Source organism: Urtica dioica, chromosome 5, assembly GCF_054948205.1.
Source record: "Urtica dioica subsp. dioica isolate 48M chromosome 5, U.dioica_male_clone48M_v1_H2, whole genome shotgun sequence".
Taxonomy (NCBI): Eukaryota; Viridiplantae; Streptophyta; class Magnoliopsida; order Rosales; family Urticaceae; genus Urtica; species Urtica dioica.
The window spans coordinates 37,790,005-37,862,093 of record NC_142760.1 but is presented as its reverse complement, the minus strand read 5'-3'; the positions used below and the strand labels follow the sequence as shown (position 1 = coordinate 37,862,093).

Below are 72,089 nucleotides of genomic sequence, written 5' to 3'. Positions count from 1 at the left end.
TACCATACCTTAATAATTCTTTTTTTTTTTGCACAAAAAGTAATAATATATTTTTACTCGTCTAAAAGCCTTTAAGTAAAATTAAAACCAAAACTTAGCTATACATTTAGGATATATCAAACATACATGAATAATTATGGTGTTTTTTTATGCCAGCCGAAAAAATGATTTTTATTTTAATTAATTATTTTTCAAATATTTTCAGAAATATTTAATATATATAATTTAAACTTATATTTAGTGTCCAAAACCCTGTTTTTTTTAAAGGGTCTATTGAGAAAATAGCTAATTTAAATGTTTGACATTGCTAAATACCTAACGTTTGGTACATTTTAGGTATATATCCACCTTCAGATCTAAATCTTAGGTAAATAGCCACTTCCATATATCAAACGTTGACTATTTACTTAAGATTTAGGTCTGAAAATGACTATTTACTTAAGATTTACAAACGTTGTTTATTTAGCAATATCAAACATTCAAGTTGGCTATTTTACTAATTTTTTGTTTTTTAAAAGCATAATCATTTAAAACTATATGAAACCTAATTTATCTCTTTTTATTAAAAAAATAATATTAAATATTGTGGATTAAAATAATATTATTACTTCATTATTACACATCATTTAAAAAAATATTATAATAGCCCTCTCTCAAATAGATATATCGTCCTATAATTGTAAAGTTCGATAAAATCATGTTAGTTTGGTGATAATTATAAAATACTGTATTATCAGCTATGAACACATTTTTTTATATCGATAAATACACAGATATATTCTTTATTTAAACCTTAATCATGGCAGTTTTCCTAAAATTTGAAAATCTCTTATCCTTGAGCATTGGAGTGTCCTCACCGGATATTCTCTAGTGAGTCTGGTAATCAATTTTGTTAAATGTTTTTTTATTTTTTATAAATAGCTCGAAGCGAGATGAGTTGACACATAAATATTTAAAGGAAGTAATTTTTTTTTTCTCCTCTTCCATCTTTAAATCTGTTGATTTTCGCCGATAGCTAGTTCATGAACTGAATGATCAGATACTATTCCTGGTATTATATGCTGACTAGATCATGCTCTATAAGCTCTTTTCCCTAGCTCTAGAGCTAGCTCTCTTGGGTCCTACAAACTCATATGTTCACATCTTTTTATTTGTGGTTTTTTTCCTTACTTTGGCAAGTTTATTTCTTGTCAAAAGTTTGGGAGAGGTTTGAATCATTGGAACATGACCAATGACCAATGAAGATAAATTAACATAATGAAGATATTACAATCATATGGTCGTAAAACTTTATCTTTGATATCTCATCACTCATCAGTCATCACAAATTTTTCAAACGCGGAAAGTAAACATGTAAATGTATCTATATATATATATATATATATATATGTTCTTAAAATGCAAGCTAAGCCTAGGTATTGGTCTATTTATATCTTTCTTTTTCAAGAGTTTAAGTAATGCGGAGGATAAAGACGGGTAAAATTTTCAAAGTGCTATACAAGACTCAATGTATTAATTGGCGAAGAAAGTAATCATAACTTAAAAATATTATATCCCAAATAATTTTCCAGTCTGTCCCAAGCATGATAATTTTAACTCTTTGCAAGTGTCGCCTAACGCAGAATCGTCGCTATATCTTCACTCCTACATGCTCGCTTTGTTGTGCAAGCCAACATCGGTCGACTCTATTTCCAATTAGTTACTTTTTTATTTTTATTTTATATTTCAATAATTTTTAGAAATAAATTTCACTATTGTACCACTAACTTTTTTATAGGTATAATATTGCGATCTTAATTGACTCTCACAATGTTAAGTATGAGATTGACATGTAAGAATAACACATCACTAAACCATAAATTTAGTATTGTGATTTTATAACCTCTGGGACACTTTCTCTCTAATAGTTATTTTTGTTGGATGAGTTCTATCCAAAGAGTTGTAACATATAATTTGTTCTATTTATGTCTTTAATCTCATAATAGAGAACTACTTTTCTTTTTCTATGGTGTGGATCAAAGTCAAAGAATGCCCTAAAAAATTGTAATGTATAATAGGTGAAACCAAAGTTTCTTCTATTAGTAGATGTTATCAAATTTTTTGTTGTGATAATTATGATTGTAATTTTTTTTTATATATAAATGGCTTCTAAAAAAAATAGTAAAAGTCAAATGCTTAGATTACAAGCACAAAAGAAATTCAAAACTTCTTCACGAAGACGATGAAAAGTGGACCACAAACAATATAATAATACAACAAAATAACTTGCGGGTTACCATTTTATGCAAGTAACCAGTCATTATCAAATTACTACATGAATCACGAGTGGAAACGCCGGTCTTCGCCTATTGTAGATTGTGGTATTAAGGGTCTTTCCCAATTGAAGTCAACGCCCAAAGAACCATAACTTAAATCTAAGATTCAAATATGAAAAAATATTCAAAACCACTCCGATTAAAGATCGGATGGTACAAAAGTCACATATAATAAGTCTGAATTATTAAAACATAATAAAAAAAAGTAAAATATGAAAAAGAAAACACAGATAAAAAGTACTTTCCTCTAGGTCGAGAGTCCTCCAGTGATCGAGACCACCAGAGTTTTCGTATCTCAAGGAAGACGACAACACCGAAGATTAAAAGACCAAATCTTGATTTTTTGGGAAGAGACGGAGCAACTACAGTTTTGGGATATGTTTGCTTCTGAATGAAGAGCATGCAACTTTTTATTTTTATTTTTTATAATTAAGATTATAATTTAAATCCTCTTTTCACCTATGTCTTCAAGAAATTTCTAATTAACTTTGAGCTTACTATTTAAAAAACAAAAAACAAAAACTTTGAACTTGCTAATTTAAGCCAGTTTAACTTTATCACCATATTCTCGTTTATGAGTCTTTGGAAAAAAAAAAAAAAAAACAAAAAAAAGGCACCAACGTTACGGTTAATAAAGGAATGAAAAAGGCAACAACAATGAAGGAAAATACAATAAGGTGATTTGGCTATATAACTTATTTAAAGTTAAAAATTTGCAAAATAGCTAAAGTTTACTTAAAATTAGAAGAATAGACAAAAATATGTAGTAATCAGATTTCAAAATATTAATCTTATGATTAATATTTTTGAAAATGATACATTATATATAATAATTATCAAAAGATTTAATTTTAATATAAAAAAATATTTGAGAACGTAACTTGAATTATTTTGCTGAAAATTTGAAATTTTAACTTAATTAATTAGTTTCAAATGAGTAGTTTGTAAAAAATTTCCAATAGAATACGCTCGAGATTCTTATCGTAACACAAAATTGCCCATTTAAATATCAGAGAAAATAAATTTTAAAAAAATATATATATCAGAGAAAATAATTTTGAACATATCAATTACGCATTATTTGCCTTTAAATACTTCAAAAGCGGTAACGACAATATAATAGTCAACTAATTTCATAATAAATAACTGAGATTTCACCAAATCTTTACATGTATATTTTAAACGAGATATCGCCAATGAGTTTCTAACCAATCGTGACTAAGCAGCTAATGGAAAAAGACAAAACTTTGGCCATAAAATTCTATGAAAAGAAAGGAAAGCTTTTTCTTTGCCTTCTATCTCTCTCACTAATAAAGTAATTGGATATAATGTAAGCCAATTTCAAGCATTGCTATACTAATGACATTTGGACAAATCAATAATACGTGGCTAGTGTCCCTATAAATATATATTATTGTTACGAACTTGTGGCAGGGGCGAATTCACCCCAGTTTGCTTGTTGGCCTTTCTTTCTCACCAAAATTGGAAATTCCTAGAACTCCATGTGCTAAACAAATTTATGAATATAAGATTTTCTGTTGGCCCCAATACTAATACTAATACTAGTTATCTAATTTCAACATCACATGCCCCATGAAGATCTCGTTCGTTTTTTTTTTTTTAATAATGTCTTATTGTTATTGGTGGTGTAAATAACGACTCGTAGGTTATGTACGATCTTTTAATTAAAGTTTAGAATATAAGGAAATCATAGATTAGTATGGATATCACATGCTTATTTGGTAATTAAGCACTTGGCATACATATAATGTGTTTCTCGTGGACTAAAAAAAATCTTTATTTGTAATCAATCAAGCTAGATTCTTATCATCCATGGTACACATATGTAGCAATATAATCCTAAATAAGGCGATCACATTTACGTAATATAAAGCATTTGAGATGAACAAATAACTTACAACTAATATTTTATTTAAGACCGTACTTGTTAAAGATATCAAAATGGTAGCCTCCACTATTTTCTTTTTCAAACTCAAGGGAGGCACAGTTAAGCCGCTTTTCACTAGAGATCAAATTTGGTCGAACCTCACATTCTCAAATGATAACTGTTAATCACGTTTTTTGATCAACACTTTGTTAGCAATATTACAAATAATATTGATAGAAAATACAAGACACATGCAAGGAAAATAAAAGAAAATAAACCGGAAATGGAAAACAGGAAAAATGGCAAGGAAATGTCGAGGCCCGTTTGACGGTTTCCATGAAGCTTTTATCGCCCTCCCACGGGTGTTGGATTTAGTGAGCGAAAGTTTCCCAGGATACAACGACTACTAGACGAGCAATGCACCACAAGACTCGGCTTCGGCGAACTAGAACCCGAGCGTAAGAAGCTATCACCGGACTACAAAACAAAAACAATTTCAAAGAGAGGGAGAGAGAAGTGTTTTCAGTGTGTTCGAATGAGAACTCAAGCCTTGCTTTTATAGGCATAATTCTGAGCGAATTTGAACAAGAAAACGCCCAGACTAATGGCACTTGAAGGCACTTAATGCTCCAGAATAAAGCCACACATAAACGTCTCCATTACGTCTCCTTTACTCCAGAATAAAGGCACGTAGTAATGCATTAATCCCATGCAAACCTTTGCTGAATAAATTAATTCCCAACATAACACAAAAGTTATTTTATGGAATTAAAAGAAATCGTAAGTGAACTTTGCAATAAAAAGTTAAGGATAAGCCCAAGGCCCAAGCCCAAGCCCGAGACATTCCCGAAACCCGGGCCCGGGTCCGGGCCCGGCCTGACTCAGCTCGGCGGCGGCGCGCGTGTGTGTGTGTGTGTGCGCGTGAGGGGTTAAGAGATAACCCACACACACTCTACTCTCTTGCACTTGCTTGACCACTAAAGAGAGATTATGGTATATAAACACCACAACAACACACTTACCCAACCCATGTGGGACTCTTGCAATTCACTTCATTTACACATGACTAATGTGTTCTTTAAGCATATTTTGAGCATCAATTTCTCATTCATTATAGTAATGATTTTGGCAAATAAATAATCAATCGTATACCCGACGCAACGAGGAATAAGAATACACAAGAATTAACAAATTCCGATGAGTGGACCCCACTCAAATATTAGCCACAAATCATCCATTTACTTGTAAATAAAGCTCATTATTTACAATTCTTCCAACAATCCCCCACATGAATGAAATTGTGAGACAACAATTATAAAGACACGATACGACTCAAGGTGGTGATAGATTCTACGGTTAATACCAGTATAGGATAGGTAGGTAGAGCCTTTGAACCTTCCCTCGGAAAGATATGTCATCTTTACTGACTACTGAGTAGACACGATGTCCTTGAACTGTTAGTCGTTTTGTATAAACGATAAACATATCCCCCACTGATATTTCACTGACACAGGTTCAGTTCTCATGGTTATGTTCATTTTGGCCCTGAACATTCGCCTGGTTCTGCAAGAGTTTCTAAAGAATTAAGCCCAATTAATTCTCCTTTGAAGTGGCCCCACTTCTCTCTCACATAGGTGATTCTTTTATTAAGAGTAATCCCGCATTACTCATTCGGAATCTCAACAATCCAATTTCACAGAATCATTAAAAGCTCTAGGCTTAACCTCGTACGGGAGTCACTATTTGAATAGGAATAGGATCAGGGGTTACCCCCACAGTGACCTTACTTAGCCATTGACAATTAGGTTGTCCCTTTGAACCAAGATCTTGGGATCTCCAGTCATCATGGTTGGGTTTCCTTTGCCTTGGCTTTATTTGCCATGGGCTTTAGTCTCATTCCTTTAGATGTCTTCTCTACTTGGTCCCTATTTAACCCTTTGGTTAGCGGATCCGCAATGTTCTCTTTGGACCTAACATAGTCAATACTTATGACTCCAGACGAGAGAAGTTGTCTAACGGTATTATGTCGTCGATGGATATGTCTAGACTTACCATTATACATCACACTATGTGCTCTACCAATAGCAGATTGGTTATCACAATATACACATATTGCAGGCACGGGTCTAGTCCAATCAGGAATATCTTCTATGAAGTTCCTAAGCCATTCAGCTTCTTCGCCACATTTATCCAACGCAACAAACTCAGATTCCATCGTGGATCTAGTGATCACAGTTTGTTTGGAGGATTTCCAAGATATAGCTGCACCTCCCAGAGTGAATACATATCCACTAGTGGCTTTCCAAGATACCTTAGCACTCTCACGATTGCTTTCCAGTGTTCAGCACTTGGATTACTCGTATATCGAGCTAGTCTACTAACAATGTAGGCCAAATCAGGTCTCGTACAACTCATCAAGTACATGAGACTGCCTATCACTCTCGCATATTCAATTTGGGAGATGCATTCACCTTTATTCTTAGACAAGTGTTGACTAATGTCAATAGGAGTTCTAGAGACTCTAGAATCACTCTTTCCAAACTTGTCCAAAATTATATCAACATAGTGTGATTGATCTAGGACAATTCCATTAGTCGTACGAGTAATCTTGATCCCTAAAATTGTTGGAATCGATCTAGGGTTTAAGAAAATAATTAACGCTTCGGTAAGCGGCGGAATTTTAAAAATTTTCTTTTACAAGTAAAACAGTTTTTACTAACCTAGACAAGTGCAAGTACATGTAATTAAAAACTAATATGAGCTAGAAGTTTACTAACCTTTCTTGAAGCTTGAACTTTGAAGAAGCTTTTGGAAAGTTTGCAACGCTCGTCTCCCCTCGCAGCACGTCTCTCTTTCTTTCCTCGGCACCTCGAGCAACCACGAAAGTTTCTATCACTAAATCACTCGAAATAAAGGAATTAGTGAGTGGACACTTTTAAACACTACGACTTAAGAACGAGTCTTAAAGTCGCAGAGCTAAACACTAGGTCGAGTGAGGACCTAGGTGCCAAAACAAGAAAAATCGAAAATAAACTAGAGAGAGAGAGAGAGGAGTTTTCGGCCACAATGTCTAGAGAGAGAGTCTCTCAATCTCTAACTTGTGTGGAATGAGAAAAATGAGAAGAATGAGGCTCCTATTTATAGGAGAGGTCTAAATAGGAGAGGTCTTACCTTCAATAAGGTAGTTTCCTCTTCTATAGAATATCACATATTCATGAGCCAATTTCCTCTTTTCCTCTATGACATACTCGGCCAAGGTAGGCTTCATTAATCCTTGGATTTGTTTCCTATTTTGTTCCATGCCTTGCCTTTTATCTCATGTGGCCGAAGTTCCTTATGCATCCTTATGCAAATTTGTTTCCTCTTTTTCTTTTGGCAAGTATCTAAATACATTTATGCACAAAATAAACTCTCCTATTTCTCTATAGGGTAGGCGCCCAACATGTCTCTAGAAGGAGCTTCTAGAAGCTTCTTCATTTATTCATGAGAACATGAAAAATGCCCATTAAGAATTTTCAATAAAACTCTTATGAAATGAAATTGATTCACGAGGCTCAATGATCAAGTCATGGCCGAGTGACATTAAGTCATCAAATGAACTTGTCAAAAAATTTATTGACATTCATTTCATCATTTGTCTCAAAAGACAAAAATACCCTTTTAACTATTTTCGTTCTTGTTTTGACTTAGCTTCCAGTTTAACTATTCCTATCGATGTGATTCGTGACAGTGACCTCATGGACCCAAATGAACAAAGCTTGAGCTAAACACTTGGACTCAAAAGTTCACAAACCTTTTCCAAGTTTAGCTTAATGCCAACTGACTCCACTAAAGAGCTGACACTGAAAATCTCTCGGTTCAAATGAATTTGTTTTCTACTCAAGAATTCGACCTAATTATGATGAGCGGATCCACTGAATATTATCTATGTTTACCCTTCATGAATGTCATCAGCTAGTCGGGATTTACTAAATTACCATTTTACCCTTCTAGCTGTTATGTCCTCAACTCATTTGTCGCTTGTGAATAAGTTAGAAACAATGTATTGACGAGGAGCTAACAAGTCACATTGTTTCATCCAAAAGAGTCAGGACTCAATTTGGACACTGGCCAGTTCATTTATTCACACTCCAAAGAACAAAGCATGAGGTGACATACATTGCATTTCAGCAATCTTGTACATGAATTCCATATCTATGAGAACTTCACAAAGTTACTCATGACATTCTCACAACTTAGTACTTCACCAATAGGCCCTGTTCGGAATCACATAGTGAGTCCGAACTCTGACTTTCTCAAATGAGAATACTAAGGTGTGAAATGACATGTCTCATTTCAGGATTAAGGTAAGCATGATGCAATTCATACATAGTGACTTCGAGACATAAGAGGTTAAATGGTTTGTTCTTATCTTGTCTCTAGAAGTGCACTGGTCAATTCAGTGCCTTCGGAAGATACCTAGAAGAACTATAGAGTCTCCAACTCTCAATGCCTCATAACCAGACATCATAGATTCTTCTAACAATCGTACTGAGGTCAATAGTCCTTTGACCCTAAGATTGCGAATATATCGTTTTAAGCAAACTACGAAGAGTTTGTTCATGCAAATCTACATTTGTCTCTTCGTAAGTTGTTAAGTTTGTTTATGGACTAAAAGACTAAGGTTTTATCATAAAGCTTCAAACAAAGAAAGAATGAATGAACGTTTCAACTTTATTAATGAATGAATAGGCAATTACAAGCAAGAGTCTTCATGAGACTTTATTACATCAAATGTACAAAATAAAGATTACAACTCTTCTTGTGGGCACCATTGACAACAAACTCCCACTTGACTCAAAGAAGATGTGTGTAGTCTTTCATGCCTAATCCCTCACGATGTTGGTCGAAGACCTTGTTCGCTAGGGCCTTGGTGAATGGATCTGCGAGGTTGTCCACCGTTGAGATCTTCTTCACTTCCACGTCTCCGCGCTGCACGATCTCTCGAATCAAATGGTATTTCCTCTCAATATGCTTAGAGCGCTTATGGCTTCTAGGTTCCTTTGAGTTAGCGACAGCCCCACTATTATCACAATAAAGGGTCATGGGCTCGTCGACGTTTGGAACAACTTCCAAATACTTAAGGAATTTTCTAAGCCATACAGCCTCTTTGGATGCTTCACAAGCAGCCACATATTCTGCTTCCATTGTGGAGTCAGCAATGCAAGATTGCTTAATACTCCTCCACACAACAGCTCCACCATTAAGGATGAACACAGATCCCGAAGTGGATTTCCTGGAATCCTTATCCGCTTGAAAATCGGAGTCGGTATATCCCGTCATAATCAGGTCAGTACCTGAGTATGTAACCATCAAGTTCCTAGTTCTTCGAAGATACTTAAGAACATGCTTAACAGCAATCCAGTGCTCGGGTCCAGGGTTCGATTGGAAACGGCTAACTACGCCAACGGCGAAACATATATCAGACTAAGGTTTATGGACTAAAAGACTAAGGTTTTATCATAAAGCTTCAAACAAAGAAAGAATGAATGAACGTTTCAACTTTATTAATGAATGAATAGGCAATTACAAGCAAGAGTCTTCATGAGACTTTATTACATCAAATGTACAAAATAAAGATTACAACTCTTCTTGTGGGCACCATTGACAACAAAAATTACATCAACAAGTCCTAAATCTTTCATATCGAATCTTGAGTTCAAGATATCTTTCGTGGACTAAACCATGCGATTATTGCTACCCACAATTAGCATGTCATCAACATATAAACATAAAATCACATAACCATTATTAGTGACTTTAATATACACACATTTATCACACTCGTTGATTTTAAATCCATTTGACATCATCACAGTGTCAAATTTCTCATGCCATTGCTTTGGGGCTTGTTTAAGGCCATAAAGCGACTTAACCAATTTACACACTTTCCTTTCTTGTCCACGAGCAATACAACCTTCGGGTTGAGTCATATAAATCTCTTCTTCGAGATCTCCATTAAGGAAAGCTGTTTTTACATCCATTTGATGAATTTCTAAATTTCGTAATGCAGCGAATGCAATTATCAATCTTATGGATGTTATTCTCGTCACGGGAGAATATGTATCAAAGTAGTCCAACCCTTCTTGTTGTCTATACTCTTTGATTACAAGTCTTGCTTTGTACTTATCAATAGTAACATCGACTTTCATCTTCCTCGTGAAGATCCACTTAGAACCAAGTGTTTTACTTCCAGGAGGAAGATCAACCAACTCCCAAGTATGGTTTTGCAAGATAGAGTCCATCTCACTTCTTATGGCATCTTTCCATAAATGACCATCAACGGAGTTTACAGCCTCCTTGTAGGTTTGAGGTGGAGCCTCTAGCATATAGGTCAGAAAATCAGAACCAAATGATTTTTCTACCCTTGCTCGTTTGCTTCGTCTAAGTCCCTCGGACTCTATCTCGTCCTCAGACTCGTCATCATTTTCTTGAGTTATTTCCTCAATATCGTCAAGAAATTGGTTTGATGAACTGGGTACATCTTCCTTAGACTTATAAGGAAACACGTGTTCAAAGAACGAAGCGGTTTTAGATTCCATAATTGAATCTTTGTGTATATCGGGGTTTTTCGAGTCATACACAATGAATCTATATGCGTTACTATGTTGTGCATATCCAATGAAGACACAATCTACAGTTTTTGGTCCCATCTTCATTTTCTTTGGAGGAGGTGCCATTACTTTGGCTAAGCACCCCACATTCGCAAATATTTATAGGAAGGTCTATTTCCTTTAAATAACTCAGACGGAGACTTATCCTCATTCTTTCGGGGTATCTTGTTCAAAAGGTAATTTGCAGACAAGATTGCTTCATCCCACATTTCTTGGGGTAACCCAGAACTCAACAACATCGCATTCATCATCTCTTTGAGTGTGCGATTCTTTCGTTCGGCAACTCCGTTTGATTGAGGAGAATAAGGAGGAGTGACTTCGTGAATAATACCATGTTGTGCACAAAATGCCCCAAAAGACTCAATATATTCTCCTCCTCGATCACTTCGGACCTTTTTAATTTTCTTATTAAGTTGATTCTCAACTTCTAATTTGAACATGGTAAATTTCTCAATTGCCTCATCTTTGCTCTTAAGCAAGTAAACGCAACAATATTTTGTACAGTCGTCAATAAAAGTCACAAAATATTTATTACCACCTCTTGTTGGCATGAACTTTAAATCACATAAATCGGTATGGATTAAGTCAAGAGGTTCGCTATTTCTTTCAACGTTATGAAAAGATGTTCTCGTTAATTTTGCTTCAACACAAATTTCACATTTATGTTTTGAGTCAATATTAAACTTTGGAATGCAATCCAAGTTAATTAACTTTCTCAACGTGTCATAATTCACATGACCTAGTCTACCATGCCATAAATTAGATGACTCAATCATATAAGCGGAAGAATTATTCTTATTAATTTCATTGGCCTTGATGGCAATTACATTCATCTTGAACATCCCATTCTTAATATAGCCTTTGCCTACATACATCCCATTCTTAGATAGTACAACCTTTTGAGACTCTAAAACCATTCTAAACCCATGGTTGCACAGCACAGTTCCAGAGATGAGATTCTTCCTTATATCGGGCACATAGAGCACGTTCGTGAGCTTTAACTCTTTCACAGATGTCATCTTCAGAAGGACGTCACCTTTTCCCTTGACGTCAGAGGTGGCAGAGTTGCCCATGAACAGCTTCTCTCCATCTTCCATCGGCTCGAAGGTGGAGAAGGAGTTTTTATCAGAGCATATGTGGCGGGTTGCTCCAGAATCCAGCCACCATTCCTTGGGGTTCAAGTCCACCATGTTCACCTCGGAGACCACAGCGACGAGGAGTTCATCATCGTCCTCCACGACATTGGCCTCATTCTTCTTCTTTGGCTTCCTACAATCGGTAGCACGGTGACCTTCTTTGTTACAGTTGAAGCATTTCCCAACGAATTTTTGTTGATGCTTCTTCTTCTTGAACGTCCCTCCTTTTGGCCCAAGCTTGTGGGCGGGTTTCTTTCCCCTCGAGCTCTCGTCATGTTCAATGACGTTGGCCTTCCCGGAGTGGATCTTGAACCTCTTGTCGGAGCCACGGTTGTCTTCTTCAATTCGGAGACGAACAACCAAGTCTTCAAAACTCATCTCCTTTCGCTTGTGCTTGAGATAGTTTTTGAATTCCTTCCACCCCGCGGGTAGTTTCTCGATGGCAGAGGCAACTTGGAATGACTCGCTAATGGTCATCCCCTCGGCATGAATCTCGTGGATGATAAGTTGCAGCTCTTGGACTTGACTCACCACGGTCTTCGAATCCACCATTTGAAAATCGAGGAAGCGGCCCACGATATACTTCTTAGAGCCCGCGTCTTCGGTTTTGTATTTCCGATCCAATGATTCCCAAAGCTCTTTGGAGGAGCGTTTTGTGCTATACACATTGTACAGCAAGTCGTTGAGACTATTCATCACGGAATTCTGACACAAGTAGTCGGAATCCTTCCATGCGCTAAACGCCATTAGCACATCACGATCGGTTTCGTCCTCGCGAGGAGTCGGTGGATCTTCGGTCAGGAACCGTGCAAGACCGAGCGTTGTCAAGTAGAACAACATATTTTGTTGCCAACGTTTGAAGTTCAACCCCGTGAACTTCTCGGGCTTCTCGGCCGGTATGACGGCGGGCACGCGTGCCATGGAACCGCTTGAACCGTTCATGGTCATCGAAGCCATTGGTTGGACAAGACTCGCAGGTCCGTTCCCGGCCGTAGCCGCCATCGAGTCACCATGTTAGAAGTAACATGGGGTTCCATCTCAAAACCAATTGGTTTTGAGATGGAACCCCATGTTACTTCTAACATGGTATCAGAGCGGGCCTCCCATTCTCGGTTGTGGGCTACCTGGGGCCTACTTCACGCTACCCGTGCCTGTGCCACAAAGTGTGCCTGAGCCTGTGTGCGTGAGGGGGTGTATCAAGGAGTCCCACATCGGTTGGGTGTTACGATCTTGGGCCCTTTATAAGGTTCATGGGTTACTCCACTCATTACCAATTGGTTTTGAGATGGAACCCCATGTTACACAGGAATTTGGCCGAACATCATGGTCGTCGGGGTGTTCACCACGGAGGGATTCTCGGTATGGCTCCCATCACCAGTCACATTCGTCGTGTCGTTAGCGTTAGTCATTTTTTCTACAAAAGAAATCAACAAATATTAGTAACCAATAAAACCAAATCCGAAAAGAAATATTCTGGAAAACTTTTCTTCCTCGCAGGCTGCCTTAAAAAAAAAGTATAAAAGCTTCAAGATTGTTAGCAATATTACAAATAATATTGATATGAAATACAAGACACATGCAAGGAAAATAAAAGAAAATAAACCGGAAATGGAAAACAGGAAAAATGACGGTTTCCTTGAAGCTTTTATCGCCTTCCCACGGGTGCTGGATTTAGTGAGCGAAAGCCTCCCAGAATACAACGACTACTAGACGAGCAATGCACCACAAGACTCGGCTTCGGCGAACTAGAACCCGAGCGTCAGAAGCTATCACCGGACTACAAAACAAAAACAATTTCAAAAAGAGGGAGAGATGAGTGTTTTCAGTGTGTTCGAATGAGAACTCAAGCCCTGCTTTTATAGGCATAATTCTGAGTGAATTTGAACAAGAAAACGCCCAGAGTAATGGCACTTGAAGGCACTTAATGCTCCAGAATAAAGCCACACATAAACGTCTCCATTACGTCTCCTTTACTCCAGAATAAAGGCACGTAGTAATGCATTAATCCCACGCAAACCTTTGCTGAATAAATTAATTCCCAACATAACACAAAAGTTATTTTATGGAATTAAAAGAAATCGTAAGTGAACTTTGCAATAAAAAGTTAAGGATAAGCCCAAGGCCCAAGCCCAAGCCCGAGACCGAGACATTCCTGAAACCCGGGCCCGGGTCCGGCCCGGCTCGGCTCGGCGGCGGCGCGCTTGTGTGTGTGCGCGTGAGGGGTTAAGAGATAACCCACACACAATCTCCTCTCTTGCACTTGCTTGACCACTAAAGAGAGATGATGGTATATAAACACCACAACAACACACTTACCCAACCCATGTGGGACTCTTGCAATTCACTTCATTTACACATGACTAATGTGTTCTTTAAGCATATTTTGAGCATCAATTTCTCATTCATTATAGTAATGATTTTGGCAAATAAATAATCAATCTTATACCCGACGCAACGAGGAATAAGAATACACAAGAATTAATAAATTCCGATGAGTGGACCCCACTCAAATATTAGCCACAAATCATCCATTTACTTGTAAATAATGCTCATTATTTACAATTCTTCCAACACACTTAGTACGTAATGGTTCGGTTCAAGACCGAATCTTATGATCGCACATAAATTAGATGTGGTGAAGTTATTCTCTTCTTGTTGTCTCGGTCTCGTCAATGAATCTGCGTCGTGCTTCTCGCGCTTGTCATGGTTTCCAATCTCGTCGTGTTCTTCGTATTATTTGAATCTTCGAGTCTTTGGGTCTTCGGATCTTCTATGTTCTTCGTGTTCCTCGTCGAGCCTCCTAATCCTCACACATTCACCTAGCACATGAGAAACGTGAATCTAGAGAGACACAGAGGGTTTTCCCTCGGTGTGCGCTCTGGCGCTCAACATTAGTATGTTGTATTGCATTCTTGGTCTATGATTTGTACTCGTCTCTATGTTTCTTAGAGAGAGACAAAGAAAGAAAGAGAGAGAGAGAGAGAGAGAGAGAGAGAGAGAGAGAGAGAGAGAGAGAGAGAGAGAGCCGTGGTGGAAATTGTGTAGCGTTTTGACAAATTAAAATGACTTACTCTGTGTCTTGTGTGGATGTTGTATTTATAGGTGTGCCTTAAGGTGTGTCGATGTGGCCTAACAAAAAAATCTATTGAAAATCCATGGAAATCACTGAGAATCCAACTACTGACTCCTAAAAAAAATGTGGCGCCGAACTTCACCATGAGATTATCGGCATAGTATTTTCCGACAGTCCACAAGATGACTCGTCAATGTATTTCGTGTATATATATATATATATATATATATATATATATATATATATATACTCACACACATATATGCTAGACCTTCTGTCATGCACTCAAATATATACATATATATATTATATACATTTATATTATATATACATATATATTATACTATATACATACGCATCTTTTGGTTTTGTGAATTTATGTTGCCGATAGTATTGAAGTCTGTCTGGCCGAGGGTCTTGTTGTAGCCGAAAGTCCAATGACTCACGTCGCCGATAGTACGAGTACAACGAAGGTATGATGCCAAAGATCAAAGCATGCAACATGCCAAAGGCTTTGTTCGCGAGCCTCGCCGATAGTTCTAAGAGACCGAAGGTTTGGCATGTAACATGCTCATGGTTTGGCTTGCCGAGGGTTTTGCTCGACGATGGTCTTGGGACGCCGAAAGTTTTGTCTGCACCGATGATTTAGATGTAAGTCCAATCACGAGTTCTTGCCGAAGGTTCCACCACGGCCATGGTCCTGTTATGTGTTGGGCGACGTTCAAAAGTGTTGAAGTCTTTGTTGAGATTTCGTGAGCTTGTGTGTATGTACATATATTTATGTGTATGTGTTTTCTTTTACATATATCTTCCTTATATTTTTAGGTATATATTCAACACGCGTTGTATATATATACACAGACACACACATATATATATATATACATACATTACATATATATATATATATATATATATATATATATATACATACATTACATATCTATATTATATATGATGAGAATTCATATCCCTGTAAACGTGCGGAAAATAAATAATTATGCTACGAGAGCTAATTAATAATAAAGATCTAGATTTGCTAATTGAATATTAAAAAGCAAAGAGCAATCAACCAAGCAATTAAATAGGAGAGACGAGATTTTCCAAGAACGGACTGGTTGGCATTTTGCTACTGATCAGATTCCACGTTCGAGTCTTCAAGGTCCACTTATGAGCTCCAATTCTCACTCTTTGAGCTTTGAGCTACATACTTGATTCTTTGAATTTTTTGAATCTGAATCTCCTTCTTATTTCTAAACTTTGACAATGATAATAGGATCCTTCGTCGTTCGGATCTCCAAGAATGACACTGTAATCTTCCAAGCGTTATTCTCCAGAAGAATAAGAATAAAGTATGGGCACACTCGTTATCTCACTGCGATTACCGAATTAGGGTTCTGGTCGTGGTCGTATTTTTTGGATTGGATTCACAAGTTCCATAGGGAAAAGGAGAGAAAAAATTTCGTCACCCACAGAGAGATGGAAAGGGCAAATTTCTCTGTATGTTGGAGTGAGTTTTTGTGATCTCCCTTACTCCTACTTATAGTGGTACAAAAAAATATTTTTGAAAAGAATAATGTTTCCATAATATCTTTTATTCATTCTTTTTATATAGTTAATTACAATGCATTGGATATTAAATATAAGTCATACTTTCTCTCTCAGCCATCAAATCAATATATTTGATTAATGGCTCCTATTTTTCTCCACAATATAAGGAAACCATTATGAGATATTTAAAGGAAAATATATTATTTCCTCATTTAATTGTGAGAAAATATCTCAACCATTATTATTACCAAATTCTCTCCACAAATCTATAACTAATTAAAGAGAGAATATTGGGAAATAACTCCCTACTGTAGGCGCCCATAATGCTCTATCAAGCCTAAGAATTTTTGAATTTTACAGTGTCCAAACTTAAAATTCAATTTAATTAATTAATTACTTGATCCACTAACAATTAATTAATTCCGCCATAAAAAATAGTTTTCCGAATGATACTAGACAATTTACAGTTGTGAGATTGTAATAAATAATCTTATCATTACTTGAAAGTTGTTATTCAACGTAATCGGAGCCGACTCGATGATTATGGACCTAGTAACAGAAGCTCCCACAAATCCAAATAAATAGATGAAATAATCCTTTCTCATTTTAAATGATTCGTCAATCTTGACGTCACTCCACAACATGAGCTGAGATTGCACTCTTCTTATTACTAGAAATATGCTTTACTCATATAAAAAAGTCAATTATTCTGTTACATTTTTGTGATACATATGAGCCCTAAGCATCGTTACTTTTCTAGCGAAACATTCTTTTATACGTACTTACTACGTAAGTGCACGCAACAATCGGTCATGTAATAAATCCTTAGGTCAATGAATATTGACCTTTTTTTTATAAGAAAAGTCGGATTCCGTATCAGTGAATCACTTTCCGCTCAGATCATATCCCGAGTTCCGAAGACATAAGTATTTAGGCATCTGTATCTAGCCAGTAATGAATAAGTCAAAGCACCCGCTAATACAAGTTAGACGTCCGTGACCACGTCAGGATTTAGATTAAGTCTCATCGTGACCATCAAATTGATCCTGGTTAGTGTGTCCTAACGTTGGTTAAACGACACATCAACTACCAAAGTCTGTCCTGGTCGTACACATATCAATTGTGTAGAATGCACTCCCCAAGTGATCAACCTTCATATGTGTTCCACAAATATGATTAGATCCAGGTATCTAGACATGGATCAATCACCGACAAAGTTTTAGTTCACCGCCCGAACTAAGATGCCCATCATGTACTTCATATAGAGACTAAGGATTATATGAATGTTGATAAATATATAATAGAAATAAATCTTTCGATTCACATAGATAAAAATGTCATAACTTAATTTTAATGATAATTTCAGCGTCTCAAAGATTACAAATAAATTTTTTCGTGGGCAATAATCCATACCAATACATACATGTATATATATACATATATATATATATATATATATATATATATATATATATGCATCTCTCTTTGTCTTTCTGTGTTCTCGTCGATGCGGCAGTCTTGGAGTGGCGTTGACGTTCAAGGACACCAAAGATGGACTACGCGAGAACCTCATACACGCCGATGGTTACTCGCCGAAGCTCGGGTTTGCCAATAGTCTTATCCCGCCGAAGATTCAAGATGGTTTGGCCTGACGAAGGTTATGCATGTCGATTGTTATGAGCACGCGTTCGCCAATGGTTTCCACGAGTCAAGCTGAAGGTCTTTATGGTTTGTCTTCGCCCATAGTTCCACCAACCTAAAGGTTTGACTGATTTGTTTATTCCGCATATGTTATTTTTTTTATTTAATTCCTTGAATACCTTTTTTGAATATTCATATTACTTTTTGTATATATTGATTCATGTGTGCTTTAACTTGTGTATTTAAATATTTTTGTATGAGCTCGTAGGGAGGAGCATAAGAAGTTTTCTTTTTGTGTTGTGGCCAAGTCATGGGTCCAAAGATTTTGCTCGATAACTCGTCTTGGGAGATTTCGTTTTTTGCAAATACCATAGTCAAGGGAGCTATAATTACGCAGCCTTGGATGAACATATTTGTTGAGGCTCGAGTCCAACTCAAACTTAACCGAAGCATTAGATTCGGCGATCCACATGTATAAATCAACTGACTTCTGTATATACGGTGATGATATTAAAGTTTACGCAATCAATCGCTCAAATATTAACCAATTATACAAACTACTATAAACAAGTTTATATGTATGTTTGCACTCTTGGGCGGTTCAGTGTTGTTTTGAATCTTTGATATATTATGGGTATCACTCTTTTTTCAAATATTTTTTTTCAATTTTTTCGACATAAATTTTTTACTTTTTATAAAATTCGTACTTTGCATGACGTGTTTCGCCGACACATACCATGATAAACAAGTGTATATGTATTTTTGTGTTTTTAAACAAACTAAACAACCAAACATGAGAGAAAACAAAAATGCATGTAAAACTAAAGTGAACCATCCAAAAATTCTATTTTTTGCGATAATTTCAGAAATACTATCGCATTGAATTTCTGCATTTTTTTGTCACCCCATTTTTTAATAGGGATTTTTGAATTTGAGAATGGAAGGCCACGGACTTTCGGCCTCAAATCAACCCCAGCCCAAGTATGGGCTATAGTGATTATCAACGGCCCACAGGACAGAAGACCTCGCTCAGTCAAACCAGCAAATTAGTCGCAGCTTAGATTAAGTGGTCCCCCACAAAAAATAAAGACCTCCATTCTTTCCACGTGGCGACATATCATTCGGAAATTCAATCAGTTTTTGAAAGACCAAAAGAATTAAGTGCACGAGGCGTGAATTCTCGTTTTCATTTTTATTTTAAATACTCTCTCTCTCTCACATTACTTTATTTATCATTATCGTTTAATAAAATAGTTTGAATACTGAACATTAAAAATAAAACAATTTGATAGCGGATATGAACATTAATAGTTTGAACTCGATTTACAATCCTGTTAAAATCTTCTTTACATATTCACCTCATGAATGCTACGCATTTAATTTGGTCAAATAAATAAAATATACTTTAAGTGGCTTGAAACCCGCTCAAATCAAGCAGCTGACGCGTTGTATGTATTTGTTGGGCTAGGAACACACTTTTTTTTTTTTTTTTTTTTTTTTTTTTTCTAATTTATACTATGCATTTAATGCATTAGTTTCCATTTGTGCTATGTTACTGAGAAGGAAAAGAAAAATATTAAAACCAATCTAGTAATTCAACAATCTAAACTCTACAAATAATAGTATAGAAAAGACCTTTGATGAACGTGTAAACACGAAAATCTACGTGTTGATTTTTTGACATATTTTCCATACCAATACGAAATTTCGGTAATGCATTGACTTTATAGAAGGGAAAAAAAAAAAAAAAAAACTTTTACTATTAAACTGGAAACTAAAAAATAGTAGGATATCTTATATTCTTATGTTATCGAATTAATGAGATCAAACTTTTAAATCTACCTCAACCACAAAATTGTTTTTCTTTAAGGATCCTCAAGACCTCAACTATACAAATATATATATATATATATATATATATATATATATATATATATAATAAACACAGAAATTACATATTTTATTATTTCTTGAGTAATAATCGAAAATTAAAAATTAAGTTTTTTTTATTATTATATATAAAGCCTTACCAAATTTTAGTTTTCGATTTGAAGGATTCGAAGTCACTTTCATTATTATATCTTCGTCGTGCCTCTCTATAGTAGTAACAAGTCAGCAATTCTCTCTGCCGGATGTCCAAACGTATCTTCAAATCCCTAATCTCAGAAGAATTGTGGCTTATGTTAGTTGTAATCTTCACTTGGTCATGCATTTTATTGTTTATTATGTTTGTGTTTAAGTTCGTGCAAATGGGCACTTAGGAAATGGTTCCATTGCTGTGGAACGGGGGTTTTGTGGGTTAGTTTTATTTTTCAGTTTCATTATTGTCCTCTTTTTTTTTCTATAAATAGTTGTGTTATAAGTGTTCGTAACATGTCCAGAGCAAAACAATTACTTCAGATTATATTGTTTCATTCTCTGAGCATTTTATTTTTTCTTTTCCTGGTCCAAACGCAATATGTGTGTGCGCCTTTGTTCCCTTATGCGTATTAGCACATAAGGGAATCAAAGTGACTTCGCATCCTTCGACTCGAAAACTAAAACTTGATAAGACGTCACTATGATTGTGGATATCATACACTTTTTTTTATAAGGGCTTCAAGACTTTCCAACTTATGAGAATTTCTTTTTGAAGGTTTCAACGTTCTAAAAAGCTTTGCCCGAACATTTAAACATTAGCCAATGCTAGAAAGTAAGTAGTCTAGGCTAGGATAAATCTTGGCCTTTGTCATGTTAACAAGGTCGATTGTTTAGCACATCAAAGAACATTTTCTTAATGACATACCGAGGATATACATTGGCCAAGATGCTTTAAGCAACTTGAAATGAATATCCACTATAATATACAATGTCTTAGCTTATATATTCTTTAAACTTTCAGCTTTTTTTTTTCTGTTACTCTAAGTGAGTCCAAAGCTCTGACAACAACAAAAAAATCTCTTTTACCATCTAGCTCGGGCTTGTGTATGTTGTTAGAATAAAAAGCTTCGCCTTTGGGTTATTTTAGAATTTATAGTTTTCGGGATGTGTTTTACCGATATTAACCTGAACCACTATAATCAAGTTTATATGCATGTTTGTGCTTTTTAATCTTTGATATCCCGAGTATCACTCTTCTTTCATACATTTATTTTTCAATTTTATGATATAAATTTTTTACTCTTTCTAAAATTCGTATTTTTCATGATGTGTTTACCGATATAATTAAGTTTATATGTATTTCAGTGTTTTTACACAAACTAAACAACCAAACACGAGGGAAACCAAAATGCATGTAAAACTGAAAGTGAACCATCCAAAATGGATATTCAAGACTCCATACTTTGTTCATAGTGAAAAATTGGAAATTAAAGACTATTGATAGTTTGATACGATTGTTAAGCCGTTTTTTGGATTAACACTTATGGACACGTGGTATGGGTGGACTTGGACACGTGATATGGGTGGACTTGGCCACGTGCCTTTGAATCTCTGGAATTGGTGGTGAAATATTCCTCTTAACAAGTGAAGAACACGAGAATCAATTTCTCAAGCTCTTGGATACTTTTGTAGAGGGAATATAATTTGGCTTGCTAGCATTTGTTTGTGAGAGAGAGTTAATTTTTCTCCCTCCACTCCAGAGAGAATGGAAGTAGATTATTCATCTTTTTTGTATGATTTGGATTGAGTAGGGTGGTTTTGATTTATCTTGGTTCTTGATTTTAATCTCAAAAGTGTTTTTTTGTGAGAGAAATATATGAGTACATAATTTGGCACAGTCTATGTAGAGAGAGAGTGAGCCAGCCATTGACATATGTTTGTCTTAGATATTTATAGTGAGGTGATGAGAGTTGGGGTATATTCTTCATTTACTTGGGGTATTTATAGTGAGGTTACCTTTTTCTAGGGTAGAGTCGAGCCTCACATGTTAAGATAGAAGCGGGGTTGCCTTTTTGCTGAGGTAAAGGCGAGCCTCGCTTGTTGAGATGGAAGCGGGGTTGCCTTTTGCCGAGGTAAATGCGAGCCTCACTTGTTGAGATGGAAGCGAGGTTTTTTGTTTTTTTTTCTAAGGTAAAGGCAAGCCCTACTTGTTGAGATAAAAATGGGGTTATTTTTTTTTGCTGAGGTGAGCCTCACTTGTTTGAGACGAAAGCGAGGTTGCCTTTTCTGGGTGAAGGCGAGCCTCATTTGTTGAGATGGAAGCGGGGTTGCCTTTTGCTGGGCAGAGGCAAATCTCACTTGTTGAGATGAAAACGGGGTTGCCTTTTGCTGGGGCGAGCCTCACTTGTTGATATGGAAGCGAGATTGCCTTTTGTTGGCTAGAGACAAGCCTCACTTGTTGAGATGAAAGCGAGATTGCCTTTTGCTAGGTAAAGGCGAGCCTCACTTGTTGAGATGAAAGCGGGGTCGCCTCTTGCCCTTTGGTCAAGTATTTGGGCTTTCCGTTTTGTTTCTTGAGCTGAGCTCGCCGTGCTTCTTTGTTTTTGGGTTAGGCTTTCGTGTTTTTCGGATAAGAGAAAATCCCTCACAACAACCATCAATATTCTTTACTTTAGGGTGACATGGACACTCCTATACATAAAGTAGTTCCGCCTTTACTTTAGGGTTTTAAAGTTTCAAATTTGGGGCTGTAAAATTTTGAACGGATTATGAGAGTATAATACAGAGTGTGAAAGGATCTTCAAGTATCGAGTTATTTTTGAGTTTTATTTTTTATTTTTGAAGTTACAAAAATAGTATTTTTAAAGTGCAATATAGTAAAATTTACACAAATTTCCATCGTTTTTTTTTTTTTTTTTTTTTTTGGCGTTTCTTCATTTTTTATGGATTTTTAAATGTGAGAATGAAAGGCCACGGAATTGATAATCACTTTCATTTTTGGGCTCAAATAAACCCAGCCCACGTACTCTGAAGCCCGCTACAAGGCCTCACTTAGTCAACTACTCAGAGCCAGCCAAGTTGTCATCGCAGCCTAAATTAGCAGCCAAAATGTCAACGCTGGCACCAAGTCATCACATGTTTCATTCGTGACGTCGCCGGCACCAAGTGGGTCCCACACAAAGACAGAGTCCTCTTTATTTTCCACGTCACGTCATTGGGATATTCAATCGGAACTTTTTGAAAGAACCAAAAAGAATAAGTGCATGAGGGTAACAGACGTGGATTCTTTTTTTTTTTTTTTTTTTTTTTTTTGAAAAACTCTGGTATCCCAGAAACTTCATTACGGCATATCAGCCAAAAGTAAGTCAAAGCATTCGGAAGGGACATTTTCCTTCCAAATAGAGTTCTCCTCCAACAACAAGGCTTTTTTGGCTAATACATGGGCTACTGTGTTACAATTTCTCGGTAAGAAAATAACATCAAAGGAGATATTTGTGGCTCTCAGGCTCCGTATCGCATCTACCACTGCTCCTGCCTCCGTGGGTTGTCTCGTAGTGCTCTGAATCAACGCCACTGCTCCAGCACAATCAGACTGAACGCAGAAACTGTTCAGACCGAGCTCCACCGCATGCTTAGCCCCATGATAGATCGCTATCAGTTCCGCCATGTGCGGGGAATAGGGCCGCATACAGGGGAAGGAGAAGGCACCCATCACAGCGCCTGTTGATGATCTCAGGACACCACCAACCCCGCATCTGTCGTTGGTGGTCGAAATCGCAGCATCAACGGAGACCGCAACAACTCCGTTCTCCGGAGGGGCCCATTTCCCCTGGTTGGCCGGTGTCTGTGCGTGGGCCACCTCTCTCTTCAAACCCTGTTTGTAGTCGTCCAGAAATTGAGTAGACCAGTTAATGAGGTCCGCCAAATTCCTGTCTCGTCCGGAGTGGATGAAGTCATTCCGTCTGTTCCACGCGCTCCACATTAGGACTACGAACACTTCGAAATTCCCCTCGGATAGCTTCGTCTTCATGGCGAGAAGGAAAGCTATGATATCTCCCGCAAAGTTTGTTTTGATATCTTTCCACCATCCCGTTATTTTCCACATCGGAGAGATCTTCCGGCAGCTCCATAACGCGTGAAAGGTCGTTTCGATCTCGGCCCCACATCTGGGACAACGTGGCTCAGCCTCAACCCTTCGGCCAGCTAGATTTCCTTTCGTCGGCATCCATTCCCGGGCCACCTTCCACAGGAAGATTCGAACTTTTGGGGGGATTTTAAGGCTCCACATACTTTTCCACCAATTCTTCGTAACTCTCGAGTCCGAGGATTCTCCTTCTGTCTGAGCACCGCTCGCAACTCTATATCCACTCTTCACTGAGTATTCTCCATCAACAGTGTAATGCCACATTAGTTCATCCAGGCCCCTCTCCTCTGTTAAGTCGGGAATCCTGAGGATCTCACGCACATCCTCCGCCGAGAAACATCTCCGAAGGAGCTCAATGTCCCACTGCCCATTATCCATCTTCAGGTCGATAACTCTCGTCCCCTCGGGTACGCGAGCGTCAAATCTTGGCTTGAAGGTATCTGGCCGTGGGATCCACCTTCCGTGTCGAGCATCTACTGAGTCTCCATTCCCGATGCGCCATCTCGAGCCCCGAGTAATAATCTCTCGGCCCCAAATAAGGCCTTTCCAAAGGCTTGAGGCATGGGAATTCTCCGTCGCTTCAAGTATGCCCGTCTCGGGGTAGTAGCTAGCTTTTAGGACCCGGGCCGCCAAGGACTCGGGGTACCGGAAAAAACGCCAAACACTCTTAGCTAGGAGTGCCTTATTGAACCATTCGAGGTTACGAAAGCCCATTCCGCCATTCTCCTTACGGTGACAAAGCTTCTCCCAGCTTCCCCAGTGCAGCTTCCTCTTCTCCACGTCTCCCCCCCACCAAAAACTCGCAGCCATGCCATGGAGTTTGCCGATGAGGGTTTTCGGGATCTTGAAGCAATTCATAACATAGCTCGGTATTGCTTGTAAAACCGCCTTAATAATCACTTCTTTACCGGCTAGCGAGAAGTAGGTGTTTTTCCATCCCTTCACTTTGTTCCAAACTCTCTCTTTGATGTAGCTAAAGAGATCCGTTTTGCATCTCCCACTCGTCATGGGGAGACCAAGATATTTCTCGTGGCCCGTGGAGATTCGCACCCCAAGGGCATGGGCTTCTCTTCGTTCGACTTGGTCCTTCACCGTCTTCCCGAACCACACATCCGATTTGTCATAGTTGATCATTTGCCCCGACGCCTTCGCATAAAGTTCCAAGCATTTTCGGACCTCCTTCCCTTCTTTTGCCGTAGCCTTGAAGAAGATTAGGCTATCATCGGCAAAGAAAAGATGAGAGATGCGGACCCCCGGGTTGCCAAACCTAATTCCCTTGATTGTTCCTCGTTCTTCTGCCTTTCGAAGGATGGCCGAGAGTCCTTCGGAGCAAAAAAGGAATAGGAAAGGTGAGAGTGGGTCACCTTGCCGAAGTCCTCGATGAGGGGTGATATCGCCACGCACTTCCCCATTAAGCACATAGGAGAAACGCACCGTCCGGACACACCTCATGACGAGGTCAACCCACCTTCGCGCATAGCCAAGCCTGATCATCATAGCGTCGAGGAAGTCCCATTCCACTCTATCATATGCTTTAGACATATCTAGCTTGAGTGCTCCACATTGTCCATTCCCGAACCGGCCTCTCCTCATCGTGTGCAACCCTTCGAACCCAATTGTCACATTATCGAGAATTTGTCGATCTCCCACAAAAGCGCTTTGGTTCTCGGAGATGGCTAGAGGCATGGTAGGTTTGAGTCGGTTCACAATGCACTTCGCCACCGCCTTGTAGAGCACGTTGCAAAGGCTTATAGGCCGATATTCTTGTATGCGTTTCGGGTCTTTGCATTTCGGGATCAGCACTAGCAAGGTGTCATTCGAGTCCCCAAATCCGCCCCCGTCATTGAGGATCCCAAGACATTTCTTTGTCACATCTTTGCCCACCACATTCCAGAATTTTTGGAAAAAAAGACCGGGGAAACCGTCTCTTCCGGGAGCCTTCGTTGGTTCTATCTCGAAAAACGCCATCTTCACCTCTTCCTCCGTGAACTCCCGCAGAAGTTCTCGTTTTCATATTTTACTCAACTCTCTCTCTCCCTCTCATCATTTTTTTTCATCATTGTAGTTACTAGTCTGAATTTTGAACATTTATAATTTTAAATTTGATTTACTATGCTTTAAGTGATATGAAAGTCGTTCAAATTATTATTTTTTAAATCGTTCAAATCAAGAAGCTATTCATGGACGTATTTTTGGACTAGGAACACACGTTTTTCTGACTTAAACTCCTTTTAATGCATTAGTTTTCTATTTCTACCTTGTTACTGAAAAGGAAAAGAAAAATAATAAAACCAATCTATGTTCAACAATCTAACGGATATAGTTCTACAAAGTTATACTATAGAAAGACTTTGATGAGTATGTAAACACGAAAATCTACAAGTTGAAATTTTGACAGATTTTCCATTCCCATACAAATTTCGATATATTGGGAAGAAAAAAAAATTTAAACGCATTGTATTGGAACGTATGTCTTTTATTTAGGTAACTCTTTTATTTTTTTATTTTTTATTTTTATCTTTCATGCAAAATTGAAAACCAAGTAAATTAATTATTAGGATACTCAACTTTAAAAAAAAAAAAGTTTTTTTAGAATATAATACGATCTTACGTTAGCTAATTAATGAGATCAGTGGCGGATCAGCTAGAGGCACGAGGATGCCTTGGCCCCCCCTCAAACTAAAAGTTTCAGCTTAAAAAAATTTCAGCCAATTTTTTTTTTTCTCAATTAAAAATTATGTTTTATTATTTATTTATTTATTATTATTATTATTATTATTATTATTATTATTATTATTATTATTATATGTTTATGAGGAAATAGTCAAAACGTACACGCGACAACACAGAAAAGGAAGCACAGCTTTATATCTTTCTTCGTCAATCTCAACCAAAGCAAAGCAGAATGTTCGAATTGTGTCATAACTCTTTTGTCATCTTATTTGCCAATTTCGTTTTCCTTAACCGCGTTTTTTATTGTACCGTAATTTATTAAATCTTCCTAACGTTCCAAACAGTCCATTTCTAACTACCGAATGATCGGAATCTTCTGATTCGAAGCATCGACGAACTTTCTTGTCAAGGTAAAGAATCTTTTTTTTTTATGAATTATATCTCTTTATATATTTGTTTTTACCGTTTATTAATTAGCACACGAAAAAGTCTATGCTTTTTTGGCTGGTCGAGAAAATTGACCAGGAATATAAATCGAGTGAATTTATAAAGCCTTTGCAAATCCTCATTTGCTTCAAAGGCAAAAAAAATAAAACAAAAAACAAATGGCGTTTCGTGATCGTCACAGAAATTCGTTTGAGTCGGGAAAAAATCGATTGCGTGATTTTTCTTCAGGTTCTAAATCCGTCGCCAGAGATCTTCGCTCCGTTGTTCATAATATTGTTTCAAACAGGTTTGGAATTTCATTTAATTTTTGTTTTTCGTTTCGTGTGGGTTGGTTAAAAAATCAGGATTGTGAATCTGATAGGGATTTGAAATTTATTATTGGATATTGTTGCTAAAGTCTCGGTTATTCGAATTTTATATCTCTTTTTTATTTTGTATATTCGATTAGGCAACTTTGCATATTCAAGAACAGAGAGAAAAAAAGTGGTTTTAGCCAAACCCACTCTCATTAAAATAGGATTCTCTGTTACATATATATGTATGAAGAAAGAGAATTCAAAATAATAATCTGATCAAATAAAGCAGTAGAGCCCTAAACATGTTTATGATTCGTAAACTGAAATCTTGTTGCAGCTGGGAATCGCTGAGTCAAATGAGAGCTGAGAATATGATGGATTTCTTCATCCCGGATCATATTCTGATTCCGGGATCGGAAGCTTCTTCGGGTTCCGAATCCGGGCCCGAATGCCCGGTCATCGTGTTCATAAACACCAAGAGTGGTGGTCAGTTAGGAGGGGAATTGCTTGTCACTTACCAATCACTTCTCAATAAAAATCAGGTAATGAAAACCCAGAAAAAAGAAACAATTTATTTGGTTACTTTGAACCTTTGAGCTGACTCTGGTAAAAAAAATTGATGTGGTTTATTATCAGGTGTTTGACTTGGGAGAAAGAGCTCCTGATAAGGTGTTGCATGATCTTTATGTCAACTTGGATAGGCTCAGGAATAGTGGAGACTCTTTGGCTCCTGAAATCGAGAGGAGATTGAGAATCATTGTGAGTTTTTTTTTTTTTTTTTGGATAATTAAAAAAAAAGCTATGATTGTCATTCCTTTTTGGGTAGGGTTATACCATCCATATCCCCGAGTTTTATTTAATACCTTGTATCTTAAAGTCAATCACAGATTCACAATAGCAGTTCTCGATCATTGGTGAAACGAAGAATAAATGTAGTTTTTCGATAAATTAACACGCAAAAGTCGTTTAAAGTAGAATTTGTTATGTCCGAACATGAGTTTCTGTGCCAACTGGAACGGAGTGTTTTGTTTCGGGAATGGTCGGATTACTAGCCAAGCCGAAACAAAACTTTTTGTTCCGTTGAAAACTAAAATATACTCGGGGGAAAAAAATTAATAAAACAATACCGGAACATGGTACTTTTTCGGGTGGAATGGAACACTTTTTGGTTTGTACCGGTTCCCTTTGCCCACGATTTGGTATGATCAAACATTTCAATAAACGACAGAGGATATAAATGATTATTTTTTATTATTTTAAATGTAAATTATGTTTTATTGACATGAGAATTTGCTACAACAGGTCGCCGGTGGAGATGGTACGGCCGGGTGGCTTCTCGGAGTTGTTTCCGATCTCAAACTGCCTCACCCGCCTCCGATCGCCACGGTGCCACTCGGGACCGGAAACAACTTGCCCTTTTCATTTGGATGGGTAAATAATAAGCTCGAGTCAAATCAATAACTCAAAGTCTCGCTTCTAGTCGATGATGATCGTTTTTGCATTACAATTATCGTGCTGATCGCTCTATTTCTTAAAAATGTACCAGGGAAAGAAGAATCCAGGCACGGATAAACAATCCGTGGAGGCTTTCTTGTATCAAGTGAGAGAAGCAAAGGAAATGAAAATCGACAGGTATTATGATATGAACTGATAATTTTCGAATTCTCTGAAATATAAACGAAACAAAATACAAAACTATAATCCAAATGAGGATTTCTTCCTCACTCAAATTTCTCTTACCATTTTCCTATCTATATTATGCTAATTCTTGTGATTCATAGACTAACTTAACACCCTGATTATATCTTATTATTCTTATACCCTCAATATCTAGATTCCTAACATATCACTTTTGAAAGACCTCAGACACGGTAACTTGTGGCTCGAACAGTGAGCTGTTATCACAGTTAAGAACTAAAAAAAAAAAAAAAAAAACTCCGTGACATAGATAAAAACTAAAGCTTTTGATGAGAAATATTCCTAGCAATTTTGACTTAGATTTTCTGGTGTGGATTAATTTTTATTTTTTTTGGTGACTTGCTCAATCAACTATTATTTAAATCTCAGCTGGCACATAATCATGAGAATGAAGGCTCCAAAGGGAGGAGGCGCTTGCGAACCAATCGCACCTCTTGAACTCCCTCATTCGTTACACGCTTTCCATCGCGTCTCACAGAATGATTCGCTCAACATGGTATAGTCCAAACTACGGAATTTCTAAATATTGAGAATGAAATCTTCTAACCATGTTTTTGCACTATTTATTTGCACTTATGTTTTTAATTTCATAATTTATTTTTAATTGCTATTTTCAGGAGGGTTATCACACTTATCGTGGCGGATTCTGGAATTATTTCAGCATGGGTAAGAAATAATTGATTTCACTCATGTACCATGATACTAAAGAATTAGTAATAGTAATAAAGAAGAAATACTAGCCCTGTTTCTGAGCAGAGTTTTACGTTGCTTTGTATAGGAATGGATGCTCAAGTTTCGTATGCTTTTCACTCTGAGAGGAAGTTGCACCCGGAAAAGTTTAAAAATCAGTTGATTAATCAGGTACTTAGACATAACTTAACGACTAATAAATTAAATCTCTGCTAATATTAATGTGCTAATTTATGTCTTTTTTTTGTTGTTGTTTGTCTTATTATCTTGCAGAGCACTTATTTGAAGCTCGGCTGTACTCAAGGATGGTTCTGCGCTTCTTTATTTCACCCTGCTGCAAAGTTAGTATCATTCATCGTCGTTGATTCGATTCTGTTTTCGTTTAATGTTTCTCATATAACAGTAACACTGTCTGAATACAGGAACATAGCTCAGCTATCAAAGGTCATGATCATGAAAAAGCCGGGTCAATGGGAAGAACTCACCATACCTCGAAGGTGATTCAAAATCTTCCGTTTCACTTTCTTTAGTTTCTTGTTTCTTATAGTCCATTCATATAGATATCGATGATATTATAAAAAGGGAGCTAGTTTCGGGGACAAATGTAGAATAACTAAAATTTTGTACTAGTCTATAAATATGAGAGATTACGAGACAAGATGACGTTTTGAATGAGAAATTAGTGGAGAGCACAGATCTCTCAAATGTTCAGATCTTTTTTCCTTTTTTTACTCACTTTCTTTTAACATTATATTTTACTTTGCCTTTTGATTTACAGCATAAGGTCCATAGTGTGCCTCAACTTGCCGAGCTTCTCTGGCGGGCTCAATCCATGGGGAGAGCCGAATGGAAACAAAACAAGAGATGTTAGTACATCCAATTCTAACTACATATTTTTGCGAGTATATATTTTAAAAAAAATATAAAATTGAGTAGTGCTAACTAGAACTTTTGGTTGACAGAGAGGCTTGACAGCACCGTACGTGGATGACGGTCTTCTAGAGATTGTCGGATTCAGAGACGGATGGCACGGCCTTGTTTTGCTGGCTCCGAACGGCCACGGAACTCGTCTTGCTCAGGTAATGTTTCCCAAACTACCCTTTTCCTTGTTCTCTAACCCGCCTCGGTATTTTAAATTTTAATCAATTTACTACATTGGTGATGGTCTAAAGTAACAAACTTTTCAATAGGCCTGTGCAAAAAAAAAAAAAAAAAAAAAACAGAAAACCATGAATCGGACCACCTGTTTTTTTTTTTTAACTGCCTGTCTGGGTTTAAAAACGGCTTATATCAAACAGTCTGGCCAGGTTTTTTAGACCAGTCTAAAACAGTCGGTCGGGTTCCAGAATTTGAAACAACGATAAAATAAATAAACTGTATTTTCCCCGAGCAAGTGATCTAAGATAAAAACGTGTTATCCAGTTTTCCTAACGCGACTCTCTGACTTCCTTTTTCTCTTTGAATTAAAGGCTAGTAGGGTTCGGTTTGAGTTCAGAAAGGGCGCGGCGAGCGACACGTTCATGAGGATCGACGGGGAGCCGTGGAAACAGCCTCTCCCGATGGAGGACGACACGGTGACGGTCGAGATCTCCCACTTCGGCCAAGTCAACATGCTCGCCGCTCGCTCCTGCCGTTCCAAGAGTGTCTTGGATCCCACTTCTCCCGTTTGTCGGCACAGCAACGACGACGAAGACGACAGCGACAGCGTCGAGGACGACGAGAGCTCCGAGGATTACGAGGAGCGACGCAAGTTCGGCGCCGCCGCCACCTTCAAGTTGCCGCCCAATGTTGATATTTCTCAGCTTAGTTGAATATTGAAGTAACCTTTTTTTTTTTTTTTTTGGGTACATAGAAAAGGTTTCATGTAATTTTTTTTGCCGCCTCTGGCTTTTGATTGGTGATTTAGGCCACACTGTTTTTTTTTTTTTTATGTAATTTTTTTTTTTTGGCTGCATGGTTTTGTTTTTGTTCTTGTTTTTTCCAGCTTATCCCTGTAAGCAATTAACATGTGGCCTTGTTATCGTTCAAGCCACAGATGTGTAAATAACTGAAAGCACACGTGATGATCATTGATTATAGAGAAAAGCTTCATTTTGATCTCGCTTCCTGGGTTTTTGATTGGTTGATTAGTTCTCGTTGCTTTGAGTGGTAAGTGATGATATGTTGCTCCAAAAATCTGGATTAAAGATTTTATAAGGCATTGTTATTTCTTGTGCACTTTTTTTAGTTCGTCATGTTAATTTTTTTTAATTATTATTATTTTAAAAAAATATATCAACCAGACCCTTAATAACATATGGCATATCAGCCGGAACATTTTTTTACGATACTTGGTGTGGAACCAATCCCACCCAAGAAACAGTTTGTAATCAAAAGAGTCATTTAGGCTAAACTATGAGTCGGAAAATTGGAAAAATCTCATTAATAACGATACCTATATCCAAGAGCAGAGCTACATGAGCCCCTGCCTCAACATTTTATAATTACATATTTTATCCATATTTTAATTTTTTTTGCTAAAAATTATATATTTTCACATATATCCTTATATAAAACTTTCCTAAAATAGGATTAAAACAGTGTGATTGAACGGTGATCCACTGGAACCCGGGCTTTTGCCGCATGATACAACCCCACCGAAATTGCATGAACTTGAGCTACGTAGTCATTTGGGAAAAAAAACGACTTTTGCCCCAACGCCCTCACTCCGGTCTACCTTCTCGCCGCACCAATATCTACGTCCACCGGCAAGGTCACACATCCGTAGTTTTTCGTGTTATCGAGTGTGGTGCTGGGTCAGACACATCTGTATACAAGACTCAGCATTTGGACGATAAATTCTTGTTGCATGACGTCCAAAAATTAAATTTGGAAGTTGGACATTTCAGTCTCCACAAAACGTTGATTAGACGGATCCATCCAAATAGGTAATACAGTGAAAAAAAGTTAGTTGGACCCCATATTAATTGAGAAATTTCATTTTTTGGGCTTAATAAACCATTAAATATCAAGATTAGACCCTAATGTTTAAAAATATCTAAATATGAACTTTTGACCCAAAATCGGACACAAATACCTTTGATTAAAAAAACCCATGTGTTTTCTCTCATTTTCAAATGATTTTCATCACAAATCTTTTTCATTTTCGAATTGGTTGCGCTAGGATTAGAATTTTCGGTGGTCGAGCTCAACCAATTCGAAAATGAAAAAGATTTGTGATGAAAATCATTTGAAAATGAGAGAAAACACATGGGTTTTTTTAATCAAGGGTATTTGTGTCCGATTTTGGGCCAAAAGTCCATATTCATATATTTTTAAACATTATGGTCTAATCTTGATATTTAATGGCTTATTAAGCCCAATTAATGAAATTTCTCTATTAATTTGGATGTCAGACTTTCCTTATTAAATTAATTTTTTTTTTTTTAATACTCTTGGCCATTGGATCTATATATGTCTGCGATCCAATGGCCAAAACTATTCGTCCGCTTTATTACCGTTGGACCTTTGGAAATAAAAATTAACACTTATTTCTTAACATCTCACTCATTTCTCTCTCAAAAATATCACATTGTTTTTACTATAAAGTTTGAAAAAGATGTCATTCTCATCAAACACTTCTCCTTAATCTTCCTGATCTCGACGTTCTAGATCCAAAAAATCAAAACCTTTACAAAATCCACACTAGTCTAGAATCAAGGTTATCTTTTCTAATAGTTGTTTTGCTGGAAATGTTGCCCACATAAGAGTATTAAAATAATTATTTTTAAGGGTATTATTGTAATTATCCAAAGATTACAATGAAATGAAATAGATACATAATCAATGATAGAAAAAATTAGTTGCAAATCTTTATAAACAACAATATTCAACTTATCCATAGCCGTCTGCATTTACTGAGATTATATCTCTACATATGATATGAGAAATATAAGTATCGGGCGGAGCGCTTAAATTGGTCAGTGACTAGTCTATGTTTGGGTAGCTAGACAAGAAATCACATATGTGTCTCGTTGTAGACTGGTTCTGACAAGTGAGAGCATTTTGTATGGGTTACCATACATAATCTGGACAAGTTGCGATTAAGTACATCGTTTAAGTAACCGTTACGATTGGACGTATTGTAATCGCAAATAATGGTCACAGTAGGCATCAACCTATATCGTGAGATTTTCTTGGAAATTACGGTTATATACTCGTCTCTTTGATTCATTCATTCACAGCTACAAAGATGCTTATATACGTATGATTTGGAAGACCAAGCAGTATAATCAGTGATGGAAGAGAAACGCCAAGAAGTTATTAATTTCTAAGTAACTTAAGAAATCACTAAAATTTGAATGGCTTATGAAGAGAATTTATCTACCCACCAGGTTCAATAGGGCATGTGGTATCCGTCTACATTAGGTATATGAGTCTTGCATTTGTTTGATCAAAGCTCAAAAGGATTAGAGCTTTCTCAAATAAAAAATAAAATTATATATTAAAAATGATCGGATTTGATGAATATTTTATACGATTTTATTTATGAGAGAATCTAGAAGCTATTCTCTATTATTCTATATATAATAATGTATCTTATTGTGAGAAATAAATAATATTGAATATATTATCTAATAAGAATATCTAAGAGATGTTATATATTATTCTCTTTCTCAAATAATATATTGTAATATGATAAATAAATAAATATTAGATATGATCTGAAGATTTTATTTATTGACATATCTTGGAGATATTTGATTTATTTTATTCTTAGAATAATATCTCATATTAAAAAAAATAAGATCAAATTAAATCAGGATAGTGAATAGTCTATTTGGGTAAGCTTGAGAAACTATAAATAGGAGATCTAGGGTTTGAGGAAACTAAGTGATTCACTTGTTTTTTCACATTGAAAAGCCGTCCCTCCCATCTTCCCGGTTTGGTTTAATTTTCTCTTCACATAATTGAAATTTTCGTCCATTCCACTTCCCAAAGAAATAAAAAATTATTTTGACACAGCTCGTTGGAATAATTAGTAAGTAACGAGTTTGCCTTTGCATTAGTTCTAATCTCATTAGAAGAACACTACAACAAAAACTGACAACAGCCGCGACAAAAGTCGTGGCTGTTGGTACTTCAGCCGCGACAACAGCCACGACAAAAGTCGTGGCTGTTGCTCTGTTGCTGTTTATCAACAGCCACGACAAGTCGTGGCCGAAATCATCCGCGACAACAGCCACGAGTCGTGGCTGTTGTCGCGGATGATTTCGGCCACATTATTTTGCCAGGAAACCTATTTTCCCGCCAATTTTCCCACACTTTTTTTCCGCCAATTTTTTCCCGCCATTTTTCTGGGTAATCTTTTTTCCCGCCAAATTTTAATATGTTTCAAATGTAAAAATAATTATACAAATAAAATCTTATAAACCAAAATAATATATATTTCATTCATATGATGAATTCATAATTATACTAATAAAATGTCTCATACTAATAAACTAAAATACAATGTACTAACAAACTAAAATAGATAATGCTCACGACGCTAATAAACAAAAATTACATACTATCAAAGTAAAGTAAATCACTACTCGTACTGAGTTCCCAAAGTAGACCGACCGGATCTCTTCCACGTTACAATAGGCGCACTTCAAGACCCAGATCCTCTTTCGGCTCGTTTCGAAACAACTTAGTTGTTTTGTTTAGCCGGACCTCCTATATGATTATTCGAGAGCTAAAACGACGAAACGTGCTATGAATTAAAATCGTTTCGAATTCACCTTTCTCCCACTTAAACATATAAAAACTTTTTTAGTACTTTTTCGTAATGAGCTATCATGAACTTATTTAAAGGATTTAAATAATAAAAATACCATTATGTTTAACTTACACTCAAATTATTAACCAAATTCTGTATATAACATAGCATAATTCACCCTATTCTCGAACCTCAAATTCCTTATTACGAACCTCCCACTTTTCAACCTTTATCCTCTATAATGTTTTCTCACACCATTTTTCACCACCCATCCAAATTAGACCACTATTTGCTCATTTTTCAAAACAAAATTAGGTTCCACGTATGAGACACCAATTCAAAGATCCACAAAATTATCGAGATGTAGACGAAGAAGATGACAACGGAACTAAATCCCCCTCCAACGACAAAGACAAAGAGGAGGATTAAGTGAAGGAAGAAGAGCAACCTCCCCTTGATGTTATCAAACCGCGACGAAAATCCATGACCACTGCACGGCCGTAAGAAGAGGAAGATCCCATACCAGCACCAAAGTTTCACAAGAAGACTCAATCGCTAATATGAAAATATTTCGACTGTTTCCTTGGCCCAAATTCACAAAAATGGAGAAAGTGTCATATTTGTGGTGCAATCGTCTCCGCCTGCAATAAAAAACATGAGCCAAAAGTATTGATTTTTCACTACTGTAAATGTGCAAAAGCTCATGGCATTATCATGGACCAAAGTCAAGTCTGTACTTTCAATTCCATATACATTAAAATAAAGTCTCTTAGATACGTTGGTCAAGTTTACGTTCTAGTCATATACACTCTATTAATTTTTTTAGAGTATTTTATATATATCAAAAAATTAGAAAAATAGTTAATTTAAACGTTTGATATTACTAAATAGTTAACATTTGATAAATTTTAAATAAATAACCATAAATAATGACGTGACTTAATATATTGAGGTGACTATTTATCTAAGATTTACGTTTATAAATATACGAAAAATGATTATTTATTTAAGATTTAACAAACGTCGACTATTTAACAATATCAAACGTCACTAGGACAAAAATCGTCATCGGGTGCGACGGATATCGTACCTAATTCATATTGGGTGCGACACTGTCGCACCCAATATGATAAAAAAAAATCGGCGGGATTCGGCTGAAAAGTTTAAATTTGAAACCCATTGGGTGCGACATTTATCGCACCTAAAGGTATTAGGTGCGACAAATTCATATTAGGTGCGACAATGTCGCACCGAATAGCACTAAACATTAGCGAAATTTTTAGTCATCCGGATGAGTATCCGGTGCGACATGTCGCACCTAATATGGGCTTAGGTGCGACTTTTAGGTGCGACATGTCGCACCTAATACTCTTCCGCACCCAATATGCTAATTTGTAGTAGTGCATTTAAGTTGACTATTTTCCTAATGGAAAAACAAATGAACTTATGATTTTTAGAAATACATTCGATAAAATTTAGTGATATACAAATTTTATATAAATCTCGAAATGGATTTGGTGATACTTCAACTTTAATGATTGGTTTTCATGCAGCATTTACAGATTTCAACATTTTGAAAAATCATATTTAGAATTTCACGTGGCCTAAGACAACGTTGTTCCTTACAAAAAAAATTAAGTCTATCAAGCTTAAGCCCAATTTTGTCAAGCACCACCAATTATCAAAGCTTATTATAACATTTCACGAATTTTAAATGAATAAATGGGATACGACAAATCTCACAAATATGATGAACCAGCTCTCGCATGTATTTTGGCGGATACCGATCGGTTGCCCTGAAAAAAGACAGACATAAGTGTACAAAACAAATGTCAGTAAATATAAGTTTGTGCAATTTCGCCACGAAGCACTGAAGATACAAACCACGTCATGCACGATAACACGTGCCCTCTCCAAACACGTGGCATTGCATGGCTTTACACCATATATCTCCCTTAGCTTGATACCTCAACTCCATGCAAAATAGTGTCACTCACTCTTTTTTTTTTTTTTTCAATTGAATAATTCTTAATCCATACGCCTATATCAAGTATCAAGTATCAACTACTAAAATATATTGCTCACATATTGGTAACGCCAAAAATGAAACCAAACGACTTTTTGCCATTCCAAAAGCTAAAGGAAAAAACAAATTGCAAATCCCAATGTAATAATTATATAATATTAATATTATAATATTGTCTGGTCCCCCACAAAAAACCTACCAAAAACCAATAACCAATCTTCTCTTCTATATAAGAGCTCTTCACTGTCGTTAACCCAAAACCTCACAACAAACGATAACTACTTTGAAGCAACAGTTTCAAAATAACACAAAATATTAACATAGAGTTCTTCTACATCCGATAATAATTCTAAAGCAAAGAAAAAAAATGAGTTATGTGACAAGATCGGCTTTGGTAGCGGCGACGAGTATCGGAGCGATCGAGACTCTGAAAGACCAAGGAATCTGCAGATGGAACGGCGTTTTGAAATCGGTCAAACAGTGCGCGAAAAACAACGTCAGATCTTTTTCTCAGGCGACGAATAGAATCTCCGGCGAGTCTTGTTCTCTCTTTGCCACGTGCTCATCGAAGATGATGAGAGATGAGAGTGTGACACAGTCCGAGGAGTCTTTGAAGAAAGTATTGTACTTGACCTGTTGGGGCTCTTGAATTAATCTTTTGAATAACGTTTTTTTTGTGAGATTGTTCTTTTGTTGATAATATTGCTGATTTCAAACTAATAAAATAATGTTACACGGTTATACAATTATCGCTCTCAATTGTTTTGATTTTTCCTTGTGATCGAGTCCAATTAATTGTCACCATCTTTTAACATTTTTACACAAGATTAATTTTTAGCATGCTATGGCCAACTTGATAAAAATAAAATTGCGATCACTATATGTACTATACATATACACGATACACGTTATGATTCCCGGAGTTCGAAATGCCGTTTTCGACGTCATTTCGAGCTTTCCGATTTAAAAAAATCGACGAAAAAAAATGTGAAAAAAATGAAAATACCGTTTTCAAATACATTTTCGAATAAAAAAAACGGAATGAAAATAATATTACTTTATATATATGTATGTATGTAATTTTATTTATTTTTTACTGAGATTTATGCAAATTATATTTTATAATTTTTAATATCTATTTTTTTTACATAAATATAATATTAAACACTCATTAATTTCAATCTCAACGTATTTATACCCAATATATATATCTAATTGTATAAATGTATATATATATATATATATATCTTTATAATTTATATGAGGCATATCTTAATTTATAGTAATTATAAATTTATTGTTTTATTTTTATATGATTTTTATATTAAAATTATCGATTTAAATATTTTATATTAAAACTGTATAAAATATAACCTGTTTGTAACTTGGTTTAGTGATAAACACTTGTGCACCCAAAGCGTAAGTCTTGAGTTCAAATCTCAATTGTGTAAATTTTTTCTAACTTTTAATAAAACGAATTTTTTTTGAAAAACGGCGACATTCAGCGAAAAACGATGATGAAACGAAAAACATGCTCGTCGTCAGCTGTTTTTACTCCAGCAATGACGCCGTCGCCGATTTTCGTCAGAATTCACCAAAATTTTAAAACGCTGATAATTCCAATATGCCTCTAAATTTATTTTATTAATTCCATATTTTTTTATTGATTATTCTATATAAGATTTTTCCAAGGGTACGTACTACCTTGGTTAAGAACAAGGTATCAAATACCGTTTTCGATGTCGTTTTGATCCTCCTAATTTACGGAAAATCGATAAGCCGATGAAAAATCATATAGAAAAAATATGGAAAATGATAATTGACTTGCCGTTTACAAATGCCATTTTTATGAAAAATCGACATGTCGATAAAAAATCGCATGCAAATAACGATGCATAATATATTATATATATATATATATATATATATATATATATATATATATATATATATATATCTCTCTTTTTATTTCTAAACTTGAAAAATATATTTTATATAAGTTATAATAATGTCTCTAGATTTAATATGTGTTTGTATATGTATTGGTATTTATTTTTCTTTTTGGAGTAGTATGTATAATAATGTTTTGGGTTTAATACTTATAATAAGTTTTATGGGTTTAGTTAAAATAAAAAATTACGGTTTCATTGGTCGTTCAATTGTTAGTTTATGGTGGTTTAATAAATAAATATCAATTAATGTTGCTTAATTATTTATATTTGTTCTTATTTATTAGACTCGACTAGTACATATTTTGATATTGTTGTAAGTTACAACTTCTAACTTGTACCAAACTGATTTGTTTTCTTTCAAAACAATATGTCTTCCACGAAGGTACTTGTACAATTTTTTTATATAAAAAAACTAATTTTTATCAAGAAGATAAAAAAAATAATTAAATTGCTTTTGATAAAGGGAAGCTCTCGACTTCGTTTTATTTTATATTTCCTATAAACTCTTTGAATGATTAAATTAAATACGTAAATCTTTTAATTATATTTGCATTTTTTTTACAATTAATTAGCTGTTTAGCCATCTAAAACACTAGCAATTTAGTTTTAGCCAACCTTTCGTTAATTTCCCGTAAATAGCCATCTTTGCTTACGTGGCAGCTTATTAATTGAATTAGTTTTACCTTTTTGTCCTTAAGCTATTTTAATTAGGCAATTTTTTAAAAAAAAATTCGAATTAAATATTGAAACCGAAAATGGAAGTTTTCAAATTTGAAATTTGAAATTTGAATTTTGAGCAGATTTTGAAAGATATCAGCCATTAATTGTTATGTATTTGGAAATTTTCAACATTGACTTTAGTGAATTAGTTTCTATTTTTGTTGCAATTCATTAGGTAATTAATTTCGAATTAATTCTTCATTCATTGATATTATTTTGTCTTCCATATATTCATAATTTCCAGAATTTTCGTGCTCAAAATATTTCCAGAATTTTTCAGTTTATTTACACGATTAACTGTAAATAGGCATTGTATTTACAGTGATTATACTGTAAATAAGCTTCGTATTTACACGAATATACTGTAAATATGATTTCTATTTACACGAACATACTGTAAATAGGCTATCTATTTACATGAACATACTGTATTTAAAAAAAAAAAACCATAAACTTCTCTCAGCAAGAATTTGTCGATTTGCACATGCGTTCCAGGAACAAGAATGAACTTGATTCCCAGGTTATAAAGGAAAACAAAATTCCCGAGAACCAAAATTAGTTGAGAATAACAAAATCATAGATCGTTGCTTTGAGACACGGGATCGTCGCCGCCACATTCGTCGCCACCAGCAGCAGCCCCACGCCGCCCACCGCCTTCGTCGCCATCCACCACGATCCCCGCGTCACCTCTTCCACAGCGTCCTTCTCAGACTCGATCCCGATGCAGATTCAAACAAACAGCCTTGTTTGGAAAAAAAAAAAATTAGAGCAGCCGTAAAAAAAAATTTAGAACAACCATTTTTGAAAAAAAAAAACTCGGGATATTACATTTTCTTTGTTGTCGGGTTCGAGTGTTTATGATCTTCAATTGCATAAAAGTTTCCGAAAACTCTTTAATCGCCGAAAAGTTCCAGAACTTCTTCATTTGCCGAGTTTCGATCTGCGTTTTTTGTTTTTTTGCTCTGAAATGGTTTGGGTTTTTTTGTTATGAAATTGTGTTCGAGTGATTTGTTGAGGCTGCGTGATTTGGTGTATTAATTAATGACGTTAATGACGTTCCTTGAATAGCGGGAGTAGTTATTGACCGAATATTTGGTTTTTAATTTTTTAATATCTGCAGTAAAAATAGGCGGGAAAATGTGAGGGTATACTCGGCCAATATTTGTTGTAAATAAATCATCCTGGCTATTTACCACTTATTTACATAACGTTGGCTAAAAATAAATTGGCCATTTTCAGGAGGCTATTTAGCTTAATTATCCTTTTTTTTTTAAAATATGGGCCTCTCTCTCTCTCTCTCTCTCTCTCTCTCTCTCTCTCTCTCTCTCTCTCTCTCTCTCTCTCTCTCTCTCTCTGTGGAGCTTGAAAACTAAAACTTCAAAGTTTAAACTGAAAAAAAAAACTTTTATTCTTCTCGTCGATTTATGTGCAACGATTTTCTTTTGTATGAGATTTTTCCGATTTTCGGACGAATATTTACGTTTTTGAAGAATTATCCTAAACGACAAGACTCGTTCGTTTTGGAGTGAAATAGCACGTTGTTTCGACGAATGTCGAACGCCGATGAAATGTAAAACAATTTCTTCATCAGCCGCACATTTAGAACTTTGGTCAAGAGAAGTATATATTAACTCCGGAAGATAAATAGAAATTATACAATACATGTTGAAGCTCTTAAGAGAGAGGGAAAGATCGATCGGCACCAATTTTAAGCCAATTATTAAAGCATCTGTGTTTGGTTTTACTTTTGTTATATATTAATAATCATTTAAGGGTCTATTAGGTAAATAATCATATTTACAATTTGACATAGTTAAATAATCAACATTTTGTAAATTTTAAATAAATATCCGCTTTCATATATTTACAGACCTAAATTTTAGGTAAATATTCACTTTCATTTATTAAACCACGTCATATTTATGACTATTTATCTAAAATTTATAAAACGTTGGATATATAATAATTTTAAATGTTTTAGTTAATCATTTACCTAATTTTTTTTTATAATTTAAATATGGTACAACTTTTGATAGGCGGTAATTTCCGTTTTACAGGATTGAATTAGTGGTGATTGCACGACAGTTTTTATCTGTATCTGTGTGCAAATTGACAATAGTTTGAAATAATACTAGTTGCCAAAAAAAACCATTTGCTCATTCAGATTCGTGGATGCCACATGTCCGGTTTAATTAATGATGAATAGAGTCCACCCGTAGATTTGATCTCATTATTTTAATACCATATAGAGACTAATATTTAATTACTTCCATTAAATTATTTTGTAAAGGATCAAAGCACACGGTTTTTGTCCCTTTACCATTGGACCAACCAATTGACTCTCTTAATAAACGGTACCTTAAAATGCTTCCAAACTATCTAATGGTTTTTCATTTGCCACTTCCCAAAATCATATATAAACACCCACCACACTTCCAATCCCATAATCAAACAAATCTCAACAAAACTACCAAAAGTAACAACACTCCTGAAAATACTTCTATATTTTTTTTTACCTCACCAACAAAAAATTATCTTTTTCTTACGTCATTAAATAAATATTCCATAAAACTAAAAATGAGCGCGAGTTGTAGGGCTTGGATTGTGGCGGCGAGCATCGGAGCCGTGGAGGCTCTGAAAGATCAAGGCGTTTGCCGGTGGAATTACTCGATAAGATCACTCCAACAACATGTGAAGAGCAATATCAGATCTTATTCTCAAGCCAAGAGACTCTCTTCTTCTTCTTCTTCGGCAGTGTCAAATAACATCAATCGGTCAAAGGAAGAGAAGATGAGGAAGGTCATGGAATTGAGTTGCTTCGGTCCTACTACTACAAGATTTTAGCTTATTATTATTATTATTATTATTATTATTATTATTATTATTATTATTATTATTATTATTATTATTATTATTATTATTATTATTATTATTATTTTTGTTAGATCGTTTTGTACTTTAAATGTATCATGGATCTGGTGTAAGGGTTTTGATATGTGTTAGCATTAAAAGTAAAGTGGAAAACATTATTGACGCGTCTTATTTGCCATTCATATGATTTGGCATTTTGCGAAAAAAAATTCTTCTTTTGATTCCATAATCATCATTTTTTGCATATTATTTGTGTTGGATAATAGATTTAAAAAAAGTTGTACGTTTTAGCTTGATAAACTGTAGATCACGAAGTCTCCAACAAGAAATCTAATGATGGTATGTATTTTTATAGAGCATATATATATATAAAAAATAATAATTATATGCCAAAGGGAAATTTACCTGAAGGCCTTGTGGAAGTTTTAAATTTAGCCCATTATTCTCAAGTCCCAACCGGTACTACTCTTTCTATAATATTGTCGATACAAACTTAATTTGTAAGACTCCATATCAATCATGCCATAATCACTTGTTAGGCTTCATTCAGTCAATGTCAGGTCTTACCACTGATGATCAGTGTCACCCATTGACCAACATGTTGTATAATCACTTGACCACTTTCACTGCGTCAAAGCTCAAACAGAGAAGTTAACCTGACTTCCCGCAATGCAGGTGCATATTGCGTTGCCGAGTCATGTTCATTCTAACTTGAATGTTGTTTGAATTTTGGATTATGGTACTTCAAGGCACACAGTGTAGATAATCAGTGTTTATCTAACTCAGCCTCTTATAATTAGATCCACTTTTACATGGCCAAACAATATGTTGTTATTCATGTGCATTATAATATAATGTCTTGGTTTTTAAAGATGTTGTCTATGTCTCCGAGTTCAAGTTCAATCTCATGTTTTTGAGTACTTTAGCTGCGAACTCTGGTGTACAAGTTATTAGCATAGTATATTATATTTATTATTCTCCTTATTGTAAAGTTATTTGACTCATTGACTTTCTTTGATTGTATTAAGGTTATATACTTGGACTATTGTATTATTCCATTATCACATTATTATCAATACATTTCGAAGTCTTTTTGTTTTCATGGTATCACAGCCATAAAATCAAATTTCCTCATTTGTTCACCATTAGATTATCATGAAATATGAATAGTATGTTCGTGACACATATTTGTCCATTCTGAACGATGAAGAATGAGTTCTAAGTATTCTAAGTTTGTATGTCGAGTGAAGAGATGAATTGCGAAGTTACTTTCGCAACAACCCCTACCAACAATGCCAAAAGTGGGTTTATGCCTTCAGCAACCGTTGGATCGTCACGATATTTGAACAACATGTTCGTGACAATCAGAGGTATGTTTTAAAATGTGGGATTAGAGTTTTGAGTTTTTTTTTAAAAGTCTCTCCGTCAGGTGAATCACAAAGGTACGAATTGTTTGAGAAACTTTATTTTGCATTGGGTAGTTTGATTGTTGTTTGTTTGCAAATTTCTTCGATTAATTGGAGTGCATATTCGGGGCTATGTGGATTTCGAATTTGGTTGTTGAATTTTTTTTTTTTTTTGGATTTAATCTTTGGAGTGATTTAAGTTTAAGTTTTTGTTATGGCGAGGCACAATGATGAGTGTGCCTACTGCTAGAAGAAGGATCATTGGAAGACTGAGTGTTCGATATTGTTGAGCAGAGGCTCAAAACATTCTCGACAATTCGTGATGAAAAAGGGTCGATTTGAATTTATAAATGGGCCTCAAACTTCCATTACGAGATCAATTTTCTTTCATAATATTATTATTGAAATAAATAAAGGCTGACTATAAGAATGGCTCAGGGTCTTTTTATTAAATATTAAATAAGAACTTTTCAATAAAAAAGAATTATGAAAAACATAGGAGAAATAAATAGAGAGCTTAAAGAAAATGGCAGGTGGAATTATCTCCTCCCCCTCCAGCTTTTCAAATGGAGGTCTCTATTTAAAGACCTCATGAGAAGTTGGTGAGCTCAACTAATTTTGGGGGCACGTCCTTGTTGAATAGGTCTTCTTCTCTCAGCTCGTGACACGTATATGGAATGATCCTAAATTGACGAAGCGGTTGAGAGTAGTGGTTGACTGGTCCTCGATCTCCGAGATTATAGGAGCTCTTTGAAACAGTCCACTGGCGAGCTGAGACAAAGAGCTAAGCAGACGAGCTGAGCCGGAGAGCTAAGCTGGCAAGCTGAGACAGAGAGCTAAGCTGACGAGCTGAGCTGGAGGACTAAGCTGACGAGTTGAGCCAAATAACTAAACCGAAAATGGCGTAGCCCACTATGTGTCACGGGCTAGGACTCGAGATCAATCTATGGGCTTGGACCAAACTAATCAATTTGGGCCCTAACAAATTTGTATTAATTGAGGACGAAGTCCAACATCACCAAATAACGACCAGCACAATTCCATCAACGGTTGTTGGATCGATGGAATGTTTCAGCCCAATTTTTGCATCCGCACATGTTTGAGCAGCTCCAACGGTTCCTTGTCTCGTAGCCTCATGCCATGTCCTCATCTTCCTCAAAAGGTTTGTTCTCGTCATGAGCCTCAGGTATATCACCCTCATTGTGGATCCTTGATTTAGGTGTCTCCCATCATATTTTTCCTCGCTCTCCACCATTTGTGTCACTGTCACGTCATTCATCTATTTCCATTATGACCGCCGATGGCACTCCTATGCCATTGGGTGTTGGTTTTGTTGTCACATCTCATATTTCTCTTCATAATGTCTACTATATCCCTAGTCTTTTTTTATAAATCTTGTGTTTGTCAGTCAATTGTGTGAATCTGATTTCTTAGTCACCTTTTCTTCTTCCATTTTTTCTATTCAGGATCCGCGATCTCAGAAGTTGATTGGGACAGGCCGTAGGCAGGGAAACTTTATATCTTAGATGAACTCAAAGTATCAGATGTTGTTGCCTCTAGTGTGGATTTATCTGATTTTTGTCTGAGTCATTTTGTCGTGTGATTTTTATTTGTTGCATTCTCATTTGGGTCCTCCTTCAGCGTCTCGTTTACGTTTTTTGTGGTTTCTACAAAAGGTTACATTTGAACTCCCATGATATTTTTTTATTGTAGTGGTAGTAAACTTGCAAAATTTTCAACCTTACCCTTTCAAAAAATATTTCATCTTATCTTGCTCCTTTTAATATTGTGCATTCTGATGTGTGGGGATATGCACACGTGTCTACAAAGGGTGGTTATAGATATTAAGTTTCATGTATTGATGATTTCACTCGCTAGATATTGTGCATTATGATGTATAATGAATGTGTGGGTATGTATCATGATTTTGGAACTCTTGTAAAAACACAACACTTTGCTGTAATTAAGTGTTTTCGTTGTGATTTAGTGGGTGAATTTTATTTTTCTAACGATTTTTTCCAGTTACTTGTTTTTAATGGGACCATTCGTCAAACCGCATGTACAGACACATCTCAACAAAACGGTGTCACTGAAAGAAAACATGGTCATCTTGTTGAGACCGTTCGTTCATTCTTATTGTCCGCCGAGGTTCCTAGTTCTTTTTTTTTTTTTTTGTGTGGGAAGCTATCCATATTGCTGCCCATGTCATAAAAAGAATCACAACCTCTCACAATTCAGGTTTGTCCCATTTTGAAAAATTGTTTGGACATGTCCCTAATTATTCCTCATTGCGTGTTTTTTGTTCTACTTGCTTCGTTCTTCAATCTCACGTCGAGGGCGATAAATTTTCTCCTAAGTCTCATTTGTGTGTCTTTTTTGGGTTATGGTATTGGTCAAAAGAGATATCGTTGTTTGGATCCGGTTAGTAAGAAATTGCATGTCTCCCGACACGTCGTGTTTTTGGAGCATATTCTCTTCTTTCAATCCCCGCTAGTTCTCATCACATGACTAAGTCATATCTTATTTGTATTGATCTTTTTGATATTTACGCCGATGAAGCTATACTCACTGATACTTTGGTTTCCGAGACACACACACGTCCGACCTCCCCTACTACGATTGCTCAGCCATTTCCCGAGATTACAGACCATCCTCCTCTACGACAGTCGACTCGTCGTCATAAGTCCACTAAACTTTCCGACTTTGCTTATTCTTCAAACTCCACTTTATTTGTTTCCTTTCTCATGTCTCTTCACTCTCTATCCGAGCCTTTATCATATAGAGAGGTTGTTGTTGATCCTCTTTGGCAGATTGGTATAGCCAAGAAACTTAATGTTCTACATCAGACTCACATTTGAGACTTCGTACCGTTGCCACTAAGGAAGCGAGCCATTGGCCTTGTTTGGGTCTATAAGATCAAAACCAAATCTGATAGAGAGGTTGTTTTTGATCCTCTTTGGCAGATTGCTATGGCTGAGAAACTTAATGTTCTACATCAGGCTCACATTTGAGACTTCGTACCGTTGCCACTAAGGAAGCGAGCCATTGGCCTTGTTTGGGTCTATAAGATCAAGACCAAATCTGATGGGTCCGTGGAACGATACAAGGCTCGTCTTATTGCAAAAGGCTTTTCACATGAGTATGGTATGAATTATGAAGAGACTTTTGCACCGATTGCAAAGATGACGACCATTTGAACTCTGATCGATGTGGCATCCGTTCATCAGTGGAAGATATCTCAGATGGTTGTCAAGAATGCTTTCTTGTATGTAGATCTTCATGAAGAGGTCTACATGACACCCTTTGTTGGAATTTCACACCAACCTGAACATGTTTGCAAGCTGCACAAAACTGTTTATGGTCTCAAACAAGCCCATTGAACTCGGTTTGAAAGGTTCTCCACCATTATAACCTCTATTGGCTTTCTTCCTAGTCTGCATGATGTTGCCTTATTTCTCAAGCGTACAAGTGCATGTCATATCTTTCTGTCCTTGTATGTTGATGATATGATTATTACCGGTGATGATTATGATGATATTGAATTATTGACGTCTGCCTTTGCTCGGTGCTTTGCTATGAAAGATCTAGGTTTGCTGCATTACTTTCTGGCTATAGAGTAGGCCTTCTCTCTGAAGGGTTACCTCCAAGGCTCACTCAGATACCTTCTTGACATACCAAAAAAGAACAACGATGACCGTATGAATGGTGGGTTGGACGGTAGAAACGACGCTTTGGCTCGAGCCCAACGAAGAACGGAAGGTAGGAGATGCCAAAGCTGAGCCTGAATCAACAGATCTAAGGTTCAAATGGCTTGCCCCACAGGCTCTGATGACGTCGAGACTCCTCTGCCACCGGTTGCAAAAGAAATTTTGCGTCTCTGTTGTTGAATGCCTGACGAGGTAATGGAGAAACGGTGAGGTTGTGGTGGTTCATCGATGGAAATCCATGGAAGCGGGGAAGAAAAAGAGTCTTCAGCGGGTAGCAAGAGGGAGACGTTCAGTACCCTCTTTCTTGGGCCGTAGCCGAACAACGCCGGCGTCCATCTCCCAGAAGAGGAGTGATGGAAGAGATTTGAGAAATTGGGAAATTGTGTTTTGAAGGTTGGGAAATTGGGTTTCAAAAGGGTAGTAAGTTTTAATTGGAAAGTATGTTCAATTTGACAAAAAATTTCTTGATGCACAATTTTCAAATTTAAGGTTTTCAGGTCACCACATGACACCGTAGAAGACCGTGGATCACAGCAGGACACATCAGAAGACCGCAGCCCACCGTAGGACAGAACAGAAGACTACAAGTCACCACAACATCGTGACGAGACCACAGACCAAAACAGAACATCACATGCCACATCAGGAGACTGTAGGCCACAACAGAAGACCGCATGGTACATCAAAAGACCGCATACCACATCTTTAAAGATTTGTAGTGTGTAAGGGTATTTTTGTGAAAATTGCATACTTTCAAAAGTAAAACTTATTACCCTTTAGAAACCAAATTTTTCAACCTTCAAGACACACTTTTCTAAATTTTCCGATTAATATTGATTGGGAAAGGCACGTGAGCAGGTCGTTCAAGTGTTTAGTTAATCTATTGTCGACTTTTCGAGGAAAAAAAAACTTGGGCAAACTGAAAGAACCAAAAAAAATAAAAAACACGCAAAAGCCAAAAAAAACTTTTTATTTTATTATTTATTTTTACTATTTAATGCATAGATTATATGAAAATCCTCTAAGCTGAACATGATAAGTTTTTAGCAGGGCAAACTGAAAGAACAAAACCAAAAAAGCACAAAAGTCAAAAGCACCTTTTTTATTATATTTTTATTTTTACTGTTTAATAGTTAAATCTATAAATTAAGCATAAGTTATATGAAAATATTTTAAACTTGATACAATATTTTAGAAACACATAATGATATAAGAGACGAAATTGAGATGTTACCTACGTCGTTATGGTCATTAACGTTGCTTTTTCGGTCATCTCGAGATAAGAGTGATCATGAAAAGTAAATTTGAAATGTCATGGTCGCTAAAAGAGTCCTCGAAATTGCGACGAGAACAATGAGTCAATTCAGGCAACTCTAACATGATCGCGATGATGATAGATAAAACTAGAAATGCCATAATATTCTCCAAGGGTCTTTAAGAAAGACGGTCTAGATAAGGGTGATAGTCATCATCCTTTATCTTCCTTTAGTCAAAATTTGGCTCTCCGATCTCCGTCACTTAAACAAGGCAAAAAATATTTGATCCTCCCTTCATCAATTTTTTTGTTCTTAGATCTTCATCAAAAGTTTTTTTGTCAGAGATTTTTCTTGGTAAAAAATCACTTACCTCAAAATGGTGTTTGATGATAATATTTATAGACACTAGATGTTGTGGCGGACATGACGGTCCCTTGAAGGCCCAAAGCCAAGATCTCTTTTAGCGAGATCCTTGTGTGAAAGGGATATACCTTTGGGCAAGGAAAAGGAACTTTGACCTTTGCTTAGCGAGAATATGACCAATATGAGCTTGTATGTCGAGGGTTTAGCATCTTAATGAGCAACAAGCTAGCGAGGCGGGCGTCTAGGATCTCGACGAGCTATAAGCTTGCGAGACAAGCGTTCGATGGCGTGGACGAGGCTAGAGATCGAGATGCTTGTTAGTGAGGAGAGCTTGGCAAGATGAGAAGGGCAAGGTCCTAGGCTCAGGTGGGGATGGGAGCGATGGAAAGCTTCTTCAAGCAACGAAGAGCGCTCGAGAGCAGCCGCGAATGACAAAGAGCGTCCGTAACGAAAGAGAATTAAGTCGAGCGTCCGAGAGAGATGGATAGCTAAAGAGACCGTCCGTAAACAACATTTGTAATTGAAGGAGAAAGACGTCGAGCGTCCGTGAGTGACGAAGAGCTAAAAAGAGCGTCTGCGAAAGGCGATTGACGTTGAGTGTTTGAGAGTGATGGAGAGTTTCTGTGAGCGACAAAGTGTGTCCACAAACGATGTAGAGCGTCGGAGAGCAAAGGATAACAACGTCGAGCGTTTGATACTAATGGAGTTCTAAAGTGTGCGTCTGCGAGCGACATCGAGTGTTCGGAAGCAAAGGGGAACAAAGTCATCTGAGATTGATGGAGAGCGCGCACAAGCGATGTGGTCCAAAAGTGATAGATGTTCGCAAGCGAAGGGAAATGATGTCGAGCGCCTGAAAGCGTCGGAGAGCTAAATATAGCGTCCACATGCAACTCTAGCAAAGGAGAGCCGAAGAAAGCGTCTCTGAAGGTCTTGACCCTATTTCAACTTCTAACTTTAGACCTTTTTGTTAATTCTTTGGCTTTAACCAATGAGTGGCCCATTTCACTCTTGGAATTTAATCAATGGGCTTGGCTTAGACTTCGGGCCTGTTTGGCAAAATTTGATATTCTATCTCGAGTAATGATTTTTTTTCAAGTTGACATTTTTTTTGCTTGAAATTTGACTTTATAACAAAAGACATTTTTCGATATTTTTGGGAATAAACTTATGCGCTTATTATTCAGAACTAGACAGAGAATAAATAGTAAAAATTAAAGGGAAATTTGCGTCAATGTCACAAATTCGTCGGGTTTTTGCATTTGTGTCACAAAGTTGTCAAAATTGCATTTGTGTCACGTATTTACATTCGCGTCACATGTGCAAATTTCAAATTACTCCCTCTCATCATTTAATCTTTTTATTAGTTACTCAATGTCTTTTGAATTTTTACAATAATACCTCATTAAAAATCATTTCATCTTCCTCTAAAACTTTCTAAAATTTTTGCATGTGACTTATTTGCAATTGGATTGCCAATTTGTGACATAAGATGCAAATACCACAAAATTAAACAGCTCATTCACCCACTTTAGTAGTATTATGGACGGAAATAAAAAAGAAAATTGAATAAATAATATAATAAAACAATACCTGGTGTTATTTTCTTCAAACCAATCTAACGAAGAAAACCACGTTCTACGCAAACAAGCTGAAAGCAACAATACCTTTTTGTCGTTTCTGCCCACAAACTTCGTTAATTTGAAAAATCGGCTGTGTCCAATCTATAATAAAGAAATGAAACAACGCACGTGGTTTTTTGGTAAACAATACCACAGGTATTTCCCAAACTGCCGGCAAAGGAGCCTCTAGTTTTGATTTCACACTTATCATTACCACTCGAGAAACTTCCTCGCGATCTATATATGAATTATTTTTAGTCACTCAAACACAACAACACAGCACGACCAAAACTACCACTTCAAGAACATCACGTATATTTTCCAAGTGCAATTTAGCAAAGCAAAAAAGGAGAGCAGATATGAGTACTTCAAGAAGAGCGTGGATCGTAGCAACGAGCATCGGAGTCGTAGAGGCTTTGAAGGACCAAGGTGTTTGTAGATGGAACTCAACTCTGAGATCAGTTCATCAACACGCAAAGACCAATCTCAGGTCTTATTCACAGGCAACGAAAATCCCAGCTTCTCAATGCTCAAGAGCCGTGAAAGATGAGAAATTGAAGAAATCTGAGGAATCTCTTAGAACCGTCATGTACTTGAGTTGCTGGGGTCCAAATAACTAGAACCCTTTGTGTATATTAGTTTTGAAAATTGTAATATATTGTTTTCTTTTCTAATCATAAAGGCTTTTTCAATCAAGATCTTTTATTAACTGTCATTGCTCTTGAAAAATGTCAAAACAGAGAAACCTGAACATCTGCAAAATATCTTCTTATCGGTTGTATTGATGATGGGTTAGTACTTGTTAGATTTTAATTGAATTTTATAAGTTTGTAGGAGAGCACTTCCCATTGCAAATTGAGATTACTTTAATGCTGTGATAAGATGGTTGTGATTGAAATTAATTGTTGAACAACGGATTAATTTTAACCGGATTGATCTGAATTAACAATCAACAAGGAAAACAATAAGGATATTCAAAATTGATAACTCTGTTCGGTGAAAACCACCTACTTAAATCTGTTCATCAACACGCAAAGACTAATATCATGTCTTATTCACAGGGCAAGAAACTCCCAGCTTCTCAATGTTCAATGAGTGCCATGAAAGATGAGAAATTGAAGAAATCTGAGGAATCTATTAGAACTGTCTATACTTGAGTTTTTGGGGTCCAAATAACTAGAATCTCCATTGTCTTTATCTTTTTTGTTCTTTCAATTGTATATATACATTTCTCATGTGAATCCTAGTGAAATTTATTTATTTTTTTATTTTTTTATTTTTTTATTTTATCGAAACACTTAATGGCAGTTTAAACCGAAACCCGTTAGCCCGTCGGGTATCCGAACTAAACGGACTGGGTGATACCCACTCAAATGGGTTAACGGGTAATACCCGTTATCATATTTAGCGGGTACAGGTCGGCTGGCGGAAATAACATACCCGACCCGTAAACATTATAAAAAAATCATAGAATTTCGATATAACTTATACGTACTCTCACACATATAATTTCAGCTTTTATACTACTATATAACCTATGTAGTAGTGACAATTTTTTTCTTATAATATGAGTCGAATTTTTTTTTCTTATAATATGAGTCGAATTTTTTTTTATTAAAAAAAGCGGGTTAACGGGTTAACGGCATTTTGGCACCCGTCACCCGGCGGGTATACCCGTTACCCGCCCCGTTTAAATAAACGGGTTAACGGGTATGGGCTAACGGGTATTTTTTTGGCGGGTAGGGGTATGGTAATGGTGTACCCGCTAAAACCCGTACCCGTTGCCATTCATAACTATTCTTGCACTTGAAAAATTTCAAAATTGAGAAACCTGACCTAAACCTGGGCAACCGAAATGGAAGAAGACCGGATTTCCGGTTCCTTCCGGTCGCGAGAGAGCCGCGGAAGGCTTCCTTCCGGTCGTGATGCCCCGCGGAAGGAAATGCTTCTGTCGCTGCTGTGGAAGACGATGGAAGCGCACGGAATGACTTCGTTCCGGTGCTTCCGTCGTGTTCAAATGTTATCTGTTTTTTTTTTAAATTTCTGGCCGTCGGATTTTTGGCCGTTGCAAATCCAACGGCCAGAAATGAGTCAGACGAAATGAGAGACTTTTGTAAACGTTATATAGTGTAAATGTGTAGTGTAACGTTAAGAAATTGTAACGTTGGTTTAGGTTTTTTTATTTTATTTAATGTTTAACCCATCTTTTTCATTCTCCTATAAATATCACCCTCATTCATAACATTTTTTCACACCTCACAATACAATCTTCTCACACTCTCTTCTACTGCTCAAAATCTTATAAAATCTTCTCAAATATTTATAGTATATATTTTTCACATGTATTTCTCATAAATATTTTTCATATGTGTTTTTCTTAATATATAGTTTTAATATGAAAAAAAATGTCCGAATCTCATCGAGCAAGTTCTTCTCGTCGAAGTTCCTCACGAGCAAGTTCTTCAAACACACCACCCCCCGAAGATCCACAACCAACTCACGAGTCTCCCGTTAATCAATTTCAATACCCTCAAAATTGGCGGCATTAACCCATTTGGTTTTGTTTCTCAATATCCCATTATGCCTTGGATATAACCCCATCATGAACCGGCACGTACTCCTGAAAATATCAATCAGACCCAAACCATCTATAAAAAACGACAATAATAATAATAACATCATAATTCATAAACACAATATTCAAGCGCTGGAAAGAAAGAAAGAAAAAGCACTTTATAGTTTATATAGACCTCAAACTTATATTTATTCAGCTTATATCTAGCTTTAGCCATTTTCCCCAAGGATCCGAGCCTTTTTTGGCTTATATTTAGGATGATAGAGTGAGCGGAGGCAGAGGGAGCTGAGGAAGCGCAGAACTCAATGTTGTAGTTTGCTGCGAAGCAAATAAATTTAGGAGAAAAATCCTTACAGGCATCATCGTCACTCTGGAAGCAATCCACAGTCTGTCCAGCTGCGTCCAGGACCCGAGAATCATCTCGACATGCCTTCAAATACCAAGCACTCGACCATTGGGGCCGAGGGTCGGACCTAGTCCGGGCTTTAAAAGGGCCTAAATTTAGTCTAAAAAAACCCAAATTATATTCATAATAAAAATAATATGAAAATACCTTTTAAAGTTAAAAAAAAATACAATTTTAATCAAAACAACAAATATGTTAGTACAAAACCTTAATATCATTAATGTAAAATTAAATTTATGTGGCAAAATTAGTTTTTTATACATAGAAACTTAATTTTAAACAAAAATATAATATTAGCTTATTTAAATTGGGTTGTGCCCGAACCGGACCTAATTAGGGTCTATGCTGGGCCCGGGTTGGGGTTTTTTTAGGGTCCGAGCTGGGTCGGGCTTGACGGCCTATACCTAGGCCCAACCCATGCCCTCCATGAAGCCCAGTTCGGCCCTACGTTTTTCCGAAAAGGACCGGCCAAATCCTCTAAAAACAAAGTTCGGGCCGCTTAACCCACGAGCGGCCCGACCCAATTGATAGCTATACCTTGCCCTGTATTTATGATCGTTTAATTTCTTGATGTATATATATATATATATATATATATATATATATATATATATATATATAAATATGTTCATTAATAAAAAAAGGTCTTTGCTAGTCAATTCTCACCGGATGACCACCGTTTAATTTCCCATTATTGTGTAATATATAATGACTTTGTATTATTATTCCCTATGATTTACTGTGTTCTATTGCTTCGTAGAGTAGGTTTTATGTATGTTACTATTTATATATCCACCACCGATGATGTAATTTATATTATAGAAAGAATCAAAGATATTGTTCTATTTTTCGAAGTAGATGATTGTCTAGTTACAACAAATGTTTGATAGTTAAAGGACCGATTTCAATTACAATTATATTTTAACAATTTAAATATTAAAGAATTCTCTCTTTATATTCATAATATGGCGATGAGTACGCCTTACTTAGTTTGATATTATTTTATTTTAGATCATTCAGCTTTTTTTTTCTTACATAGATAGTTTAAATAGGATGTATAATTAACTCTCTCTATTCCGTTCTCGCCGATTTTCGCGTTTGATTTGATTTCTCGCCAAATTTTGCATTTGATTTTCGCCGATTCGGATGCAATATCGTTTGATCGTTGCTTGACAAGCTGGTCGAGATTGTTTCCAGAGAATAATCGTCACACTTAATCAGATTAATCTTCACAGTTAATCAGATTAATCTTCACAACAAATCCGATTAACTATCACAGTTAATGCAATCAACTATCACAGTTAATACGCAGAATTGGACTGGCGATCTTTGAACAACCGGATCGGCGCAACCGCGAGATTTGCTGATGTTCGAGATCATTTTCGAAAGAGCATCTGCACAATTAATCAAATTAACTATAATATTTAATCGGATTATCTGTCGCCGAACTGAAATGCAGAAGTCAACGAGTCATGGAACACAGATTCATCCATGGCGGCTCTGCCTCAAACGCTCTCTATTGGTGTCGAGCACGATCAGAGACGATGCTATATCGTCCCTCTCGCCCTCCTTCGCGTCCTCGTCGAAACCCTAGCCGAGGCCAAAGAGCTTCTCGCCGGAATCCACCGGAGAACGGCGAGTGGGGACTAATCAAGTTGTCAAGACCGTGGACGATGATGACTCTGTCGTTGAATAGATCAGGATGAGAGATCAAGCTGTTGCATTTTTTAGATTCGTGAACACCACATCAATGAAAATGTGAATGCGTGAGATAGAGTTGCGCTTTTGAGTTAATGTGAAGGGTAGTATTATAAACTAAGATAATATGGGCTATCTCTTTAATAAAAAATTGATACTTTAGCTATTATTTTAATGACCCCTTTATTAAGAGGCTACTTATTAACAATCTCTTTTATTAAGTTAAAAATGCAAACAATTTTAATAAATAATACTACATTTAATAGACTTAGATTTGAACTACACGTTTAAGGTTTTCCAGTCTCTTTATGCAGTTTTTTATTTTTAATTTCTTTATTTTAGTAATTATTGCTCTCTCTCTCTCTCTCAATTTTTGTGTATATTTTTTTAATAAAGAGTTTTAAATATTTCGTTGAGCTTGAATTATAGTAATCTTAGATTACTATAATTCAAGCTCAAAGCCTTTTGAGCTAACGACGGAGTTATTTTTTAATAAAGTAGGAAGCTTATCATGACGCTAATACTAATAAAAAGTGGTGATCATGAATTTTACAGCAATTCAGCATTTTTGAAACAGAAATTTTCATAAAACATTAGAAGAAAACTGACCTCGCTAAAAAAAGGCAGATCTTCGTATTTGGTCCATTCCATTTGGAGCTTATACTATTTTATTATTTTGTCAACTTTCTACAAGAGAAGTTGCTTTAAGTAAGAGTGTCAAATGGAAATGATTAATGTTATATAAAATAAAAAGGCAGAAAATAATGCCGTGGTTTTGCGAAACCCACTTGCTTGTTTTGTTGGTTTAGAATTTTAGATAGAAGACAAACAATACAACAGGTATTTGTATCTCCCAAATTGCCGGCAAAAAAGCCTCTAGTTTTGATTTCACTCTTATCATTACCACTTGCGAAACTTCCTCACTCTATATAATCTTAGTGACTCAATCTCAACAACAACACGAGCAAAAATACCACTTCAAGAACATCACATATATTTTGCAAGTGCAATTTAGTAAAGCAAAAAAGGAGAGCAGATATGAGTACTTCAAGAAGAGCGTGGATCGTAGCAACGAGCATCGGAGTCATAGAGGCCTTGAAGGACCAAGGTGTTTGTAGATGGAACTCAGCTCTGAGATCAGTTCATCAACACGCAAAGACCAATCTCAGGTCTTATTCACAGGTCACGAAAATCCCAGCTTCTCAATGCTCAAGAGCCCTGAAAGATGAGAAATTGAAGAAATCTGAGGAATCTCTTAGAACCGTCATGTACTTGAGTTGCTGGGGTCCAAATAACTAGAACCCTTTGTATATTTTATTTTTGAAAATTGTAATATATTGTTTTCTTTTCTAATCACAGAGGCTTTTTCAACCAAGATCTTTTATCAACTGTCAGCTCTTGAAAAATCTCAAAACAGAGAAACCTGAATATCTGCAAAATATCTTCTTATCGGTTGTATTGATGATGGGTTAGTACTTGCTAGATTCTAATTGAATTTTATAAGTTTGTAGGAGAGCACTTCCTATTACAAACTGAGATTACTTTAATGCTGTGGTAGATGGTTGTAATTGAAATTAATTGTTGAACAACTGATTAATTTTAATCGGATTGCTCTGAATTAACAATCCAACCAAACAATGAAAGGAAAACAATAAGGATACACAAAATTGGTAACTCTGTTAGGTGAAAACCACCTACTTAAATCTGTTCATCAACACGCAAAGACTAATCTCAGGTCTTATTCACAGGGCAAGAAACTCCCAGCTTCTCAATGTTCAATGAGTGCCATGAAAGATGAGAAATTGAAGAAATCTGAGGAATCTATTAGAACTGTCATGTACTTGAGTTTTTGGGTCCAAATAACTAGAATCTCTATTGTCTTTATCATTTTTGTTCTTTCAATTGTATATATACATTTCTCATGTGAATCGCAGTGAATTATTATTATTATTATTTTTTTTTTTTTTATCGAAACACTTAGTTACTACTATTCTTGAACTGGAAAAATCTCAAAATTGAGAAACCTGACCATATTGGAACAGTAACGCTTGTTATATTTGGCGATATTACATTATAAATTGCCAAGGCAGAGTTAAAATGAAGTTAAATGATATGGTAAGTCGTTTCTTCTAATTTTGGGGATTTATGCTCAAGCTGAAATAACTTGATTACTCTTATTGGACCAACCGAACTGGAAATTTTAGTTTGCCTTGAAGTTGCGGCTCCACTTGAACGGCAAATACTATGGCAAACCAGCTATTTATTTAATTTTTTTTTGGGGGTAAATTTGTTATGGGTAAATGAAAAGAATGGCGTATCAGTATTCATAAATCATGACCATAATTTTTTTTTTTTTATTAATTTTATACTTTAAAAATCTATAATTTATAAAACTGGACATAGACGTATAAATTATTTAGTATTTATCTTAAGAAAATCTGTTTGACTTGTTTTCTATTGTTTCTTAAATTTGATATCTTGATTTCTTTTATGTATATGTCATATAAAAACTAATTATTTTGAATAATTTGAAAGACAACAGCCTATCTTATAAAATATAACACTGACATTTGCAATTTTGATGAAAATTAACAAAAATTAAAAACACATTTTCGAAGTCATAACAGAAAGTTTCCATAAAACCAAAATTTCGGCAATTTTCACTTTTAAGAACAAAATTATACAAAAGAGTACTACTAATATTGATGACTATTCAGAAAATCACTACGTAAATTTATATCAACATTTAAAAAAAAAAATTATCTTATGTTGGTATGCATTGTTAATTACGATAATCGATAGTTTTTATCAAATATATACAACCAACGATAAAGCATCAGCGACCGCTATTTTGAACTTTTGATAGTTTCTCTAGAGATAATTAAAGTAATTTTTAATTTGTTTTAGTGCAATCTCAGTCTGCTAAGTTGTAGTTGTAGTTGTAGTGGCGGCATTAACCACTAGTACAAAATAGACCTTTGGGTGCGACTTTTTTCGCACTCAAAAGTCAATTTGCGCACCCAAAGATATCTTTAGGTGCGACTTTGGGTGCGACATTTCCGCACCCGAAAGTTCGCACCTAAAAGTCTTGGGTGCGAAAATTGGTTTTGTTTCTCAATATCCCATTTTGCCTTGAATATTACCCCACCATGAACCGCACGTACTCCTGAAAATATCAATCAGACCCAAACCATCTATAAAAAACGAAAATAATAATAATAACATCATATTTATAAACACAATATTCAAGCGCCGGAAAGAAAGAAAGAAAAAGCACTGATTTATATAGACCTCAAGCTTATATTTATTCAGCTTATATCTAGCTTTAGCCATTTTTCCCAAGGATCCGAGCCTTTTTTTGGCTTATATTTAGGATGATAGAGTGAGCGGAGGCAGAGGGAGCTGAGGAAGCGCAGAATTCAATGTTGTAGTTTGCTGCGAAGCAAACAAATTTAAGAGGAAAATCCTTACATGTATCATCGTCACTCTGGAAGCAATCCACAGTCTGTCCAACTGCGTCCAGGACTCGAAAGTCTTCTCGACATGCCTTCAGATACCAACGCAACAATTCCGTCGGACGACACCATGCGCTGATATACTCAGTGATTGATTATATTTCCTTGTTTATTATGCTTCGCCCTAAAGATGTCGGGCCGAGCCGGGCCGGACCTAAAAAATATGACATCAGGCCCAAAGTAGTACTAAGCACTCGACCATTGGGGCCGAGGGTCGGGCCTAGTCCGGGCTTTAAAAGGGCCTAAATTTAGTCTAAAAAGACCCAAATTATATTCGGAATAAAAGTAACATGAAAATACCTTTTAAAGTTAAAAAAAAATACAATTTTAATCAAAACAACAAATATGTTAGTACAAAACATTAATATCATTAATGTAAAATTAAATTTATGTTTAGTTTTTTACAAGGATCGAAATACCGTTACCGTTACCGTTCCGAACTTCATAATATACTGGTAACTCCTGGTACCGTAAAGGAATACCGGGGAAAGTAGGAAAAAAAAGGAAACCGGTACCGTTGAACTTACCGTTACCGTAGAGGAATACCGTCAAATACCGTATTTACCGAGGGAATTCAGAAAATAAATATACAGAATACATACAAAGTACGTAGGATAAAATTCATAAAATTAAAAATAGTGTACAATGTTTCAACACACTACCAAATTACAAACACAACAAAAAGTAAGTTCAATAGAAGGAATATAAATGACTACTCAAAGCGACCGTATGCAGCGGTCATACAGTAATTGTGAGACCCGCACAACCTAATTTTCTAAATGCCGTCTCCATATGATTCTCTCTCTCGCAAATAAATAAATGAGATTATATTTCTCTCTCTCGTTTGAATTTATATAGAATTTCATTCCTCTCTCGTTTCAGATAAACGAGAAGATTTTCTCTATACTCCCTCGGTTCACATTTCAAGTGAGATTTCAAGACTTCAAAGGAAATAATAGTAAGGAATTTCTCGAAGGAACGAGGAAAATCGAGAATGGGAAATTAAGCATATCAAGGTCGATAAGGTTTTAGAATATTTTCACGAATGTAAGAAAGATTGTGAAAGTGAAAATATATTTTAACGACCTAACTAATTTCAACGTGAAAGTAATCCGGAAGGAAGTTAGTGAAGTAAATTCCTCGTTATATTTTTCCGTCTCTCGAGTTAATTATGGTCTAATGAGTTTATCGAGTAATTTAAATATATTAAGGTAATGAGAAATCTCGGAAGGGGTGAAGGAATTATCGAGTTATCTCAATTAATAAAGTATTTCCGATGAAATATTTTCGGGAGATAATTTAAGAAATAAATTCTCAAGAACGAGAATTATTTCCGAGAAACCTTGAATATATTTGAATTAATCGAGAACGAATGAGAAAATTCTCGGTTTGAATCATATAATTATAATCCGTTCGGTTATGGATTCAACTAAATAATTAGATGAAGATTACTTGGTTGTAATGAATTTTTCAGGATCCAATTGAAATAAAATTTGAGTTCGGGTCTGTTTGCTAGAGATTGCAAATAAGAAAGGATTAAGTGCAACATCAATAAAAAGAAAAGGATCTATTTGCAACTAATGAGGGACTTATTGGGAAATCTTGGATTCTCTTTAACTTTATCTTTTTTCTTATTGGACAACAACTTATATCCCTCCTTCTCTCTTCACCGTGTAAAGTAAAACCCCTTTGGTCCTTTTTGTTTTCACCAATACGAGAGAAAGAAAGAAACGGGAAAGAAAAAAAAAGAAGAAAGATCGAGCGGAAGAAAGAAAGAAAGAAAGAGAAAGAAAGAAAGAAAAGAACGAAGAAGAAGAGAAGAGAGAGAGAGAGAGAGAGAGAGAGAGAGAGAGAGAGAGGTTATTTTTTTAATAAAGTAGGAAGCTTATCATGACGCTAATACTAATAAAAAGTGGTGATCATGAATTTTACAGCAATTCAGCATTTTTGAAATAAAACATTAGAAGAAAACTGACCTCGCTAAAAAAAGGCAGATCTTCGTATTTGGACCATTCCATTTGGAGCTTATACTATTTTATTATTTTGTCAACTTTCTACAAGACAAGTTGCTTTAAGTAAGAGTGTCAAATGATTAATGTTATATAAAATAAAAAGGCAGAAAATAATGTCGTGGTTTTGCTAAACCCACTTGCTTGTTTTGTTGGTTTAGATAGAAGACAAACAAACAATACAACAGGTATTTGTATTTCCCAAACTGCGTTTTGATTTCACTCTTATCATTACCACTTGCGAAACTTCCTCACTCTATATAAGGATTATTCTTATTGATTCAATCACAACAACAACACGAGCAAAAATACCACTTCAAGAACATCACATATATTTTCCAAGTGCAATTTAGTAAAGCAAAAAAGGAGAGCAGATATGAGTGCTTCAAGAAGAGCGTGGATCGTAGCAACGAGCATCGGAGTCGTAGAGGCTTTGAAGGACCAAGGTGTTTGTAGATGGAACTCAACTCTGAGATCAGTTCATCAACACGCAAAGACCAATCTCAGATCTTATTCACAGGCCACGAAAATCCCAGCTTCTCAATGCTCAAGAGCCGTGAGAGATGAGAAACTTGAACATCTGCAAAATATCTTCTTATCGGTTGTATTTATGATGGATTAGTACTTGTAGATTTTAATTGAATTTTATAAGTTTGTAGGAGAGCACTTCCTATTACAAACTGAGATTACTTTAATGCTGCGTTAGTGGTAGATGGTTGTAATTGAAATTAATTGTTGAACAACTGATTAATTTTAATCGGATTGATCTGAATTAACAATCAACCAAACAATGAAAGGAAAACAATAAGGATACACAAAATTGGTAACTCTGTTAGGTGAAAACCACCTACTTAAATCTGTTCATCAACACGCAAAGACTAATCTCAGGTCTTATTCACAGGGCAAGAAAATCCCAGCTTCTTAATGTTCAATGAGCGCCATGAAAGATGAGAAATTGAAGAAATCTGAGGAATCTATTAGAACTGTCGTGTACTTGAGTTTTTGGGGTTCAAATAACTAGAATCTCCATTGTCTTCATCTTTTTTGTTCTTTCAATTGTATATATACATTTCTCATGTGAATCGCAGTGATTTTTTTTTTTTTTTCATCGAAACACTTAATTACTACTATTCTTGCACTGGAAAAATCTCAAAATTGAGAAACCTGACCATATTGGAACAGTAACGCTTGTTATCATATTTGGCGATATTACATTAAGGCAGAGTTAATGAACAGAATGGGGTATCACTGTTCATAAATCATGACCATATATAATTTTTTTTAATTATTTTTTATACCTTTAAAAATCTATAATTTATAAAACTGGACATAGAAATATAAATTATTTAGCATTTATCTTAAGAAAATCTGTTTGACTTGTTTTCTATTGTTTCTTAAATTTACTATCTTGATTTATTTTATGTATATGTTATATAAAAACTAATTATTTTGAAGAATTTGAAAGACAAAAGCCTATCTCATAAAATATAACACTGACATTTGCAATTTTGATGAAAATTAACAAAAAATTAAAAACACATTTTCAAAGTCATAACAGAAAGTTTCCATAAAGCCAAAATTTCGGCAATTTTCACTTTTAAGAACAAAATTATACAAAAGAGTACTACTAATAGTTGATGACTATTCAGAAAATCACTTCGTAAATTTATATCAACACTTTTTTTTAAAAAAAATTATCTTATGTTGGTATGCATTGTTAATTACGATAATCGATAGTTTTTATCAAATATATACAACCAACGATAAATCATCGGCGGCCGCTATTTTGAACTTTGATAGTTTCTCTAGAGATAATTAAAGTAATTTTTAATTTGTTTAAAAACCAAAGAGCTTTGCTTCCTTATAATATTTTCGCTTGAGATAATAGGCTTAATTAAGAATGAACTAATTAACCCCAAGATTAATAAGAGCAGTATGAAAGCTCAACAACGTTTACATTAATACCCTCAAGCACGACAGCCGTGAGTACACAAACAAGTATTAATATTAACCCCATAACGGCACCATCCGTAGGTTTTCGAGTTGGGGAATCTTTCCTTACATCTCTGATTACAACAAGCTTTGTTGCAAGCCATGCTACACATTCCCAATCCGATGGTGCATCGATTATTAGGTTGTGAGCAATGGTAGTAGCATTTGCACGTGCCGTTGAGCCCGTCACAAGACCCTTTCGCTCCCGCGTATTTGGCTTCGCACTTTGACGCACATTGCGGGTCACACATGCCCAATTCCTCCGAGCATAGAGATCCTTCTCTTTTTCCGAGTACCACTATAGAGCGACATGACATGTCGAAAATAAAAAGGTAAGGAGAGATTATTTTAAGTAATTACGGAAATGGTTATTGAGATAAGTATATTATTTGCGCTTAATTAGGCGAAACGAAAATTCTCTAGGTTGTTGGACATTGAGATCTAATAGGATCATTATGTGGGGGCATAAAAGGTGTTTTATTTTGTGAAGCAAATTAAAGTGGTATGTTATATTGAAAAATTGTTGGTTTGCTCTAAATAGTAAATATTAAGCATTTGGAACCGTATGGACGGAATAGAATGGACCATTCTGTTTCCGCCCATTCCATTTTGTTTCAGTCAATTTTTTGTATATCGATATCTATCCGTTGTAGATTTTTAGTACCCAAATAATTTTTATAAAAACATTTAAACTAATCATTCTGAAGCATATAATTTTACATTCTGTCCAAATGCTCAAAGATTAATCGCGGTGACATAATGGGAAAAAAAAAAGTGACGTACCTTCCGAGTAGAATGTGAATAGGAAAAGCAAGCAAAAAGTGTAGATCGCTTTGGAAAACTTGCCAGCCATATTGAAATGAAATTCTGTACTCTTCAAGTAAGATGTATATGAATTGTAGATGTGACTTCATTAGTGTAAGAATTTATATAAACTCAGCGGTTGTCTATAACTAGAGAGTAACTTTTTCAAGGTAATTCACCTTTTCCACGGATACCAAAAATGAAATATTTCCTTTCCTGACGGGTCATTTAATTTAGATATCTTCTTAAAGAGTTTTTAGATACCCGAAAAGTTGTTTTAAGTCAATGGATATGTGTAATCCTGGTTATCAATTCCATGCAATTAATTCAGATTCTAAATTTGAAAGAAAAAGTTAATCCCCCTTTAAATTCATTTGTTTTTCTTTAATACCACAAGTGTACATATGCACTCAGTGTTAATGGATATGCATCGATTCAATTTATGGATGAGTCTATTTCCTTGTTTATATCACATCTGACCTGGATTCAGCCCTTATTTTATTTATACACAAACCAAATACCAACTTCAGAGAATACTTCATTAAAAGGGTCATCAGTCTTTGAATTATAATTAAATAGTTAATCAATAGTTCTTATATAAAAATTGTACTTATCCAAAACTAGAATTAACACTGAACTCAGAATTAAAAAAAGGTTAGGTACCTATACAACCACATTAAAACTTTAGAATTGTTAAATAATCAAAATTTAGTTAATAGTTGGTAAATAGCCCCTCTTTTTTATTAACTGCTATAAATAACATCAATACTCAATTCTTTCTAGCCCATAATTTCCCCAACCAAAAAAAAAAAATTCAACCAACATAACGTAAATAAATAAATAAAAATAAAATAAAAACACAGTTAAAAAACACCACATCATATTCAAAACAACTAATCGAAATTAAAAATCAAGAAATTAAGAAAAAATAGAGTTCAACGCTTGGCTGCAAAAAAAAATGTGATAGTTAATATGTATTATGAACATAAAATCGCATGAAATAGAAGGAGCAAACATAAAACACATGTCGTTGTTAACAATTAATGCATGTAAATAATTTTTATTATGCATGACAAAAATAGCATCATGGAGATATAGAAGAAACGGTAAACGCAAGAAAATTTAGTTAGTAACAATTAAAAACTGTTAATAATCATTAATAAACAGAGACCAAGGTATTACCCACCAATAAAAATAAATATAAAGAGATCAAAGGAGCTACGAATAAAGAACTTAAACAGAGAGGGGTGGGAAGAAAATTTTGGAAACCACTAGGAGAAAAAAGTTTTTAAAAGCGACAAAATGTAGCTTCTAAATTACTCTTTGTAGTAGTGAACAGGGGGAGAAAATTTTGGAAAACATAGTCAAAATATTAATTCCTAAAGAGAGAAAAAAAAAAATATAACACGTCATTGATAAAAAGAAAAAAAGTTAAGTGAAATATCTTCGAATAATAGTGATGTTTACCATAATAACAAATAATTTCTTAGTAATTAAGAGAACAAACTTTAAAACACAGAGATAGGGAGAGGAAAATTGTGAACCTAAATAAATGTTGGAGAGACAGAGCGTGAGTAACTTGTTGCCACTACTCTTCAGTTCTATGTCGGTTTATCATGTAGAGATACTCAAATTGGATTATCGATCGATTTTTAGGTTAAAAACTTAATTGGTTACTTCGAGAGGGGCTCTAATTGGAAATACTGTATAGTACGACGTTCCTATAAAAATTGAAAATGACCCAACTTCCAGTGCGGATTAAACTATTGATTTGCATATGAGTAATTGGAACTAAAAAAGAAAGTAAGTCATAGATCAATTACCTTACATTCCTAAACAAGACTAACAAAGCCCTTGTTGTTGATTATTTATGTACTTTGTTTTAATTTGTTCCGTATTCATTAATGTTAGATATGTTAAACCAAGCGCATTTATTTTGGTTAATGGATATATTACGATATTAAACAAATGTTAACGATTTTACTAATCTTAAGTTTTAATTTGACTAGAGTTAGATAGAGTGTCCTTATCATACTAGAATAGTCAAAATTTTGATAGTTACTAGGTTGTGTTTGGTAGTTAACTCAAAAAGTTTTTGTTTTCTATTTTCTAATTTTTGTAGTTGTACTGAAAAATTATTTTGCAGTTGTTTTCAAAAAGCTGTTTGGTACAGTTTTCACTTTTGTTTTTGAGAAAGTGAAAAAACTGAAAAAAAGTGTTTGGTATAGTTTTCATTTTTGTTTTTGAAATAATGAAAAGAGAAGATGAGGAGAAAGATGAGAGAAGAGAAGAGAAGAAAAAAAATTTCAAAAACACCTTTTATTTGTTTTCAGTTTTCTTTACTTTTTTCCAAAACAACTTCAAAAGTTTTTGAAATTTTTTTTCGAAAACACTTTACCAAACACATTTTCCAGTTTTGTTTCCTATTTTCACTTCTTTAAAACTCAAAAACAGTTTTTGAGTTGATAAACAAACGCACTCAAAACTCTAGATTTGCCAATAACACCCTTAGCTAGTTTATTCATTAATATACAAAAACGGAAAAATCATATTTTAATTAGAGATAGTAAACTCACAAATAAACAACAATAAAAATGTTCAACCACACGATGAAAAAAAATGCAGCCACCGAATTTAACGTACGTTTGTAGTCGCATCCCTTGTCACCACTGAAATAAACAAAACTTAATTATAAAATGGAAAAAAAAAAAAAAAAAATTGCACGCCTAAATTCCAAAATCTCTCGCAACCACGTATATCAGAAATCGCACTATAAAGACCAGAGTCCATTCATCTTGCCATAGAAGAATAAATGTCACTCGTCACAACAGAAAAAACAAAGTTGTCGAAGTCCAGCAAAGCTTTTTATATGGATATTTATTTCTAGATATGGTTTATATTACAATAAACAAGTATTGGAGTGAATTATATTATGGTTAACAATAAATTCAATATGTATTATAGTGAAAATTAATTGTTGTAAACGTTGTATATATGGCGGTTTGTATCGCAGTCAGGGCCCACCCAAGGAAGGCCTCTTAAAAAAAAAAAAAAAGAAGAAGAAGAAGTTAATATTATGCCGTTCATGTGGGGACAGCATTAGGCCTATCAACAAATCAGCTCACTTATGCCCATTATTGGGCTTGTGCTTTATTAGGAAATAAAGCCCAATTTTTTTGGTTGCAACGGTAAAAAATCCAAAAATACAGCATATTAGTTGCGATTTAATTGCTTTTGATGATTTTGATGCTATTAAATGGGCGATTTTATATCTAAAAATATGATTTTTAACGTTAAAAAATAAAACGGTATGATATTGAAAATCCAAATTTTTTTATATTGTTTAAATGATGTTTTGTTCCCCTATATATATTTATCTCTAATCCAATTGCTTTTAAATACTCAAAGGTTACAAAACAAAAAAAAAACGTTCAAGAGAAAAAAGAGAGATTGGGAGGTCTTTTTATATTAAAAAAAAAAAAACTGAACATCTTATGTTATTTTTTTTTTTTTTTTTTTTTTTTCAGGTTTACAAGCATAAGAGATCAAGAGATCAAGCTATTTCTACATTTCCGGGTTTTATCTTCGTCTTTTAACTCTTATAATTTGTATTGATATTTTGGTTTCTATTAGTTTTGTTGTTTTTATTGTATTAGTTTTTCTTGTTTGTCTGCTGCGTTTTTTTTAACATATTAATAACTAGTGTTATATATGTCGAATAGGAAATATCCATCGGGATATGAAAAAATTCAAAAAAAAGAGAAAACTAGAAAGTTTTGTTAATTCACAAAAAGGAGCGATTGAAAATTTTATTTTGTGTAATAAAAAAAGGTCAAGCAAATTCAAGTGAAAAATCGAATGAAAAAAATAAATGAAGACGTATTAGGCGATAGCAATGATCCAATTGAAGAGAATATGCAAGAAATTCATAATACACTAGATGATAACGAAAATCAAGAAACCAATAACAAAGACTTGAGTCGTATTTACGATCCGGGAATATGGAAAAATTTAGATGACAAGTCAAAAAATTTAGTAATTGAAAAAGGTCCAATAAGAGAAATAGATATTGATTTTCCTAAAGATGAAAATTTTAGACACTTTACAATTTCTCACTATGTAAGAATTTTATCAAATGGAGAGAAGAGTGATAGGAGATAGTTGGTTTATTCAAAAGATTTTAACAAAGTATATTGTTTTTGTTGCAAACTATTTTGTGTTAAACAATGCATGAGTAACTAGGAGATGAAGGAATTAGAGATTGGAAACAACTTAGTTATAAATTGAAGAGTCATGAGACAAGTAATGAATATTTGCTTAATATGAGTGCTTAGTTTGATTTTGAAGTAAAGTTGTCTAAGAATAAAACTATTGATTCGTGATTGTATATGATTCGTAGTGTTCAATTTCCGATTTGATTGGATTTTTGTATATGACGTGATTGTCAGTCGCTAGTCTAGAATTGTGATTATGTATTGTTTATTTCATCAAATATATAGTTGGTTTATGTCTCACTTAAAATATTTGTGATTATAAAGCAAGCAGAAGAGTTTATATATATGTATATATATGTATATATATATATATATATATATATATATTATATGTATATATATATATATAAACAATGTAAATGGGATTTGTCGCTGACCAAAACCAAGGATAATTTTATTTTATGAATATTTCACATAATGAAAATGCGAATACGTAGTTTTTTCTAATTTTGGAGTGTGGTATTTTTCAAATTAAAATTGAAGAATTCCCTACATCAATTTGTAGACTAAATATGCTGGAAGCTACTTTTATTGCACAAGTAATTTAAATTGTTGACAAACCAGAAAACAACAAACATCCAAAGTCGCATGGACAACGAAAATTTCCAGTTACACCTTCAACTTCCCATAAACTTAAAACAAACAAAAACGACAACGATAAAAATTTTGCTTCGCTAGCTTGTCCGTGAACCAAAAGAGAAACATTACAATATGCCATGAAAGAAAATAAACCAGCTAGCAAAGAGTACCGAAAAAACGCGACAAAGTTTTAAACTACTCTCAAGTCTTGCAGATATAGGTGCACAAACAAGCATTGAAACGCGACCCTCCGATCGGACTAAAGCACATTCCATCCGGTTTCGCGTCGGGGTATTTATCGGCACATTTCTTTTTGCAACAATCCTCGTTACAAGCCCCGCTACACATTCCCAACCCCATATTGCACCGTTTCGGGGGCGGGCATTGGTAATAGCATTTGCACGTGCCAGTGGTCCCGTCACACTCTCCTTTCGCGCCGGCGTGTTTGGCTTCGCAGTTAGACTGACACTGCGCGTCACACGGGCACAAATCCTCCGAGCACACATATCCTCTTCCTAAGCCAAATAATGCTACAAAAGGAACACAACATGTGAAAAAGGAAATAAAAAAACAAAAAATTAGAAAAATAACCAACTTAAACGTTTGATATTGCTAAATAGTCAAGGTTTGGTAAATATTAGGTAAATAGCCATAAATGATGACGTGGTTTAATATGACAGTGGCTATTTACTTGATATTTACGCGTGTAAATATATAAAAATGGCTATTTACCTAATATTTACCAAATCTTGGTTATTTAGCAATTCTCAACGTTTAAATTGGCTATTTTGCTAAATTACCCATAAAAAAATGTTACTATATGTCTATTACCCTACACAATTTAAACAAGAATATTGCACACCCTATTGAGATCAGGTACAATTAATTTTTCATTTGAATTGATTGGCTTTTCTGCGTGTTTGTTTAACTAGGTACAAGCAAATCTAAAGTGGTTAATATTTTCTTTTGAGAACTTGAAGCTATACCGAGGAGTTTCTTTCCAACCAAATAAGATTATTGTCTATTGAAATAGAAAAAAACAAATTAAAGGTAGATTCGCGGTTCACAACAAAAATATATAAAAAATCTTATTTAAAACGTGTAAATACAAAGTTGATAGATCACTAACTTGCATATTCAAACAATATTAATTTTTATGCGTTTCCTATACACAAATTTTTTTAACCATATTGATATCACGTTGAATTATTGATAGGAATCGAATGTATTTTGTGCGGAAAAAAAATGTATTTTAATGAAATTGTTAACCATGTTGAGAACGAATATTATAATTTATCGAAATTGATGATCCATGGTTTTTTAGTACGTTAGCTTTTGAAATTCTTCACGATATTGAGATCTAGGATAACTATTCATATGTCTTTTTCTATAAGGGTTTTAAAAAAGCAGACTAAAGTGATAAATTTATGTACAATGCTTACGCTAAGCTACCGATATTGAAACACCATAGGTTTGTAATGACATAACGAAAGAAAAGGAGTACCTCCGGAAGAGTACGTGAATAAGAAAAGGAAGCAAAGAGTATAGTTCACTTTGGAAGCCATCTTTCAAGTGATTTAGATGTATTCGAATTTTAGATATAAGTGTCTGAGTGATCTTTTGTACTTCTCTCCCTCTCTTCCGATATATATATCACGTAAACTCGTGAGTGAATGAAAACTTACACGTCGATAATAGGGAAAATAATATTAGGAAATTTACCATTTTATAGACCCAAACTAGACAAAGGAAACGCTAAATTATGATCCTGAAGGGTCAGTCAATGTATATATAAATGCAGATCATTAAGTACGTTCACCTTCAATGCGTTTGTTTTAACTATAACGGCACAGTGTATTTAAGTTTAGTGATATGTTAATGCAGACGTGTACAGGTACATGTATATTACTCAGTGATGGATACGTATTATGACTGTATATTTCCTTTTCTATTAATATCATTCAGTGATCGTGGATACCGATTATGACTGCACAATTCCTAGTTTATTATCCTTTGACCTCTATGGCTCTTTTTAGCCATTATCTTTTTGCTTACCTTTTTTTTTCATTTTAAATAAAAGATAGCCTCTTGAAATCGCTGGTAAAACTCACCTTATATATATATGTAATGGATTACCAGCGTTTATTTTCCCATTATATATATATATATATATATATATAGTATGATATTACTCTTATTGTTGCAGATCACACAACTATGCTAAGCAGCCCACATATCAACAAATCTAAATAAAAATGCAAACAATATATTTAACTAACCGAAATTTGAAAATCAAATTTGATTCATATCTAACGTTTATAGCTTTCTAGTTTCTTTAATTAGTTTTATGAAAGCTATATATGACTTTTTTCTATAAAATTTTGGACTTTTAATTCTTTAATTGTAGTAATTAATTATTTGTAAATACTCTCTCTTAGGAACGGTAACACGCATTGTTATAAGCGTTTTTCAATCACTTGGAGAGTGAGTTGAGTGGAAAGTGAATAGA

The 72,089-nt window shown here is 35.2% G+C and overlaps 7 protein-coding genes across 9 annotated transcripts; 6 read left to right on the top strand and 1 right to left on the bottom strand.

Moving 5' to 3' along the window:
* Positions 1-27,100: 27,100 nt before the first annotated feature.
* Positions 27,101-32,166, top strand: LOC149398292 (diacylglycerol kinase 1-like). 3 transcript variants are annotated; one of them, XM_089615573.1, is made up of 14 exons: positions 27,101-27,344; positions 27,610-27,667; positions 28,015-28,219; positions 28,314-28,436; positions 28,980-29,108; positions 29,224-29,309; positions 29,745-29,871; positions 29,993-30,041; positions 30,154-30,236; positions 30,339-30,406; positions 30,488-30,562; positions 30,844-30,931; positions 31,028-31,144; positions 31,535-32,166. In XM_089615573.1, exons 3-14 carry the CDS (start codon positions 28,034-28,036, stop codon positions 31,874-31,876), a joined length of 1,473 nt encoding a protein of 490 aa, XP_089471699.1. In that variant the 5' UTR covers positions 27,101-27,344; positions 27,610-27,667; positions 28,015-28,033; the 3' UTR covers positions 31,877-32,166. The 3 variants fall into 3 exon arrangements, with proteins under 3 accessions (XP_089471699.1, XP_089471700.1, XP_089471698.1); XM_089615574.1 differs by lacking the exon at positions 27,610-27,667; XM_089615572.1 differs by lacking the exon at positions 27,101-27,344 and having other exon boundaries at positions 27,383-27,667.
* Positions 32,167-38,105: 5,939 nt separating this feature from the next.
* On the top strand, positions 38,106-38,580 carry LOC149398291 (uncharacterized). The gene has a single exon (XM_089615784.1). It carries the CDS (start codon positions 38,202-38,204, stop codon positions 38,481-38,483), a length of 282 nt encoding a protein of 93 aa, XP_089471910.1. The 5' UTR covers positions 38,106-38,201; the 3' UTR covers positions 38,484-38,580.
* Positions 38,581-42,884: 4,304 nt separating this feature from the next.
* On the top strand, positions 42,885-43,570 carry LOC149398290 (uncharacterized). Its single transcript, XM_089615232.1, has one exon. The coding sequence runs from the start codon at positions 42,889-42,891 to the stop codon at positions 43,348-43,350; it is 462 nt and encodes a 153-aa protein (XP_089471358.1). The 5' UTR covers positions 42,885-42,888; the 3' UTR covers positions 43,351-43,570.
* Positions 43,571-51,965: 8,395 nt separating this feature from the next.
* On the top strand, positions 51,966-52,424 carry LOC149398289 (uncharacterized). The gene has a single exon (XM_089615744.1). The coding sequence runs from the start codon at positions 52,088-52,090 to the stop codon at positions 52,346-52,348; it is 261 nt and encodes an 86-aa protein (XP_089471870.1). The 5' UTR covers positions 51,966-52,087; the 3' UTR covers positions 52,349-52,424.
* Positions 52,425-57,334: 4,910 nt separating this feature from the next.
* LOC149398288 (uncharacterized) lies at positions 57,335-57,959 on the top strand. The gene has a single exon (XM_089615160.1). The coding sequence runs from the start codon at positions 57,446-57,448 to the stop codon at positions 57,704-57,706; it is 261 nt and encodes an 86-aa protein (XP_089471286.1). The 5' UTR covers positions 57,335-57,445; the 3' UTR covers positions 57,707-57,959.
* A 4,167-nt stretch (positions 57,960-62,126) lies between these two features.
* LOC149398287 (uncharacterized) lies at positions 62,127-63,002 on the top strand. The gene is made up of 2 exons (XM_089614541.1): positions 62,127-62,552; positions 62,868-63,002. The coding sequence occupies exons 1-2, from the start codon at positions 62,308-62,310 to the stop codon at positions 62,950-62,952; spliced, it is 330 nt and encodes a 109-aa protein (XP_089470667.1). The 5' UTR covers positions 62,127-62,307; the 3' UTR covers positions 62,953-63,002.
* An 896-nt stretch (positions 63,003-63,898) lies between these two features.
* Positions 63,899-64,776, bottom strand: LOC149398286 (defensin-like protein 181). Its single transcript, XM_089614540.1, has 2 exons — positions 64,707-64,776; positions 63,899-64,221 (listed from the first exon to the last, which is right to left on the bottom strand). Exons 1-2 carry the CDS (start codon positions 64,774-64,776, stop codon positions 63,899-63,901), a joined length of 393 nt encoding a protein of 130 aa, XP_089470666.1.
* Between the last annotated feature and the right edge of the window lie 7,313 nt (positions 64,777-72,089).

Bases quoted from the DNA above. Each gene is read 5' to 3' on its own strand.
- LOC149398290 (XM_089615232.1), top strand. From the start codon at position 42,889: ATGGTTTTTCATTTGCCACTTCCCAAAATCATATATAAACACCCACCA.
- LOC149398288 (XM_089615160.1), top strand. From the start codon at position 57,446: ATGAGTACTTCAAGAAGAGCGTGGATCGTAGCAACGAGCATCGGAGTC.
- LOC149398289 (XM_089615744.1), top strand. From the start codon at position 52,088: ATGAGTACTTCAAGAAGAGCGTGGATCGTAGCAACGAGCATCGGAGTC.
- LOC149398287 (XM_089614541.1), top strand. From the start codon at position 62,308: ATGAGTGCTTCAAGAAGAGCGTGGATCGTAGCAACGAGCATCGGAGTC. The intron at 62,553-62,867 runs GTACTTGTAGAT...ATGTTCAATGAG, and splicing joins GTTGTATTTATGATGGATTA to CGCCATGAAAGATGAGAAAT.
- LOC149398286 (XM_089614540.1), bottom strand. From the start codon at position 64,776: ATGGCTGGCAAGTTTTCCAAAGCGATCTACACTTTTTGCTTGCTTTTC. The intron at 64,222-64,706 runs GTACGTCACTTT...GTCGCTCTATAG, and splicing joins ATTCACATTCTACTCGGAAG to TGGTACTCGGAAAAAGAGAA.
- LOC149398292 (XM_089615572.1), top strand. From the start codon at position 27,540: ATGGCGTTTCGTGATCGTCACAGAAATTCGTTTGAGTCGGGAAAAAAT. The intron at 28,220-28,313 runs GTAATGAAAACC...GTTTATTATCAG, and splicing joins CACTTCTCAATAAAAATCAG to GTGTTTGACTTGGGAGAAAG. The intron at 29,109-29,223 runs GTAAATAATAAG...AAAATGTACCAG, and splicing joins TGCCCTTTTCATTTGGATGG to GGAAAGAAGAATCCAGGCAC.
- LOC149398291 (XM_089615784.1), top strand. From the start codon at position 38,202: ATGAGTTATGTGACAAGATCGGCTTTGGTAGCGGCGACGAGTATCGGA.